This window comes from Leptidea sinapis, chromosome 36 (assembly GCF_905404315.1).
Source record: "Leptidea sinapis chromosome 36, ilLepSina1.1, whole genome shotgun sequence".
Taxonomy (NCBI): domain Eukaryota; kingdom Metazoa; phylum Arthropoda; class Insecta; order Lepidoptera; family Pieridae; genus Leptidea; species Leptidea sinapis.
In genome coordinates, this window is record NC_066300.1 from 7,817,753 (window position 1) to 7,889,841 (window position 72,089).

Sequence of the window (72,089 nt, forward strand, 5' to 3'; positions counted from 1 at the left end):
TTAAAAACTGCTATAATGACTTATCACGCACATGTAGAATCGGTACTGCGCAACGGGCTTATATTATGGGGACACAGCACAGATATCAAGAGAGCATTTATTGCTCAAAAAAAGTGTATTAGGGCAATGTACGGGATGCATCCTGAGCAATCGTGTCAACCCATATTTAAAAAACTAGGATTGTTACCTTTGCCGTCGCTTTACATCTTCGAGATATGTATGTTTGTAAAAAAAAATAAAGAATTGTTTAAATCAGCTAATGATCTAAATCCGCGGAAACGACGTGATCCACAAAGACTCGTTCTTCATGATGTTCCAAAAATTACCAAATATAATAAAAGTTGTGTATGTAATTGTGTTCGTATTTATAATAAGTTACCGAGTAGCATAAAAAATTTAAATTCTAGATTATTCAGGAGTGGGCTATATAGTTGGCTAAATGATTATAATTTTTATAGTATTAAGGAATTTATGGAAATGAAATTCTGATTATATTCATTGTGTTTAAGTATTTGCATGCTAGGAATAGTGCTGGCAAAACATGTAAGCTCTTATTATTTATTTAAATTTAAACACCATTGTATACTATGTTTTTTGCAAATAAATATATTATTATTATTATTATTATTATTATTATTATTATTATTATTATTATTATTATTATTATTATTATTATTATTATTATTATTATTATTATTATTATTATTATTATTATTATTATTATTATTATTATTATTATTATTATTATTATTATTATTATTATTATTATTATTATTATTATTATTATTATTATTATTATTATTATTATTAAAACTTCTATTGAACACTCACTGCTAAAATTTTTCCTTACGCTAGATACAAAATACGTACGATAAGCAATCTTTGCTTATTCCAAAGCTCAACTACGACTTGTTCGATCCAAAGTGCCTACCTTGCTAGAAAACCAATGCGCGCCCCTGAATTTGGATTCCCTTTTAAACGTGCGAGTGGGAAGAGAAATGCAGAAATCTAAAAGATGTATTATTGTAACATGTTAAAGTTACATATTATTATTAAATCAAATTTACTAGGCCCCTTTGCACCGGATGCCGGCTATATTATGGGTACCACAACGGCGCCTATTTGTGCCGTGATTCCGTGAAGTAGTAATGAGCACTACCGTGTTTCGGTCTTAAGGTCGCCGCAGCTAGTGAAATTACTGGACAAATGAGACTAAACATAACATCCCTTAAAAAAATTTATTAACCAACTAAGTTACCCTTTGTGAATCTTTAACTTGCAAAGGTCGCAATTATTGCCAAAAAACGAATGCGTCACTTTTATCTGATGATCTAGTTGTTGTTTCGTTACCTCGATTCCGACCACGTTCCAAACCCTCGTTTGAGATACAAACCACTTTTCAGATTGTTCTAAAGACATAGTTACGGAAAGTCCGTAATAAATCAGACCCTCTTATAGAGCGAGTATCGAAAATAGACGTTTGGAAGGCTTCTTACTCGCAACGTTTTTCTTGAGATTTGCTTTTCCACTGTAACCATTGACCATAATTTATTAAGCTAAACATACAAATCAGATAACAGATTGAATCTAGCAATAAAAAAAATATAATATAGAGACTAGAAAAGCAAGAAGTAGTCGTGTGTTTTTTGCCTGAATAAAGTTGATATAAATTTAAAATACATTCAAAACTATACTGATAATTATAGTATAATATATTTAATAGTTTTTCCTGTTGTTGCAACAATTCAAAAGTAACTAACTCTATCTTTTTAATGTACATCAAGCATCAGCACCTAAACAAAAATTGAATATATTGTACTTTAGTAATAATATATCATATAACAATAACATATTATCTTATATCTAATACTTGTATGTATAATCTGAATCACTGAAACGTCTCCAACGATTTTAATGAAATTTAGTATCGGCTAGTTTCGGGGGCGAGAAATCGATCTAGCTAGATTTCAATTTAAAAAAATGTAGTTTTATCCATGTTTTATCATATTCATAAAAGTATGCAATATTTTTCATCAATGTTTTATTATAATCGTATCATTTAAAATCGATGCTATCATGTAAAATTATCGTCCGTAAACCGACTTAACAGACAACCAATTTTTTTTATGAGAAAAAGTGACTAGACGAGCTAGAAGTTCACGTGATGGTAAGAGATACGGCCTGCTCACTACAACGCAATGCCCCTCAATTCAAATTTCTTCACCATATCAAGACGATTCATCTCAGTACTTACGACACTCCTTAAAAGCGACATATATTAAGAGGACTTGCGCCGTGCTCGGCGGCACAATAAAGTGCCTCTGTGATAGAATTGACACTGATAAGATATCAGAATTCAATTACAAATTATCAAAATTAAGGATTTTATATTTTAGACAATAATTAAATGTTACTATAAACTTACCAGTGGAAGACTCCTTTCCTTGCCGGCTAGATTATGGATACCACAAAGGCACCTATTTCTGCCGTGAAGCAGTAATGTGTAAGCATTACTGTGTTTCGGTCTGAATGACGCCGTAGCTAGTGAAATTACTGGACACAAGAGACTTAACATCTTATGTCTCAAGGTGACGAGTGCAATTGTAGTGCCACTTTGAATTTTTGCGGTTTTCAAGAATCCTGAGCGGCACTGCATTGTAATAGGCAGGGCATATCGATTACAATCATCGTCTCTTAATGTCATAAACAGAAGAGGACCCAACAGATCACAAAAGTGGTAGGTGGAAGACATCTTGCACACGGAGTTTGTGATTGGATAAGATGGGCGTCCATCATCCGCTGTGTAGAGCATAGGTAATCAATTTAATTACCTAATTGCCCTATGAAACTGTTAAATAAGAACAGAAGTAAGGTTATAGGCTAAATGTAATAACTCCTAAATGCGAAATGTACATCAAATGTTGCAATAAAACTCATGATCATAACTGCACGATTCAACCACGTACTACATTTATTTACGAGGTAATAAAGTGCAGAATATTAGTGAGTGACGTTATTAATATATTTTATGACGTCACGAAGAGCATCGCTCAGGTCATAAACACATCATATTTCATTATTAAGAAATAATACCTTTCCTATTAAATCCTCATGATTTTTTATGAAAGAGCATTTTTTATGAAAATAATGGAGTGTTGTTGCAATATGATATATCATTGTCACTCCCTATCTAAATCTAAACTAATATTATAAAGAAATAAACATTTGTGTTTATGTATGTATATTTGTACCCCCTTTTTTTATGAAATAGTAGGTCAAACAAGCGTACGGGTCACCTGGTGTTAAGTGATCACCGCCGCCCATATTCTCTTGCAACACCCGAGGAATCACAAGAGCGTTGCCGGCCTTTAAGGAAGGTGTACGCGCTTTTTTTGAAGGTACCCATGTCGTATCGTCCCGGAAACACCGCACAAGGAAGCTCATTCCACAGCTTTGTAGTACGAGGGAGAAAGCTCCTTGAAAACCGCACTGAGGACCGCCACACATCCAGATGGTGGGGATGATATCTTAACTTGTGGCGTGTCGTGCGAAGGTGGTGTTATTAATAATGGTCCGCTAACTTTAAACAGCCGCTAAGGAGTGTTTTTTTCTCATTCTGACTTAGGTCAATAGAAGAAGACAGAGTGAGAATTAGCAATGCTTTAAGTTAGCAGACTATTATGAATAGATAGAACCCAAGAGATTATGATACTTTTGCAATGTTAAGATGTAGAGCTAAGGTAGTTTTTGATCAATGTTTTCGCACATATATAAATCGCATAGAGTCTGATCTGGCTATAAACTTAAAAGCGTTTTGGCGTTACACTAAAAATAAGAAAGTCACTAATGCCTACCCAAGACAGATGAGTTACAATAACCGATACGCTAAATTTCTCGTCGGTTTACTCTATGAACGCTAATAGTAATGTGAACTATATTCCTGACTTTCCTCCTTCGGCATTTTCAATCTGCCAATTTTCAGTGTCTCTAGAAAATGTTATTCAACAGCTTAAATCCATTGATTTATCCAAAAATTCTGGACCAGATGGTATACCACCCATTTTAATTCGTATGTGCGCTGTGAGTCTCGCCAAACCCCTCGTTCTTATTTACAACAAATCACTACAAAATGGAATCTTTCCTGCTTTATGGAAGATTGCTAAAGTAACACCAATATATAAGACTGGGGACAAAACAGATGTCACAAACTACCGCCTGATAACCATTCTAAGTTGGTTCGCCAAAATCTTTGAAAGGCTTGTGTATGCACATGTCTTTAACCATCTGAAGCCCATCCTAAGCTCACGTCAGCACGGTTTCTTTGCGGGTAGTTCAACTGTTTCTAACTTACTGGTATATACTTCATTCTTATGTGACACAATTAACGATAAGAGTCAAGTTGATTCAATATATAGAGATTTTGCGAAAGCTTTTGACTACGTTCACCATTCAGTGCTTTTATGTAAACTACATCACCTGGGAATTCATGGTAATCTTCACAGATGGCTCACATCTTATTTATCAAATCGTACGCAACTAGTTGCGTTGAGTGGCTTCGAGTCAGTCCCATTTCTTGCTAGCTCTGGTGTGCCTCAAGGCTCAAATCTAGGTCCTTTGCTTTTTTTGGCATTTATAAATGACTTATTATCCAAAATTCGATGTGAGTGTCTGGCGTACGCCGATGATATAAAAATATTTCGTAAAATAAACGGTCCAGAAGACTGCTCATTGCTACAAAGGGACATCGAGACTATTTGGCAGTGGTGTAAAAGTAACCGCATGATGCTGAATATAAAAAAGTGTCAACTGATTACATTTACTCGCAAGAAAAATCCATTTGTTCATGATTATTTTATCGACGGTAATGTTCTAGATCGTGTGAATGTGATAAGGGACTTGGGCGTCATCTTTGACTCGGATTTATCCTTCAAAAGCCATTACGATGATATTTGTTCAAAGGCAAATAGGATGTTTAGCTTTGTTATTAGAATCGCCAGACCATTTAAACAGGAAAACTCCTGGATATTATTATACAAAGGTTTAGTGAGAAGTATCCTGGAGTATTGCTCAGTGATTTGGTCTCCAATTTATAATGTTCACCGTGATAGAACAGAGTCAATTCAGCGGCAGTTTGTAAGAGTTCTCTGTAGCAGGTTGGGTGTTAGACGTAAAATTCCCGAATACTCTGAGCGCTTACGTAAATTTAACTTGCATAGTCTTGATAAACAGAGATGGGTATCTGATATGTGCGTCTTACATAACATTGCGAATGGTTTTATGGATAGTCATCTATTAAGTTTGATAAACTTAAAAGTTCCAACACGATCTGTGCGTATTCCATGTTTATTTTCGATCAATTCCTCAAATAATAATGTGTCGCATAACAACCCGATTATGAGAATTTGTAGAGAATTTAACGAAGTGTGTGCTGATTTTGATATATTCTTTACAAATGTAGACATTTTTAAAAATACTCTTTATAAAACTTTCTAGTTTATGTAAAATAATTTAATGTTTAACTAAATTTCGTTATACTGTAATTACTATTGTGTCCACTTATTAATTTTTATTTTTTTTACTGTATTTGGTGAATGATGTGTACAATTTTAATTGGATCTCAGGATCATAAAAATAGGCTGTACTTGTTATTAGATGATAGTTTTATCTTGTTATCTGTTATTGTACCTACTTGTAAATAAATAAATAAATAAAATAAATAAATAAGGTAATGTTTACAAACAAAAACTACTGAATCGATGTCAAAAACTCTTTTAGCATTAGAAAGCTGCATTTTCACTTAGTGACATAGGCTATATTACATTTTCAAAAAAAAAGAAACCTAGTAAAAATGCAATAATATAACTCAAGGTGTGAAAAAATTGGTCTAAAAAAATCTGTCATCGCGTGCGCTGCGGAAACTATTGATGATAGAACAAAAAAATGCTCAACAGTATTATAACATCTATAATGAACAAAAAAGTCCTTCATACCATAGTAAGTCCAACTACTGCCGTTATGCCACTATAACTACTTTTTTACATTTTAAAAGTTGATAAAAGTAAATAAATAAACCATATTATTCATACCCCTGTATTAATCCTTATCCCATTTAATTATTGTTATTTTATTTTATTAAAGACCGTTTCAAATCCTGTAAAATACTTTTTGATTTTTAAAAATCGGACATTCCGTTCGAACGATGTAAAGAATTTTAAAATGTCTATATAAAGAAAATAATTCAGTAATGAAAGAATAACTAAAAAAATAAATCTATAGTTCGACTTAATAGACTTTTCACTACCACCAGATCGGCATCTACGCGAGTGAAACCGCGGGGCGTTGTTAGTGGTAATTAATATACTTTTATTCTACTCTAACGTTATCAATCTTATAAAGCGGCGGCGGGCGAGAATCGAACTAGGGGCAGCGAGGTGAGAGTCAACAGCCTTACCAATTGCTCCGCTGGCGCTTTAACTGTGTGTCTATTGTTAATGATAATAAATAGAAACCGAAATTGATCATTGGATTACACTTCACTTATATTCAATGTGAAACGAAGCCATGTTTTATATGACGAAATAAACAATGCTCTATCTGACTTCGTGTACTGGTTTAGCGCCAATACCTTATTGTTAAATAGTCATAAAACCAAATATATTAAATTCACCGCGCCAAATGTCAAAAACGTAGATGCTAATATTTTATTAAATGGAGAGGTGGTACAACCAGTGGAATCTGCTGTATTTCTTGGCATTACTCTTGGTTCCAAATTGCAGCGGGGCCCCCATATTGAAGGATTGGGGAATAGGCTTAGTTCTGCAGCATATGCGGTTACGATAATTAGACGGTTAACTGACATAAATACGGCGAGATTAGTATACTTTAGTTAATTTCATAGTATTATGTCCTATAGTATATTGTTATGGGGCAGTGCGGCCGATATTAATACTATTTTATGCTGCAGAAGAGGGATATTCGCGCGATTTATAACCTAGGTCCAAATGAATCATTAAGAGAAAAATTTAAAGAATTAAAAAATTTGACTGTTGCTTCTCAATACATTTTTGATAATGTTCTGTATGTTCATAAGCACATTGAGGAATTTTCTAGAAACTGTGACATTCATAATGTTAACACGAGGAACAAACATAAACTTGGTATGCCTACTACTCGGTTGGGTCGAGTTAGTAAGTCTTTTGTTGGGCGATGTATATGCTTCTACAATATGATCCCAAAAAATGTACAAAACAAATGTGTTACGAAATTTAAAAGAATTATTGTTAAAAAACGTTTGTGTGAGAAAGGTTATTAAAGCATAAACGATTATCTTAATGACACCACGGACTAGGAATAAAGCGAACACCCTCAGGCTCTTTAATTATAAATGTTTATTGTACGATATTACATTGTAATCCATATTTTATATTTTAAAAAAAAGCCCGCTGAGTTTCTTGCGCCCATTCTTCTCAGGTCTGAGGCAGTTTCTTTTGAATGGGTGGTAGTTCTTGACGTTCAATAAGTGATTTAAAATCCTATTTTGAATAAAAATATTTGAATTTGAATTTGATCAATGATCGTTAAATTTAAAAAAATTGTTAGTCCACAGAAGTAGTTTAAAAATAAATAGCGATGCATTTTGTGTATTAGTACGGAATGATGTACGAATTGGAATAACTCTTTACCGGTTTTTCTTTTGATAAAGTAGAATATGCAAAAATGTATGAACGTTGGTCTACCGATACAACACCCTCTGTGGAAATGAGAACCTAATAAGTCCATAATATTCAAATTACGGCTATCGTTTAGGTCTAAATGCACAGGAGTTTTTCTTTTAATAAAAAAATGCTTAAAAAATACAGTATATCTTTATCTTACATTAGTTATTAATCAATTTTAATTAATAATTGCATCAAGAATTACATTGTTAAGGTTTGCAGCAGGTGGTACGAATTCGTCCTGATATCTACCAGATTCTAACCCAACATAAATACCATATTATTGAAATGACATAAGTACCGAGTGTACAATAATAATTCCTAAATGCATTTCTTCCACATCTTTCACTTTAACTAATATATAAATATATTTTTTTTGGCTCTGGCGTGGCGTGACTGTATCCCGCCTGTATGCCCTCCGAAGAGACACAATATTCAAATAAAATTTGAAAAACAACAAAATTTTATGAAAGATGCGGGACTCGAACCCACGACCTCCGGCGTTCCGTGCCTTTGCTCTAACCAACTGAGCAACCGTTCGAGTGTCGCATCGTTACAAAATCCTGAATGCTTTGTTCAACTCTCAGGTTGTGGCTTCATCTACAGGATCTACTTTACAGTTGATAACCTGCTCAACCCTAATATTTGCATACAAGGAAAATGAATGGCATGTCGCTCTTGTAAATCTAAACAATTTGTTATGTTTTTAAAGTGATAACCCTAACTTCTAGGATTAATACACAAATAAAATCTGAAAAAAACACAAAACTTTATGAACGATGCGGGACTCGAATCCACAACCTCCGGCGTCCCGTGTCGGTGCTCTAACCAACTGAGCTAACCGTTCGAGTGTCGCATCGTTACAAAATCCTGTATGCTTTGTTCAACTCTAAGGTTGTGAGATCGCATCGCTCATAAAATATTGTTGTTTTTCAAATTTTATTTGTCTATTAATCCTAGAAGTGAGGGTTATCACTTTGAAAACTTAACAAATTGTTTAGACACAATATTATTACCTCCTTCTATGCCAAACTCATTTAAATAATTTACGTCTATACTCTCTGTATACTTCGATTAGGTATAGACCATAGTTTCTCAACCTTATTTTGCTCACTGCCCACTACAAGAATATGTTTTTTTCTAGAGTATTTTCGTGTATTTTTTTGCCTTTTTTAATTTTATTTTTTAATCACCCGCGCCCCATCTGCGCCATCTCAATGCCCCCTAATTTTCTCTGGGTCTTCTACTGCCCCCCCCGAAAGTCACAAGGGGGCGTTATCGCCCGCGTTGAGAACCAATGGTATAGACCGTTACTTAAATATCGATCGTAAAACACAGAAAAATAAGGTAGTTTTAAATAAGGGGCTGCCTTTTGTAATTCTCGGATATCTCTTAAACCGCAGCAATTACACCGGTGCTTCTACAGAATGAAATTAAGTACTTAAAATAAGTTTTTCACTGATATAATATTATGTTTCATTAGTGTTGAGTAGGTAGACCACTTTGCCCATTCTCCTTTGTAAAGTTTACCATTGTTTAATTTAACGTTATAAAATTGCGAACATCAAACTTACGAAGGTGAAAATCTCATTCGAAGTAGTGAGACGCATTCTTCAAAACTGTAAATAAATTACCAGTGTGAGGCTCTTTTGCACATGCCGGCTTGATTTTGGATACCACAACGGCGCCTATTTCTGCCGTGAATAAGTAATGTGTAAGCGTTACTGTGTTTCGGTCTGAAGGGCGCCGTAGCTAGTGAAATTAATGGACAAATGAGACTTAACATCTTATGTCTCAAGGTGATGAGCGCAATTGTAGTGCCGCTCAGAATTTTTGAGTTTTTCAACAATCCTGAGCGGACTGCATTATAATGGACAGGGCGTATCAATTACCATCAGCTGAACGTCCTGCTCGTCTCGTCCCTTATTATCATAAAAAAAAAATACAAAACATATAGCAATACATACACGGAGCATCCGTGGATAAAATATTGTTTTTGCTTTATTAATCTAGCGGTTCTCGATTACACGCTGATTTAATTAGTTCAACTATAAAAGTATAGAGTCGCTTATCAGAACAATGGCTGGATAATACCATGTATCATTTGTATCAGGTAATTAATCTTGATAAATATATTGATTGTGCATTTCAAAGCTACCGACTTTTTTGAAAAAAAACTGACATTTTGACTGGAGACTATTTGATTTCAAATAAGGGGTGCTTTTAGATATTGGAGTTAAAAAAAGGTTCAAAAATAACTCTTTAAAATAAAAAATACAGTGTATTGAGATATCAAAAGTTAACTTTTCACCAAAATTCGTGGATTTTTTTTCATTTTGTACCAACATTTTGGATATTTGAATTTTTCCAAAAATTTTGAGGTTTAAATAAAACACTTTTAAAGGATTAAAACACGTGTAATTCTAACGGTTTTACATTAGATTTTTGCGTAAAAGTTACATTTTTATTTTATTTAACCCGAAATTTTGAGGTTATGTGAATAAAAGCGAAAACAAAAGCAGTAGATCTTTTTATTACCTACAACTTTGCTTATTAACTTTTTTCTATGGGATTTGTAGTTACGCCGTAAATCAAGATAAACCGTTTTTACCCCCCGTTTTCTACTTCCAGACCTCAGAACATCCGTAATTTATTTTCCTTTCCTATTTGTTACACTTTCTTCCTTTTCCAATAGGTTTCATCCTACTTTTATTATTTTTTCACTTTCTTTTCATTTTAAAAGGCTTCAGCACTGCTGTATTAGTGTTGTATATCTGACTGTTGATAATGACTAATATTTTACTACTACTATTAAAATAAAATATTTATAAACGATTAAAACGCTTGCGTAACTGTATACATTACATTAGGTTTTTGCGTAAAAGCTACATTTTAATTTTATTTAACCCGACTTTTCGTGACTTTTGCGACACAAGTTTTAATGGTTTAAATAGTATTATAATTAAATATGTAACACCAACGTTCATCAAAGAAGTTTTTACTACTTATTATTACAAAATTTAAAAAAAGATTTTATACAGTCCACATTTCTTCGAGTCTTCTTTGCACAGGCTCTATAACCTCTAAGCGGTTTCTATATCACTGACATTGTGTGTACAAATGATGATCAGTCGAGGAGTCGAGGAGGAAATAAAAATAATAAATTAAAAAAAAAGATATCTCATTTCTTTTCGTTTCACCGTTGTTCTGTAATAAGTATTAAAATAAAATGTTTAAAGAAATTTGGACTTAACATGGTTTACACAGTGGGTTTATTAATGATTCAATAGTCTATATTTTACTACGTTACATAATATAGTATGATTTGCTACGGCAATTACTCCTTTATCAGATAACAAAGTAGATTTACAATCGCTTAATCAGATCATTCAGCGCAATGAATTGATAACGTCAGTTCACGGTGTTAACATGTATTGTGTGACTGCTTTATAACATTATTTTAGTTCAAAATGTTAAATTATCTCACAGTATTTGTGGCTATTGGTTTAGTTTGTGGAGATTTATATGAATTGAATATAATTCACTATAATGACTTTCATGCAAGGTAAGGATTATTTAGTCAGATTAACAATTACATTTGTCAATATTATTATGTATGCACGTGTACAGTATAATGATTTGTTTCGGCAGATGATACAAACTTAAGTAATTTACCTGTTACCTAGGTAACACTGAAAATGTTTAGAAAATGAAAAATGGCTTAATGTTGAAAGTTGCCAATACTTTATTGTTTTTCGTAGTAATCTCCACCACTGAGAAAATCAGTGGGCCCATTCTTCCGTCCGGGGTCTCTTCTATGGCATATTTATACGCTTTCACTGCATCTTCAGGGCTTGTAAAGCGAATACCTTGAATTTTATCTTTAGTTCTTGGGAATTAATAAAAGTCGCGGGGCCTCAGGTCAGGACTGTATGGCGGATGACTCATTATCTCGACACCTGCCATAGTCAAATATTCAATAGTCCGTTTTGCGGAGTGCGCTAAAGCATTCTCGTGTTGAAGAAGAATCCTGCTTCGAGGCTGCTGTCGAATTTTTTCCAAGACAACAGGCAAACAGTGATTGACATACCAGTCTGCAGTAACTGTCCTTCCATATTCTAGCACAACTGTCGCGAAATTACCCTTCCGACCAAAGAATGAGGCAATCATCTTTTTTCCTTGACTTCTTCCTTTCTTTAACTGAGTTGGCCGATCCTGGAAAGGAATCACAATATATCACATTAGGTTTCCAAAGAGTTCTAAAATTGAAATTCAAAAAATGTTTTCATTAGTAATATTTCTAACTGGCCAGTTCTTAATACTTTCAATGTAACCCACGTATTTGGTGTAAAAATGTATACCTAGTTATTTTATTTTTCTTACAAGCATTGAGCTGTGTTAGTTAAACTTACTATACTGAGAAGGAAGTTTGAATTGCAATGATAACCAACAGGTTTATGAATAAAACAAGAGTTACATCAAATATCTTGTAATAATCTTTAATTATTATGTTACAATTTACAGACGGTACAAAAAGCAAGCGGAGCAAAAGAAACAGATTCTAGACTGTAAAATAAGTCTAAACAATTTGTGATCTTTTAGATGTCTCCCTCATGAGTGAGGCTGAAATATTACACAAATCTTATTTATAGCAAAATCGATTTTAAATTGAGATACGCCCCAATGCTCTTGCCACCTAAGCCAACTGTCCGAATGACGCATGTTATGTAAATCTTGGTATGTTGGTTCAACTCTCGGGTTGTGGCGCAATCCATTGTTGATAGCCTGCTCAAACCCAATAATTTCATATTGATAAATTGACATGAAATGTCGCTCTTTCAAATTTATTAATTAAAACTATTGGCAGTAAAAGTCACGCACATACCACAGAATGTGTTCTTGTACAATTTTTACGAGCTGTAATATATTTCTTTGTTTATTTGATACTAAACACTTACCCCCTTATTCATAATGGTCCGCTAACTTTAAACAGCCGCTAAGGAGTGTTTTTTCTCATTCTGACTTAGAAGAACAGAGCGAGAATTAGCAATGCTTTAAGTTAGCAGACTATTATGAATAAGGGGGATATTACTTGAAAATTACGTTTGTTAGTAACTTAGTTAATTTATACACCTAGAAAGAGCCACTTGCTGCTAGACAACTGATGAATACGGACCAGGTTTATTACTGACAGCTAAAACACAGTTCATACTAGTTTAGCTGTCTTTGCTCCCTTTATTGTATGTAAACAATTTATAATATAATTTAGAAACATTTGTTACTTGTAATACTATTATTAATTATTGTTATGTTTGGGAAATAAAGTTATTATTATTATTTTTACTGTAGTGTGCGTCACAAGCTACGTCTTACACTCGAGATTTGTATGTCACTTTGTGTAAGTATGCGTGAATTGCTCAAAATAGAGGTTAACTGTTAACCTCAAATTTTTCGACGTTTTCACAGCTGTCTACCGGTCCATCTATAATTGATCTAAGATTTCCAATTTGCAGATTTGTGGAAACTAGCCCTAGTGGTGGAGTATGCAATCCAACTGTCGCTCCGTGCATTGGTGGATTTGCGCGATTAGTAACTCTTATACGAGAATCAGTAGAAAAAGAACCTCACTCTTTAGTTCTGAATGGTGGAGACACTTTCCAAGGAACAATATGGTACAATCTACTACGATGGAATGTCACGCAGGAATTTATGAATATGATCCACCATGACGCACATGTTAGTAAAATATTTGTTCTTAAACAATCCTATAACGAGATAAGTGTTCAAAAGTTACGAATATTTATTTGTAGAGACGAGCAGGACGTTCAGCTAATGGTACGCCCTGCCCATTCCAATGTAGTGCCGCTCAGGATTATTGAAAAACCCAAAAAATCTGAGTGGCACCTCAACTGCGCTTATCACCTTTTCCCACCTCATTTACCCAGTAATTTCACTAGCTACGGAACGAAACAAAGTAATGCTTACACATTACTGCTTCACGGCTGAAATAGGGGCCATTGTGGTACCCAAAATCTAGCCTGTATCCTGTGCAAAGCAGCCTCCCACTGGTAAACTATCAAACAAATCATAAGGACTTTTATTTCTAATGACTTAAGTCTATCGTACTCAAGTTTTATAATTGAAAACAGGAAATATTGACTATTTTTATACGACAGAGATTTTAAGTCATGAATATGTCGCTTTTCAATAATTTTAGTTTTGTAAGAAATACACAGGTAATTCACCCGTGGGAGATATCTTTACACAGTATGTGCTAGGAGGGTACCTCAGCGGTGCCCTTTTTCAATTCGAATCAGTAATGTGCAGTATTGTGTATTGGTTTGAAGGACGAGTGATTGAAATTATTGGGCTGATAAGGCTAAATATTACGATCCTGCTCAAACTTTTGGATTCAGTGAAGAATCCTCAACGGCACTGCTTTGTAATAAACAGGGCTTATGACATAATTTGATTAACGTCAGGCCTGTCTTTTCCCCACATAAAATAGATTTTGCTACAAAACCTTTATTTATCCTGCAATTGCCATTCGATCCTAGTTCAAAACAAAACACTGGCGTAAATGACTATTTAATGTGAATTTTAATAATTCTTAAAATAAGTATGCGCATGAACATATAATATAAATACTATAAATCGAAAAACAATATTAAATTTAATGGTATTGTAGCAAAAGTTATACGTTCAACAGTACTGATACTTTCAGCTTGGAAAAACAATGAAATAAATCTGTTTTAAAATAATACCAGCGTCATTATATTTACTTTAAACCACGAACATTCAAATGATAGATCATTTCTGGATTAATCTGTTATAGATTTCCAGCGTACCTTTTCCCACGCTCGATGTGGCATTTTGTTTTGTTTCAATTATCATAAATTAAAATTTCAAGCGTATTGTTATATCAATAATACGTCCAATATTTGTACTTACTGCCATTAACGAATGGGTTTATTTATCTGTATTTAAATAAGTCCAAACCAAACTTTGTTTTAGAAAACATTAAGCTGAAAGATTTACATTTAATAATCTATACTTATAATAAAACTGTAGACATCGAAATTATGTATTAAGAAAAAAATGCTCAAAACCGCATCAGGGGGATGTAAATAGAGAAATAGAACAGGTCCCAATTTTATTCAAACTGTTTGTATGGGCTAATCTCTAAAGATATATATATATAGAGAATATTGCATGATATATATGATAATGATGATGAATCCCGGTCAACATCTTTGATACTATATATCCCGGAAAATTTAGGAGTTCTCGTGGGACAGTTAATATACAATATTATAGATGTGTGACTATATTATTAAATAGAAAATGAATACCAAGGTTTATACCCTAAATTTAAAACCATGACAAACTTTGACTATTCATACATATTATTAATTACTGGTCTGGCAATAAATACTATGTTAGAAACAACGATCATTTCCTTTTCATTACACTCAGTTTTTCGAAGTAAATATTAAATCACAATTCTGGAATGAGGTGTTAAAGAAACAAGAATTACAGTGATTGCATTACACAAAGTTGATATGGAGCTGTTGGTAGGTTTCCAGATACTCCAAAAGCTAGGCTTCAATTGCATTTTCGTACTATATTGCACTATTGATAGCTGATATACTGTAAAATATGGCAGTGGCCCACTTCCTGTGAACACTAAAAAGTCTATTAATGCTGTAAATGCCAGAAATCACTGAAATCTTATAAAAAAAAACTTTTATCGCGAGAAATGTAAACTGAAGTTCATAACAAGTAAAGCGTGTGCGCATATCTTCAAAGAAGCTTCATAAGTGGTCATCATCCTGTGTCTGGAGGGACTCCGTCGGGGAGTCCTGTCAATAAGTCAAAAATTAATATACGGCCTGAAGTTTTCAGGCAAAGATTATCAAGAGACTGTCTTACATCATGTTGTGACACATATTATAATATTATGTACCATGGGTTTTCCAGTGATTAAATTTCCCATGTAAAGAATGGGTGAAGCTAGGCAGATTAAAAGCCATTTCAGCCAGTCATGTGTCCATACAAAATATTTTTACATCTCTCATATTCGGTAAGTAGGTCCTTATTACCCCCAAATGGGGCTTGTAGGTGACCAATTAGCGCTCTAACCATCATACTGGCAATAGACATCATGCATTCAGCCCAATGACAAAAGAGATCGCTTCGCTATTCAGCCTTGTCTTTGTATGAGTATAATAGTCATCGATTTAAAATATCTAACGGTGAAGCTCAAGTTCGTTCTTGAAAAAATAAAATAAAAAAAAAGATGAAAAAGGCGGGAATAGAAAACTTTTACTTTAAATATTGTTTTTTTTGGTTTTCTTTTTTATAATTACGTGCTAATTAGGAAAAACACATGAGTTCTGCAAGTGATGAAGATATATGCTGCACTCCCGATTCAATGAAAATGGAAGCTGAAGCAGCAATTAACAATATTTTATTATTGTAATGCCAGTTTTTTTTTTACTTAACTTACAATCGAGATGTAAAGCAGAGTAGTTAGCTCGGGTGTAAGCATCAATTGCACCATCGAACTATAGGCGCACGAGTGCAGCTAGCTCGAAATATCTCGGGCTAAAATTGATGACTTACATCCCATGGCTTAGTAGCCATAAAAGCCACCACAGCAATAAATAATAGTTTATTTATTGCTTTGGTCTGAGTTCTCCAATAAATAAATAAAATATAAACTTTGTAGATTTACATTTGTCGTAAAAAACAAAATGCATTTTATTTGTATCAGACCTTAAGGTCAGACTTATTAGATTAATTAGAAGATAGATGTTATTGTAATAAATTATTTTCAAATTTTATAGGTACTAGGAAATCATGAATTCGATCACGGCTTAGAAGGTGTAGTGCCATACCTTGAACATTTGGAACATGAAGTAGTTACAGCGAACATCATAGATGACGAAGAGCCAACAATTCAAGGCTTATACAAGCCTAGTATAGTTGTTAATAAGAATGGTAGAAATATTGGTATAATTGGAGTTATAATAGCCACAACTGATGTAAGTAATTAATTGCTAGCTACGATAGTTATGTGGACAGAGTTTCGAGTTAGAAATAAAGCACTTAAAATTGAATATAATTTGTAGAAATTGAAAGAGACAAATCGGGGAAAATGAATAAAAGGTTATTTTAGGTTATTGAAAAGGGCGCAAAAAAAGAATGCTGGGAGAGTTTCTTGCGCCGCTTCTTCTCTCTCAGAGCGCCATTTGTTATAGAAATGACATCAAAAAGAATTCTAAAGGAATCAATTTTGAGAAAATAAATGCCTTTTATGCCTTTTATATTATGTTAGGGTGTTACTCTGTCCTATTTTTATTAGAATATTAACTCGTTAGTCCTTCTGTCATTATTCTTAGAAACTTTTTGACTATAGTTTAATAACATTTTTCTATTAAGTTTTAAATGTTACTTATTATTATTATGTTATTATTAAAATGTTAGCTTGCTTGAGAATTTTAAAATTTGTTGAACAAAAATCTCTTTTGGGTTTCTTTCCTAGAACATATTGAATCAAGCTTTCTTAGATATTATATTTATATTTAAGATGAATTTAATCTTAACTAGGAATTGGCGTCAACTGGAAAACTTAGATTCACGGATGAAATTGAGACAGTAAAGGCTGAAGCTGAGAAGTTAAACGAACAAGGTGTAGACATCATTGTGGTCCTTTCACACTGCGGAATAGATATTGACCGGTACGTGGTAAAATAATTTCAATACAAAATGTTTTACTTATAAGTCCTGAGTGTCTTTGTTGTGAAGGTCCACAGTGCTGCAAAGTTCGATTCAGCTTTTCGTATTTTCGTAGGTAACACGATATATTTATAACCATTAATTTTTAAGTGAGGTCTTGTTCACTCTAATATCAGCTCGAACCATTTGACCACGTGCACCGAAGAGCTGCTCAAGCAAATAGCACTTAGCGCTGCGGGGAGACATTATGGGGAATGGTCGGAAGAACTGTTTGAGCTGATTCTAAACGCCAAATTCCAAATTCGATACGCCACAGAGGTTGATATCATTCTAACCTTCTGAATATGAAGGTATTCCTCTATAATACCGTTTTTAAGGAAATTTCTTCCACGGTTAACCAAACCATGGGTTCCTTGCGCGGTGTTTCCAGGAGTGTACGACATGGTTACCCTAAAAAAAGCGCGTACTAAGAGAGGCTAGCAATGCTCCTGATGCCTAAAGTGTTCAAAGGAGATAAGGGGGGCCTTGATCACTTAAAAGCAGGTGGCATATACGCTCGTTTGTCCTCCTTTTGCTTAAAAAATAAGTTTGTGTGATTTTTTTTTATATATAAATTAAAAACAAAATTATCTCATTACATATTAGGATACCTTACTATCTTCTTTAATTTGTAGACTAGTTCACCAAATTTCTGAGACTCCCATCCTGATGCCACTATTACTTCAATAGTGGAGGGCTTATTATACAAGTTGGAGGCCTCTTAGCACAGGATTTCAGCTAGATCACACTGCCATCTTTTTGGGTTTTGGTTTGCACTATTTGGGTTTTGGTTTGCAGGGCGCAATTGAAACTGAAATTACTTCTCTGGACTAATAAGACTGTAAAAATCTTATGTGGTGGCTTTTTTCACTGGTTTCTGTTTATCAAACTATCATTATGTGAGCCCAACGCTATATAAATTCCCATATAAAATATATACAGTCTATAAAATATAAGTTTAAATATAAACATAATATGCAATAAGAAATATCAAATACAGAATGGATTTAAGTCGAACCGAGAGTAAATTTAGAAAAGCTCTCAGGCTTGTGGGAAGTACGGACCACTAGGTAAGCCACTTTATGATGCGAAACTTTCGCTATTCTTGCCGCGTAGTAACCAGATACATAAAGTGGTGGCTTAAAAATTATAAGACATTTGTATTTTGGAATATATTTTGTCTGATATGAAACTGTTTTATTCGAAAGTTAAACTATCCTTATTCAACAGTAATAATAAATAAGAAAAAATTATTGATAAAGAAAAAATTTATTTGGAATAATAAGAACATTTTAACTGGAGCAAATCACGTACCAAGCCAATAATAAAGTTAAAAATTATAATTAAATCATCCAAGATAGGTTTGTACCTACATACATAATTACAGGTGAGATGTGATTGATTCGTGAGCAGGCGAGAGGCGAGAGCGGGTCGCGGCGGAAGGACACCGATTCCAAAAATAACAATAATCGAAACTAGAATTAGATTTATTAATTAGATTGTATAAATATCTAATGTTTTGAAATAGTGTTTTTGAAGTCGGTTATTTTTTGTTGAATGTTTTTTTATTTATTTTTTATTTTTAGTGAATTTGAAGTAAAATTTTGCAATGCAGCAATGAACGTTAGCCCATTGCAATATTATTACAGACAGAAATTCTGCCATAGATCGCTCCCTTACTGTAAGTCGTTTAGTCGTTTTATTGATCATCATATTTGACTACGACAATTACTTGACCATAACTATGTTATTGTAGAAGTCTTAAATATCCGGATAGCATTAAAATTTTGAGGTAACAAACATAAAAAATCACTTTGAAGTTGTATGTGCTTACTTTGGTTAGGAAAAATTTATCAAGGTGTATTTTTACGACGTGCGCACACCCAAGATTTGGTCAACAAGACCATTTGTATTATTTTTTATATTTGAAGGAGTACGCGCTTTTTTTTCGAATCGTCCCCGAAACATCGCACAAGGAAACTCATTCCACAGCTTTGTAGTACGTGAATGAAAGCTCCTTGAAAACCGCACTGTGGAGGACCGTCACACATCCAGATGGTGGGGATGATATTCTAACTTGTGGCGTGTCGTGCGAAGGTGGAATTTGGCGGCAGGAATCTGGTTAAACAGCTCTTCGGAACTCTCCCCGTGATAAATGCGGAAGAAGATGCACAATGAAGCGACATCTCTACCCAACGCCAAGTGATCCAGCCGTTCACAGATTCCTCGCATTCTTCCAAGCTTTAGAATCGTCATTTAACCTTGACATAATAATATTATGTCAGACATGTCGTTTTATACAATAAAACGCAAGAAAGAAATGCCCTAGAATTTTTTTTCCCTTCCATGGGGTGAGGTTATTAATATATATAACTTATTTCATTTCTGCATAATATAATAACATTTAATTCATATAATTGTGTTGTACAAATATATATAGATACATAAAAACCATTTAAAATTTCTAATACTCAATTTAATTCAATTATATTTTGTTTTAGTGAAATAGCTCTACACGGCGGCCCACATATAGATATAGTAGTCGGTGGACATAGTCACACCCTTCTTTACAACGGCGATCCTCCAGAAAACTCCACATATGGGGTACATGGTCCGTACCCCATTGTTGTTGAAAAGGAATCTGGTCCGGTAAGAATCAAATCAAAATCACTTTATTCATGCAGGAAATGACACTTATTTTAGTTTTAGTTGAGCTGTAACGACAAAGTGGCAAGAAACTCATTGCCACTCTTTTAAATCAACACTTACAGCTTTATCGTTTTACAAACTGCTTCAATCACATTATATTTTGTAAAGCTATGCAACAAAAATACTCAAAACATCAAAATATTGAATGCCACGATAAAGTCAAAAAATTAAATGTAAATTAATACGTAAAAACAAGAGTTATTGAGTACAGTAGATGCATCAATCCACACTATTAAGTGCTATTATAAATTTTTTTTATATAAGAGGGGGCAAACGGGCAAGAGGCTCACGGGATGGGGAAAGCTGAGGCAACCGCCCATGGACATCCGCAACATCAGGTGTCAAGAGATGCGTTGCCGGCCTTTAAGGTGGGAATATGCTCTTTTCTTGAAGGTCTCTAAGTCGTATCGGTTCGGGAAAACCACAGCTGGTAATTAATTCCACAAAGTGGCTGTGCGAGGCAAGAAATTTCTTGCAAAACGCGCGGTTGTGGAATGCCAGACGTTAACGTGAACTTTAATTAGAACAGTGAGATGCAAATGATTGTAGTTCGTCTGATAGTAAATTATCAGCACTGCTGATAATTTATTAAACATAAGAAGAAGTGTCAAAAAAGAATTGAAAAGGAGATGTTACGTCGTTATGACGATAAAAACCGCGGTCAAGCTAGAGACGCTAAGGAATAAAAGTAACTTATCAGCAATTTTTTTTCAACAGAAAAAATAAAAAATCCAATTAATCACTTTAAACTACATATTAATTATGTCTCGATTAAAAGTTACTAGAATATTAACAGTTTATTTATTTTTGCAGTAACTATATAATAGTTTTTATTGAATTATTTACATTGACTAACTCATATAATATTAAATTAAACATTTTTAATTTGTTAAAATGTGCACCAATTAAATTTTAAAATTAAATTTATGAACGATGGGGTACTCTCGCGTTCCACAGAGCCAACCGTTCAAGTCACGTATCGTTGATAAATCTTGTACGTCTTCTTCAACTCACAGTTTATGGCTTCATCTACAGGATCTACTTGTTGATAACTTTCTCAACCCCAATAATTGCATAGTAGGAAATTGACTAATGATGTCGCTCTTGGAAATCTGAAATATTTGATATTTATTAAGGTCTATCACCTAACACCCTCACTTCTTGGCTTAATACCTCATTCCACTCAGCCAACCGTTGAATTAAATCTATAGTATTGTATTAAATGATAAATTTATTACTTGAATACAATGAAATTTGTATAGGTAATGGAATAATGAAATTTACTAAAAGAAATGAAATAAAGAAAATTCCTCTAGCTCTCTAAGCTTCAAAGTGATCGAAAAAGGTTTCTCGTGTCTATAAAATAAATAAGATTTCAGCCCACGCTTTTACTATAGAAATTAAAAGAATTAGTTTACCTACGACGATTTTTTGATTAAAATTTATTGATTACATACAAGAGTTCCAAATAATTAATAATATTTTTTATTTTAACTGAATAATTGCCGAGCCTGATTGCAAATTGTGTGCGTATGTTTCAATGACTAAAATTTCGTAAGAAATGTTTTCGTGTATTACTGAAAAGAGTTCATACTTTAATGTTGAATATAAATATCGCAAAAATGGAAGAAGAAGAACTAAAAATAAAACCTGTCAATGTGCCATAATCAATAATAGCTACCCGACAGACACTGTTCTGTCAGTAGAAAAAAAAAATATGTACGTATTCGGGAAGGCTGTAGCCTTCGGAAATGTGAAATAACGTATTTCTGAATGAATATAAGATGTTGTTATAAAACGATACGGATTAATATCGTATTAATGTAAATGTAGCTTAATAAAATGTAGCTTTTATATTACCACTTTATAATTGACAACTTTTTTAAGGATTAACATGAATATAGTATGTTAACCTTTAGAGATAGGCATATGCCATCGCGAACTTTTCTTTAGACCTATATAAGATACAAAATTCCGACATACATACTTTTCCATCTCAAAGGGCTTAGACAGCGTTTTTGTTGGAAAGCTCCCAGATGGGCTATTTTTTAGCGACAACTCCAATATAAATATCGATATATTAATATTTTCACAAAATTTAATAAATTATATACGAAAACCTTCCTCGAGAACCATGCTACCCATTGGTAAAAACAACTCAATGGTAGGCCTCCCAAAAGATTTACCGAAGACCTGGTGAAGATCTCTGGAATAGGTTGCATTAACACAGAATCGATCGTCTTGGAGATATTTGGGATAATCTTTTGTCCAGCAGTGGACATCTTCCTGTTGAAATATTGATGATGGTGTCGTATCATATTGGAAAAACAAACGTGTGAACACGAACGCTCAAGGTGGTGAGGATAATAAGGAACGTAATCAAATAGCTTTAAAACATCACTTAACCCTAATTTTTGCTAAAGTAACCACGATAAGACCAAGCCACAGCGGTTCTCAGAGTCCATCTTGAACTCAAAGCATAACTAACGGGGACGCTGTTATGTGCTAAGACTCCGCTGTCCATCAGTTCTTCTGTATGTTGAAATTTTTAAGAAAGTCTGAATTTTGTTATTGCCGCTATTACAACACACAACAAAAAATCAATATTCAAACTAAGGCTTTTTTAAATCAAATCAAATATTTTATTTCGTTGGTAAGTAGTATTACACTTGAAATATGTCATTTTTTCACACAGCTCGTTCGGAATGCAGATTTCCTTAGATACAACGAGTAAGAAACTATAAGGTTGCTCTTTTCAAAGCAGAATGGTATTACAGGTTCTTATTTTCATTAAACTTACAAATCATTTCAATTACAATATATGCAAAGTTATGCAACAAAATACACAAACGTGAATTACTAAATGCATTACACGAGTAAGTTTAAAAAATGTATTTTAATAAGTAAATACATAGTTATAGGAATTATTGAGTACATAATTAAAGTAAAAATCCAGTAAATAAATACGGTGAAAAGTACAGGTGGATCTTTTAAGGATAAGGATACGTTTGTATGTATCTACTGGTCTGTTTAGTGCTAGTCTCATATTAAATTCTGTATTAAAGTGAGATTTGTGAGTCCTGTTGAAATTTATAGGTTCTCTTTTGCATTGAATTACTGAACACTTTTTAGTCTAAGTATTTCTTTCAGGTACTGATCGTGCAAGCAGCCGCGCATACTGAGTACTTAGGTGAAATTAAATTATTTTTTAATGAAACCGGACATCTCCAACATTGGATCGGCAATCCTCATTACGTTGGTCATGATATCGAACAAGGTAACATATTAGCATAATTACACTACGCATCTGATATTATATTATAACTAGGTACAAATATTCCGTATGAAATAAACGGTCCTACTGAAAGAATCAATATAATACAACAAATTAGTTAACTTTTCATAAAATCTATCATAAATATAGCATCATAATTTAAATTAAATTTTATTACAAATTATGGCAGATATGGTATTCCGACAAAAACACCTTTGAGAATTAATATAAATATATGACGGCGGAAGGCTGGTCACATGGTTAGAATCTTCGTAGCTGTCCATTTGGGGCGTTGTCCAATGTGGGCGTTGAACACGACATCATAATACAAAACTCACACTTATAAGCATTACAATTGTAATGGTAGGTACACTTCACAAAGCCTTACGATAATGTCATGACGTGGCGTTCCCGGCATGCGCGTACGACACAACCGCCTCGCTCAATAGTTCCTCACTGACTGCCACGACGTTCGCCCGGCGCCCGGTCTCGACCATCTTCGCACCGCACGCTGATTACAACCGAGCCAAGACGAGTACTGAAACATCTTCGTACTCGCTCGTGGTTTGACGTCCTTGACTTCGACATATAGATATGTAAAGTAAGCTTATAATTGAGATGTGAGATGTAATTTTTATGGGACTTTTTTGTTTCTCAATAGCAGAGAAAAATCACCAAATTAAAAAAACATCATTAATACTGAATCTTGTAAACTGCAGTTTTTCTGACATTCTCACACATTTTTATTATTTTTAAAAAAAGCTTTAAAATTACAAGCAATATACCTAATACGTTTTCAATCCAATTCGTATAACACTTCTGCACATGGGTACCTTTAAATTTTCTTTGCCAAATATCACAATCCTTCGTACTGGCTTGATGTCTTTTTATATGCATATTTGCTTAAAAAGTTTCGCATCTCGTGTTAATATTATCAACATTTTTCTGCAACGTTGTTGCAAATTAATGTAAGACTCTTTTAAATTACCGGATGACAACGAGGCTTGTTTAAGTATAGTGATCACGATTTAAATTTGTTACTAATGATGTGTTGCCCCTTTAAAGGAACAGTGATTGCTTGAAGATCTTTTTTCTCATATATGCCACAATATTATTCCAAATGGAAGGATTATAGAATTAAATCTTATAACTACATTTACAATACCTTAATAACACTAAATTATAACTATCATTACGGAAAAGCAAGTTAGGATATCATCCCCACCATCTGGATGTGAGGCGGTCTTCCACATTGCGGTTTTCAAGGAGCTTTCTTCCACGTACTACTAAACTGTTAAACGAATTTCCCTGTGCGGTGTTTCCAGGACGATACGACATGGGTACCTTCAAAAAAAGCGCGTACAACTTCCTCAAAGGCTGGCAACGCTCCAGTGATTCCTCTGGTGTTGCAAGAGATTGTGGGCGGCGGTCATCACTTAATAACAGGTGACCCGTACGCTCGATTGTCCTCTTATTCCATAAAAAAATCATACCAAGAATACTGGCAGAATTTCCACGTCAGATAGCTAGACTGATCTGTTTACCGAAATAGCTGCCAGCGCTTGGGTAGCCAGTAGCCCTATTGAGGCGAGAAGATAGTACTTTGTACATTCTCCACACCTCTAGGCTCCACGGGCCAAATGTCTCGACAACAAATGGCACAAAGTTGTAAAACTCACTGAGACCGACATATTTGCGATGTTTGCTGTCTTGCTCAGCCAGAGCACCAACTGACGTAACTTGGACATAAGAACGAGCCAGAGTGTCAACGCAGTTGCCTCCCACACCAGCGCCCTTCCCCGTGCCCAAGCCACCAGGGTCATTACGTCAGGACCACTTGGCTCTAAAACAGCTGGTATATTAAGAGCGGCAAATGCCCTGTGGATGACTTCATTATTGCTGGCAGAATATAGAAATGTAATTGATAAATTCCTACTTCTTCATACTACACCGATTTTATCCTACATTTAAGACGACCGAGTATGCATTTCTATGTCCTGGTATGCTTTTTAGCAAATAAACAATGAACATTTTTAGCACCGGATGTAATAGAAAAAATCAATGTATACTTGCCTGATATAGAAGCACTAGCAAAGCAAAAGATCGGTGAAAGTAAAGTATTTTTGTCATCAAGCTGCCGATGCGGTGAATGTAATCTAGGGAGTCTCATGTGTGACGCCTTCCTCAATTCTGTAAGTATACTATACATCTTGTTAATTCCAAATTTCATATGTCGATTTTTTATAATTTTTATCGGTGCGTTAAGAAGTTATTTTTTACTATCACTATCACAATCACTTATTTAAGTAGATACTATATTTTTTCAGCACCGTAATTTAATGTCACCAAAATGCAGATAATTCTTAATGCTTCATACAACTAAATCTAGGTTAGATATGGTAGGTTCATAGAAATATTAGTAATTCGCAGTATATACATAATATTTCCATCTTTAAATCAATAAAATAAACACATTAATGTTAACTTCAGAAAAAAAGAACTTTAAAGATAATTTCCCAACATGCTGGTATATTCTGTCATTTCCACATTTTCCGCGTTGGCTATATGGTCCATACAGCCAACGCAGCAATCTTCAGCACTCGTAAAGCGAATACCTCAAATTTTATCTTTAGTTCTTGGGATTAAATAAAAGTCGCAGGGCATCATCAGGTCAGGACTGTATGGCGGATGACTCATTATCTCGACACCTGCCATAGTCAAATATTTAACAGTCCGTTTTGCGGAGTGCGCTAAAGCATTGTCGTGGTGAAGGAGGATCCAGTTTCTTGTGTGCTGCTGTGGAATTTTTTCCAAGACAACAGGCAAACAGTGATTGACATACCAGTCTGCAGTAACTGTCCTTCCATCTTCTAGCACAACTGTCGCGAAATGACCTTTCCGACCAAAGAATGAGGCAATCATCTTTTTTTCTTGACTAAGAAGTCAAAGGAAGACCTTTCTTTACCTTAGTTGGCTGATCCTCGAAAGGAAACAGCCACTGAGCTGATTGTGTTTTAGTTTCGGGTTTGTAGCAATATATCCAGTGTTCATCACCCGTGACGATGTCAAATACTGCATTTGGATCACCGCCGTTGAACTAAAGTATGGGGGATTCCATCCATTGTTTTTGAGTAAGCTCATAACGAAAGTCATAATAAATCATTGACCGAAAATTTTCTCGCGTTAGGTTCATTTTCATGTGTAACAAAAGTTTTAGATTTGCTGCCAATTCACAAAAACAAATAATAAATGAATGCAATATACTACATTAGGTTACCAAAGAGTTCTAAAATTAAAATTCAAAAAAAGTTTTAACTAGCAATGTTTCTAGCTGGCCAGTTCTAAACATTTTTAGTGTTACCCACGTATTATTCTGCCCGAGTTATTTTCTTTATTATACTTCTGTATGTTTCAAATTATAATACTGTTATTATTATAATTATTATATTACTGTTTTGTTGTCTCTATATTTTGTATTTGATTGTACTTAAAAACAATGTTTATTCTAGTATATGTGTTATGTAAATTAAAGCTAAAATATATATTCATATGTTTTTCTGTCCAAGGTAATGCATAATGCAGAAGGTGATAATTGGCACCACGCTCACTTCTGTGTCGTGAATTCCGGTGGTGTTAGATCGAGTATTGAGCCTGGAGGTAAAGTAGCTCATATTGTAAGTCCGCAAAATGAAGAAGCCTTAATATATAGTGAAGTCGTTTTTTTAAATATCTCGTAAAAAAATTTAAACTCCGGCATAGAAATATTAGTCTGGGTTGGAGTTTACCCAACCCAGGTTAGCGAAACTCTCTAAGAAAAAAGCGATTCACTTGTTTGTACGAAACGAGCAGTCATTGGCCGATTGATAGATGACGGCAATTATCTCGTAAAAAAAGGATATAGCCAAAATCCAATACTTTTTAAGCAACTGTACGCTTTCAAACATAGCCGGATTACACTTCGTGGCCAATGACTTTAAACGTCATTGTTCGTGGCCAATCTGTTATAACTACTATTTCAAACTTATGACAAATGATACGTTTCATACTAAACTAAATTTAAATTTTTACCAGTTTTTAGAGTCTTATTACGTCGTATTAACATCCTTTTTGGTCCAACCTTTTGAATGTCGAATTTATATCTTATCCTAGGAGAGACTGGAGGACTTTGAATTTTATAAAATAACTCTAACCTGCTGATATGCTCTGACTGGGTGATCGGGGTGAATCTAAAGTTTTCCATTGAATTTCGGATTGAGATGGGATTCGAATTCTAAGTCGAATTTGTATACAAATACTAAGGAGTAATAATAATAATGAGCTCTAACTAACTAATCATGACCTCCTGAAATTTTTGCCTGTAGCTGGTGCAATTGACTATCATACAGGTAGAGGCGAAATATGGTGCCGTACCAAAAAGGTAAACGGAACACTATTACTAAGACTCCGCTATCTGTTCTTCCGTCTGTCTGTCTGTCCATCTGTTACAGTTGAAATTAACAAATATAATAAAAATAACTATTTAAGGGCGCCCCCTAAATGGGGGTGAACCAAACGTGATTTTTTTTTGCAGTTTTTAAAGGTTGCATTTGGCAGGTTTTTTTATATAACTTGGTTTTTTATGTGCAGATATAACATACGAGGGGATGCTTCTTGCAATGCCATTTGACAATACTGTAGAGGTATTCGACTTACTAGGGGAACACATTATGGAAATGTTAGAGTTCAGTGTCACCAATGAACCTTGGCCCGGAGCAACCATGTTACAGTTTTCTGGTAATTATTAACTATTATTGTATAAAATTGCTTTTCGTATTGTACGTCTCATCTATAGAGCTACGAGTTGTAGACATTGCTTGGTTAATCGGTGTTTTAATATAGTTTCCTGTTTGTTTTATATATCCCAGAATGTGCTTGTAATCCCAGAACTTGTTTGGGCTAATTAATTAATATATAATATTATAATAACTTTACTGCTAGATATATTGTTTAATCGTGAATGTCACTTGTGCCTGGCAATCCATAACCTCGTAATTTTTAACTGAATTCAATTCGGTTCTCAATTCGTCCGTATTTTTTTATGTTATGTACACCGATTTTGATAAATATTCAATTGTAACTAGAATTAAAAATATTAATTAGATTGTATAAAATAATGCAAATATTTTTTAACTTTTTATATTTTTTTAAATTTTATATATCTATTGTTTTTGAATAGTGTTTTAATGGACTTCAGATGTTTTTGTTAAAATTTTGAAGAAACATTTTGCCTCGCACAGTTATTTGAAATTTACTAAGAAACTCAAGCAAACAATTTAATTGTATGAGTTATACAATATCTGATACAAAGGTCAGTTTGTTAGTAAATCTACACTGGACGATGCTAGTAAATAATAATTCCTTTTCCTAAGAAAACTTCCGTACTTAGAAGTAAATTGATTAATTATACGAAAAATATATGATCCTTGAACTGAGGCGCGTTAAACTTTATGATATTAACTTGGAACTGGAACTTCTGTGTTCCGCGCGAATTTTCCAATTAGTGTAATGTGGAGTATAATTTGTTACCCAACTCACAGCTTCATTCTTATTGTGATGTGAGAAGCCACTGTTTATATTATATGAGGGAGAATAAGTTACTGGTAATTTTCCAGGGCTCCTTCCTTTCTGATTAGTTACCGTAACTTTTAGAGTGCCTGTCCCAATATAATCAACGGGGCTCTTACTGTGTTTAGTTTCTACTGTGTTTTTATGTTTTTTATGGAAGTAAGGACAAACGGGTCACCTGGTGTTAAGTGATCACCATCGCCCACAGTCTCTTGCATCACCAGAGTAATCACAGAAGCGTTGCTGATCCATTAGAAAAGTGTAAGCCGTATTGTTGGTCCAAACATGGAAGATTTTGGTTCATCGTGGAAATATTTCCTTAGCATTGTATTACAATTGATTGATTGATGATTGTGAAACTGAAGTGGCAGTGAGCAGGGCACATAGTTCGATGGAGAGATGGCCGTTGGGGCAGAAAAAGTCCTCGAATGGCGACCGCGTACTAAGCCCCCCACAAGATGGACAGATGATCTGGTCAAGATCGTTGGATAAGGGCAGCGCAGGACCCATCGTCGTGGAAATCTTTGGGGAGGCCTTTGTCGAGCAGTGGACGTATTCCGGCTGATGGTGATGATGATGTACCGCAATTTAATTTAACTTAATGTTTGGTCTGAAAAATAAATCAAATCAAAACAAAATCACTAAATTCAGATAGGTCACGGAAATGATATTTAAAAATATCAAAAAATAAACTCAATGGTCACTGAACGTTTTACGCCATCATTTGAGTCCCATTTTGGTCCGTTAACTCTAGTATATTGTAAGTATATATGGTATATGTAGCGTTTGGTAGTTCTTTATCCAAATCCTTACTTAAAACGCATTCCTTTTAGTCGAATAAATAACCATTAGAATAGTTTTCCCGGGTCAGTATAACAACGTACAAAACGTAATTTAAATTGTATTTCAGGGTTGCGAGTAAATTTCGACGGTTCACGACCAATAAACCAGCGTGTGGTGAACGTAACGGTCCGGTGCATCGACTGTGATATACCGAGATACGAGCCGCTAGAGCTTAATAAAGTTTATAAAGTCGTTTCACAAAGCTTCATGGCAAACGGAGGAGATGGTTTTAGAGTGAGTATGAGATATTATGCGACAATTCAGTTAATTTATTTTGTGAATTACTTTGAAAGTATAACGGGTTGAAAGGCGCCGTAGCTAGTGAAGTTACTGGGGATATGAGACTTAACATCACGTGTCTCAAGGTGACGAGCGCAATAATTGTAATGCCGCTCAGAATTTTTAGGATTTTCTAGGTGACAAAAAGAGACGAGATGTGCAGGACGTTCAGCTGATGGTAATTGATACGCCCTGCCTATTACAATGAAGTGCCGCTCACGATTCTTGATAAACAATAATTCTTAGTGGCACTACAATTGCGCTCGTCGCCTTAAGACATAAGATGTTAAGGCGCCCTAGAGACCGAAACAAAATAATGCTTCACGGCAGAAATAGGCGCCGTTGTGGTACCCATAATCCAGCCGGCATCCTGTGAATATTGATTTGTGTTGAAGGTACCAGAAGATGTCAAGTTACTCAAAACACCCCAGTGAGGAATAAGGAAGGAATGACACAAATAATCAAAATATATTCAAATATAAAAATGTACAACATAATCTTTAAGAAATCAGTGGTCCCTAAAAATACAATTATTCGTAGCAATTTGTGAAGCAATTTTTTTTTGGTAATCCTGCTTTCTCTAAACTATAGAATTAATAAACGTTATCAGATAGTTAGATTTCCTCATCTCTTTTTTCACTGTCTCCAGCTTTCGTATTTCCATAAAATTGTATTTATAATTTAATCGATAGAGTTTCCGAACTTCATGGCCTTTTCTTTAGTTTTTCTTAGCTTTACAATATCGAAAAGGGTTTTTATGGGATAATCTATCCCACTGGTAATTTTTCATTTACCTATACTATATAATTACAATGTTACTGTTAAAGGTATGCATTAACGGAACTGATTAGCCGGAAAAAATAGGTTTATTTTCGAGAAGCAGGTTAAGTTTGATATCTAACGTCTTAATTAAAAGAAAATATACTAATCTATACTGTAAGGTATATGACCTTGAATCTAATGTAGGTTCTAATCAAATATTACTGTAAATATTCTTGGTTGACGAGAGACGATACCATTCACTTTTTTACAAAATATTTTTTAAGGATAAGATATATTATGATTTGTAATGACTATAAATCTAGGCTAGGCGGTATGTTGTGAAAACATTTAATATAAAATGTATTGTTGTAAAGCTGTTCGCTCTCAAACTTAGCCGGATTATGAAACTTATGTTAAATCTCTCTGCACGTTTCATACTAAACTAAATTTAAATTTTTACTTACGCAGTCCAGCCTCTTATAACGTAGTATTGACTTCCTCTTTGGTCATTAGCATTTTGGAATATAAAAAATGTTCATTACGGAGGTACGATGATCTTGCGGAGTGACGCAAGTTCCTCCTCATCGCTCGAGGTCACTGGCATAATCGTATAGCTAAGTTTTAAGTAAATTACCTTTACTTATAACACCCTATATTTCTTTTCTCCGTCGGACACCAAGAGTCTCCACTCTAAAAGGAAGAAATATATGAGTGTTGACAAAACTCACATCTCATACTGGAATCCCGCTATTAATGCCAATGTTTTACTATTTTAAATTAAATCTCTAAGTAATACGACCATTTATTATTGTCGTAGCATGCAAGCCCCACCACTAAACCGCTAATGAACAAAAACCCTCTCTCAATCACCTCAAATCAGATTATTGAAAATGCTAATCTAAACGCAACTAGTCACTCATCCGCACCACGAATATATCAATTTTCAACTACGGTTTCCATATAGCGGTAATTAAGGCTACTTAATTTCAAATGTATATATATTTCTTTTATGGAAAAGGAGGCCAAAGAAGCGTACGGATCACATGGTGTTAAGTGATCACCGCCGCCCACATTCTCTTGCAACACCAGGGGAATCACAGTTTCGATTTCCTTAGAGAGACCTGCATCGCCCGTGCTGTCGTCTGCATAGTAATGTATGTAATGTTCTTAGAGGAGTGTCTTGTGCCATACACGATCAAAGGCCTTCGGTATATCCAGGCTAACTGCCAGGCCTTCCCCCTTGCTTTCAATAGCCACCGCCCATCTATGTGTTAGGTATACCAGAAGATCACCAGCCGACAGACCATGGCGAAAGCCGTACTGCCGATCGTTGATCAACTGGTGACCCTCTAGGTATACCAAGAGCTGGCGGTTAATTATGCTCTCCATGATTTTGAAGAGCAGGGAGGTAATAGCTATAGGCCTGTAGTTTGCCGGATCCGAACTGTCTCCTTTTTTTGGATCGTATTGACAAGGGCTGAGTTCCATGAGTCACGGGCTACGCCTTTTGTATATGAGTGCCAGAATAAACGTGTTAGCACCGGCGTCAACTCAGGGGCACACGTTCTAAGCATGGTTAGAGAAATCCATCCATCCGGCCCGCTCGACTTCCTGATGTCCAACGAAAACAGAGCTCGCCTACCAGTTTTCTGTCTGAACTGTACTTCAGGCATAGAGCTCTTACACCGTGGGATGGTTAACGGTGTTTTTCCTTTGTGGTCAAAAGTCGAGTTGGAGGCTAAAAGAGTGCACAGGAGATCGGCTTTCTCTTTTGCCGTATGGGCCAGGGTCTCATTCCTCATGTGCAACGGCGGGGACAGCTGGTTGAAGTTATCAAGAGCAGCTTTCGACAACGACCAGAACTTGCGTGTTCCGGTCGGGTAACTGGAAAGCTGCTCGCCGATTGTGACGACGTGCTTCTACTTCGCACGGGCGATTTGCCGCTTAGATTATATTTTGCTACACTAAAAAAATACAAGGCAAAAAATATCTTACCGTCACGATTGTGAAATTGAAAAATATATGAAATAAAAGCAATTCTTGCATTGTGATATAAATGTAAAATTCTTATTTCTTTAACAATGATGAAACGTTTTTTAAATAACTTATTCTGAGATAATTTATACGTCTGGATATATTCTCTTGCTGTTAGACAACCGATATAAACAGGCCAGGAATACTAGCTTAAAGTGCGTGACTAGGTACGTCTTACACTCGCGATTTGTATGACACTTAGTGTTAGCATGCGTGAATTGCTCAAAATAGAGGCTAGTTCTAAGCTTGATCAGACTTAAGAGCTTATGTCTCAAGGTGACGAGCGCAGTTGTATTGCCGCTCAGTTTTTAATATCCTATTTCGGCTACATTAATACTTTTTATGGTTTTTAAATGTATAATTTGTGCGGTATATTAAATACAGATTTGTTATTACTGGTTTTAGTAAATTACCAACAAATAATGCTACAAAAGCAACTTTGATTACCATATTACCGCCAAACTTTCTACTATCTATATGAATCTAGTTAATATTTTTATTATGAAAATAAAGGACGAGATTAGTATGACGTTCAACTGGTGGTAATTGATACGCCCTGCCCATTATAATGCAGTAATACTCAGTGTTCTTGAAAAAACCCAAAAACTCTGAGCGGCACTACAATTGCGCTCGTCACCTTGAGACATAAGATGTGTTAAGTCACTTAAGCCCAGTGATTTAATATAACTTAAAAAGATTCTTAAGTCATTTCATCAAGTCCTTGATAATATAAAATAGAATTAATATTCATCCCTATTTTTAATTCTATTCTCATTTTAATTGATAATCATGGTATTATGTAAGAAATATTATATTAAGGACAAAAATATTAATGCTATTTTTTTCAGATGGTGTCGGAAAATAAAGGTCCAAGTGATGTAATTGGAGTCGACAATACCGTATTTCAAGATTATTTGGAGCGGCGAATTCCCGTCATAAGGGATTTAGATGGACGGATACAAATCAATGAACCATGCTTACCGAATTAAAATACACTAAAAACATAACATTTTATTATTATAATAATATTTAGGATTCCCCAATTTCCTCTTTTCATTAAATACTCGTTAAAATAGAAATGTTTGAAGCAATCAAACTGAAAGTATCATTAAACAATAAAGTCTATTTTGCAAATCCAAACAAATCAAAGATGGCAGGCCTCTTCTCCACTTCTCCAATTGCAGTGAAAGCGCAATGGCATTTATAGCATCGCTATGGCATAGCGTAGCTACGGCATAGCGTCGCTACGGCATATTGTAGCTACGTCATATCGTAGCTACGTCAAAACGTCGCTACAGCATAGCGTCGTTACGGCACGGCGCGGCGTTGCCCGTGCATCACATCACAACATCCAAGTGTCTATGAAATATAAAGTTAAAATGATTTATTGATTGGCATGAATTTTATTCAAAATAACGAAAATAATCGTTACATTAAAATGAAGCAAACAAAATCTTTGCGGCCTTACAATTGAACTTGGTATAAAGTTATGACCGAGAATAAACATTCGCATATGTTGAGTATATTGCTGACAACACTGTCATTACAATAACAATTCTAAAGTTTACCGAATGTCAAGCAGTATTGCAAATAAGCGCGGGAAACATTATGCGTCCGAATAAACCAATAGTAAGCAAAATGTCTATTTGTAAACATATTCTTGGTTTATGAAGCGGCATAACTTAGTACTAAGTTTATTTGTAAAGCTGTTGAAGTTTATATGGAAATGTCAAACTATATTGGAATCACGTCATGTTTCTATTTAAATGTTATGTCGATGCTTATGCAATTTTCGATAATCGTTTATAGATAAGATTCTTAAAAATAGTGTACCAGTTATATTATGATGTCACAAAAACCGCCTGGTTTTATCTTAAATTTAATAATAATAATAATCTTAAATTTACGTTAAATTCTAATTAATGAAGTCGATTGACAAACTACCGTTTAATTATATTATTACTAGTGAAATTATAATTTCACGGCGTTGCTAATATACCTACGACCTTAGATAATTTATACGTCTAGATAGAGTCTTTTGCTATTAGACAACTGATAAAAACAGCCGAGGAGTATTAGCTTAGTGTGCGTGAAAAGCTACATCTTACACTCACAATTTGTATGCTCAACAAAATAGAGGCTAGTTCTAAAGTTTAGTTTTTTCGACGTTTTAACAGCTGTCATAGTCTATATAGACTTATAAATAATAGATACATGTAAGGTATGTATACGTTCCTAGCATTTTAGTTGTGTTTCAAAAAAAGCCGATGTGTATATTATTTTGTTTGGTCATCTATAGAGGATAACGGAAAAAGTATGACTGCACAAATTAATAGAGAGCGTGAAAAGAATTGTAATAGGTTGGAGGTAGACGTTCTTATCACGGCATGGTTGGGGATATATTAATGGAAGTTGAAATGTATACACTTTTATAATAAAGTCCCAGCCACTGTTCAGGTATAACCTATAAGTAAATTTAAATGTTTTATTAAAAAATGGCTCCGTCGTAAATCCTACTACTCCAAAACTGAATATCTAAGTGATCGGACAGCCTGAGAGTAGATTATGTTATTTTATAGCAATAGCTATGACAGTACAATATTGTGTATTTTATTAAAAGGAGCGCAAAAAACGAATGCTGGGAAAATTTCTTGCGCTGCTTCATTTGTTTCCGAAGCGGTAGAAGTATCTAGTATATTAGAAATGACATCAAAAATAATTATAAAGGAATCAGTTTTGAGAAAAATAAATGCCATTTATGTCTAATATACTTAAATATGTCCATAATCACTAGTTTCTTTTCTAGAAGAATGGCTCGACTATACGAAAATAATATGTTTGAAATACAATTCAATTATTTTTAGCATGCCGACTAGATAAGGATGTTGAGTAAACTTCAACGAAACAACAGTAGTTCCGAGTTGGTATGTACTTACAAAGAGAATCTGATTACGAAAAACAAGATTCGTTGACAAACCTATGTCATGTTGACCTTAGTTACAAGCAGATTGGACTATACATCAAAAGAATAATGAAGTAGTTAGTTGTCTAGGGGCACCTAATAATTTTTTACAGTTTTTTCAAGAATCTTCCTTAACTCTTGCATTAGTGTGCTCACGGATAAGTAAAAAAATAAGGACTACGTGTCACCTTACATAACAGTGTAGCACCAACAAGCCAATAAACGTGTGAATACATCGCCTCACGCACACACTTACACTACAGGCTGATAGGCGGCCATTATGAGAATTGTCATCGTCTGTGACAGATCAGATTGCGTCTCAATAAAATATCCCTTGTAACCACATACACACTAGCTTAAAGGTGCCTTCACTTGCTAATATCACGGCGCGGAGTCCTTATTTTTTTACTAGTCCGTGATTGTGCTGTATTATAATGTGCTAGATTAGAATGAGATATAACCTTCACTAAGTAATTGAATTACTTTTCAAAGTAAAACTAAGAAGCTATTACTTTATATATTGACTCAAATATGAATCAGAAAGTATTATATGACTCTATGCGTAAAATTGTTTCCATATGTACTCTGGTGTACGCAGAGCTGTTTTACGGCCGTTTTCAATAACATATCTACCATTAATTTAACTTACGAATACTTTGCTGTCACCGTTTAATGACAAGATCTTATCTATCCATAGTTATGTCCAATATGGTTATAGTCCAATGCTATCGTTCAATAGGTTATTGAAATGTAAGTAAGCATAAAAGGATAAATTTGTCTAAGTCTAGTAAGTTAAACTAAGGATACGAGTAGTATACTATTGTCAGGAGTTCAGTGTTGTGTCAACGGACTGATCACTTGACATTGACATTTCTTCGTGTATCGTCTACAGTATTTATTAAGGGGAGTATAACGAAGAGCTTTCCGACCATCTCTACTGCCCCGTTCACAGAACAGGTAAAATACATACTTCATTGTACCTGGGTAACACATGGCTAACTTTATTATGAATATATCAATGTCTATCAATGTCAATGACCATCAAGATGGTGAAACTCTTCATTACCATACCTCTATTGCGGTTTTCAAGGAACTGTCACCACTTAAACACACAGCAACATCAAAGAATATATGATAAACCTTACAGTATCATCTAAAATGAGATTCTCTATTGAGGCATTATGAAATAAACTGTTTTTGAAAAGATAGATAATTTTTGATGAAAAGTGATACACGTACGACAGTAATGTCCGAAAAATATAGTAATTTAAGGCTTCAGAAACTGTGGCTAAGCCCGGGTTTGATGGCCATAAGGCTATGCTTTGTGTATGGTAAGTTTGGAAGGATATTGTTCATTATGAGCTTTTACCGCAGAGCAGAATTATCGACTAACTAATCACTGTTAACCACTGATTAGATTAACGTAATAAGTTGAGAGAAAGTGGCCAGAATTGATCAATAGAAAGAGTATGGTCTGCAGTTTCGGGTTAACATTGAGAGAAGACTACTAATACCAGTGGCAGACTTCTTTGCACCTAATACCGGCTAGATTTTGAGAACCGCAACGGCGCCTATTTCTGCCGTGAAGCAGTAATGTGTAAGTATTACTGTGTTTCGGTCTGAAGGGCGCTTTAGCTAGTGAAATTACTGGACAAATGAGACTTGACATCTTATGACTCAAGGTGACAAGCGCAGTTGTACTGCCATTCAGTATTATTGGGTTTTTTAATTATCCTGAGCGGCAGTGCATTGTTATGGGTAGGTTGTATTAATTATCATCAGCTGAACGTCCTGCCCGTCTCGTCCCTTATTTTCAAAAAAAAAACTATTTGTCGCGTTTTTTGATCTCATAATATAATTAAAAAAAAGAGGCTTGTGTGTCCATATGAAAAGCAAAGAAACTATTTCCCAACCAATTAAAACCATATTCAGTATGAATAAGTTGATTCGTTTGTGTAAACATTTAACAGTCCTAATGTTATTAATAATTGAAAATTTATCTGTAAATTGCTTTTATACTAAAATAATTATAGTTCTACTATAATTAACTTATTTCCTCAATGGTTTGAATTTTATTAGAATTTCAATATAAAATGTTTACTTAAGTGCTATCAGACTAGGAATTAACGGTCATAGTTTTTAGTAGGTTTAATTTTACGAACCCACATGCCACTACCCGAGCCTATCTGTTGAAGTTGTTCGTCGTAAAATAAGGGCAACACTTAATGTAGCCAGATAACCTAACAACTAGTTATCTAGTTTGTTTTGTTGGTAATTAAATATTTTATTGGGGAAAAGTTCAAAGTTTCTACGAACACCAATTTGTTTTCATTTCAAATATATTTTTTTTTACTCTTAAGCCTGGTGCATAATAGAAGGCGAACCAAAGCCAGATTTTTCTTGTAAAAGTTTTCTCTTCTTTTATGAAAGAACGTGGGACTCGAAACCGCAACGTCTCGGATTCTGTCTGAGCGCTCTTCGACTTAGCCAGCCGTTCGAGTGACGTATCGTTTGTAAGTCTTGGTATGTCTTGTTCAAATCTCAGGTTGTGGATCCATCTACAGGATCTACTTTACAGTTGATAACCTGCTGATCCCCTAAAATGGCATATTTGAAAATAGACTTGAGATGTCGCTCGTTCATATCTAAACAAGTTGTTACATTTAAGGTATCTTCTGGAATTAATTAAATTAAATTTGTAACGAAAACTTAGGACCGATGCAGGTCTCGAACCCGCGACCTTTCGGGTTCTTTCCGAGTGCTCTTCCACTGATCCAATCGTTCGAGTGACAGTGAATGAGGGCGAGTGCAAATTGTATAACTTACAAGAAATACTTTCAGAAAAGAACTAAGAGAGGTTTCTATAACAATTTATAAAATATTATCGATTAGGAATTAGCCTAACTCATTATTTATAAATGTTTTGACAGCGGTTATACACACTGTTTCAAAACGTCAGCCGTCTAACTATTGCGGTTAATAGAAACAGCCCGTTCGCAGACTAACGGACGGACATTCGGACAGCGAGCCATATCTATAGGGCTCCCATTGGCCATTCTCCGATTACCTGACGTTTAATTTATATTAAATCATTTCCGATGCATCGTAAGCAATATTATTGCGGTGGTGACATTCGTTGTGTGCTTATTACATATCCAATTTCTTTTAGTATATAAGTTTAATACCACATTACAACTTCTTAACTTTAAGATATTAGACAGTTTTACAGTGAGTGAATAACAGATGAATCTGCTTATGAAAACTCAGGTCTCGTCGACACGACACAAGTCTAATAAAGACATGACTGGAATGGAATAACAAAGCAGTCTTGGACGGGCCAGAAAGATCTATTAAGTTCTACATTTAGATTTCTATGGATTTAAATAAAAGAAGTTGTAAATACTCTAATATGAAATACTTCCATGATACTTAATATTCTTAAATTATATTCGATAATAATATACGAGCGCGCTGTGGTCTGAAAGAAGATGTCATGATAAGGGTTGAGAAAGGAATGCTGAAATCGTTTGGACACGTGGAGCGAATGAAGAAAGAATGGCAAATCAAATATATAAGGCAAGTGGGTATGTCAGTACCAAATTGGGGACGCCTTGAAAAAAGGTAAGGTCTGAAGCAGCCAGAAACACGAGCATGTATAAAAAGAGTAATGAATGCAGAAGAAGCACACAAGGTTTGTAAGGAAAGAAGCAAATGGCGTTCTCTTGTCTCTGCCTACTCCGACGGGAATGTTGAAGGCAAGTGTGTTTGCGTGTAATCTCTATATTTTCATAAGGAATAAAACACGTGAACTACTAACTATATCATTAATTATTAAGAAAATTAAGGCTTTAAAAAGCCGGGATCGTTTAAAAAAGGATATAAATATCCTTTCTCTAGACATACAACGAGAACAGCTTGAATCAGAGACGATCGTGTCAGAATTATCTCTAATCAGTTTGACACTTTAGCGTTATATAGAGAGGTCGGGTATCTCTGTATCTTCTACTGAATTTATCATAGGGTTTTGTTCGGAGAAAATAACTTAGGTAAATTAGTTAGGAAGCCATTATGTGAAAACGCAATATTTTACCCGCATCATGTTGATATTGAATTCCATCATTCCACAAATGCGTTACACGAAATCTCTTACCTCGCACAGCGAAATTCTGAAAACATTTATCGGCTGTAGTATTTCCAAACCAATACGACAATCTTCAAGCTTAGATCATAGACACGTTTTAAAGGCACTGTTCAAAAGCATGCAACATAATAACTTCTGGTATGGCAGATGTCCATGGGACTCTTTTTAACTGTGGTCAATCGTAGCATTTTTAATTCATATAAAATTTGAAAACAAAATTATGAACGGTGTGGGACTCGAACCCGCGACCTCTCGTGTTCCGTGCGAGCGCTGTTCCAATTGAGCCAACCGTTCGTGTGACGTATCGTCGATAAATTTTGTATGTTTTTATGCAAGAGCGACATCTCAAGTCAATTTCCTAATATGCAAATATTGGGGTTGAGCAGCTGGTTATCAACTGTAAAGTAGATGAAGCCACAAACTGAGAGTTGAAAAAAGCATACAAGATTTATCGACGATAGAGCGCTCGCACTGAACGGTAGAGGTCGCTAATTCGAGACCCGCATCGTTGATAAATTTTGTTTTCAAATTTTATTCGTATAATTAATCCCTGAAGTGAGTTATCACTTTTAAAACATAACAAATTGCTTGGATTTTAATGATATGTTAATATTATATATCAAATTCGAGTGAAGTCAAAGCAGCCTACTAGTATTATTATATTGTTAAAATTTGTATCATAAAACAAACTTTACCAGAACAAAAATCAAAATTCATAGTGTGTCTACGAACCGCACGAGAGAACGTTTTAATTAAGCCTCGCCTAAGCAACAACTTTTGTGACTCAATTGCATTTGTGTGTTCTGTTAACTTTATTAACTTTTCTGCTGTTGCCAATAATAAAACTCTGGTCCGTATAATCAGAGCTCAGATTATTATACAGTATTTTTTATTATCATTTTTAATAACTACAGTCTCTCCACAGTGCGGTTTTCAAGAAGCTTTCTCCTTCGTACTACAAAGCTGTGGAATGAGCTTCCTTGTGCGGTGTTTCCGGGACGATACGACATGGGTACCTTCAAAAAAAGTGCGTACACCTTCGTTAAAGGCCGGCAACGCTCTTGTGATTCCTCTGGTGTTGCAAGAGAATGTGGGCGGCGGTGATCACTTAACACCAGGTGACCCGTACGCTCGTTTGTCCTCATATTCCATAAAAAAAAAACAGTCTTAACCAGCCGGCTTCTTAAGGAATTTAGAAGGGACAATCAAAGTTTAGTCTTTTATCCCTACTAATATTATAAATGTGAATGTAAGTTTGTTTGTTACGCCTTCACGCCTAAACAGCTGAACCGGTTTTAATGAAATTTAGTACAGAGATAGACAAGAGCTTGGAAAAGTATAAAGGCTAAGTTTTATCGCGAATAAAAGGCTTGGCGGGGTTGAAATAGGGGTGGAAATTTGTATGAAAGTTTGAACATAACATAATATCCAATTTCTTTTAGTATATAATAAAATTTAATACTACCTTTCAAGATATTAGACACTTTTACAGTGAGTGAATAACAGATGGATCTGCTTATACGAAAACTCATGTCTCGTTGACACGACACAAGTCTAATAAAGACATGACTGGAATGGAATAATAAAGCAGTCTTGAACGGGCCAGAAAGATCTATTTAGTTCTACATTTTGATTTCTATGGGCTTAAATAAAAGGAGTTGTAAATACTTTTTTTTTAGGTTTAGCCAAAGATGACTATGTCACCCCCGTGGCTTAAAAAAATCCTTAATTACATCACACAATATATAAAAAAACACAGAGAGCTACATACAACCAAAAAATTACAAACGCGTTAACTTAACACATCGTAACGAGCGACCGCGCGGCCCTTGATAGTGGAGTGGCTAGTAAGCTATTGTATATACCCACATTGTTATTACTCTTAAGGAGTCTCGGCCGCTCTGAATCTTTCCGTACACATTCCATCAAAAGATGGAAAACATCATCGATTCTTGTGCCTCCATAGTCTATACAACTTTGTGTTAGCGATCTTTCATTAAAAAATTTAAATTTATTTGATGGAATGTGCCCGGAACGAAGTCTTATCATTGTTACGATATACGTGCTTTTAACTTTGGATTCTGTAAACCATGGATATCGAGGGAGCTGACATAGTGTGTCTTGTACCATATGCCCTTTTCCCGAATCTTTTGTCATAATAATCGTGCCAATCTAGTATACAGTTCTGTTTATATTTGATCAAAATTTCATTTGGTAACGGGACAAGGTCATGTGGTACTCCGTCGCCAATGGCGCTTTTGGCTGCCGTGTCTGCTTCCTCGTTGCCCATGATCCTTACATGGGAGGGTATCCATTGAATTATGACGGCTATAAAAGTATATAGGCTAAGTATTATCGCGAATAAAAGGCTTGACGGGGTTGAAATAGGGGTGCAATTTTGTTTGAATGATTGTAATTACCGAAGATCCATGAAACTTTATGTTTAGGCTCTTGATAAGAAACAAGTAATTATTTCTTGTAGCGTTTTTAATATTTAGACCTGTGTGGAGATGAAAAAGGGGATGAAAGTTCGCTTATAGCTTACAGTTAGCTTATAAAAATGTTTTAACCACAGCAGTTTATTTGTGTATTATTTGCAAAGGGAAAAGTTCAAAGTTTCTACGAACACCAATTTGTTTTCATTTCAAATATATTTTTTTTTACTCTTAAGCCTGGTGCATAATAGAAGGCGAACCAAAGCCAGATTTTTCTTGTAAAAGTTTTCTCTTCTTTTATGAAAGAACGTGGGACTCGAAACCGCAACGTCTCGGATTCTGTCTGAGCGCTCTTCGACTTAGCCAGCCGTTCGAGTGACGTATCGTTTGTAAGTCTTGGTATGTCTTGTTCAAATCTCAGGTTGTGGATCCATCTACAGGATCTACTTTACAGTTGATAACCTGCTGATCCCCTAAAATGGCATATTTGAAAATAGACTTGAGATGTCGCTCGTTCATATCTAAACAAGTTGTTACATTTAAGGTATCTTCTGGAATTAATTAAATTAAATTTGTAACGAAAACTTAGGACCGATGCAGGTCTCGAACCCGCGACCTTTCGGGTTCTTTCCGAGTGCTCTTCCACAGATCCAATCGTTCGAGTGACAGTGAATGAGGGCGAGTGCAAATTGTATAACTTACAAGAAATACTTTCAGAAAAGAACTAAGAGAGGTTTCTATAACAATTTATAAAATATTATCGATTAGGAATTAGCCTAACTCATTATTTATAAATGTTTTGACAGCGGTTATACACACTGTTTCAAAACGTCAGCCGTCTAACTATTGCGGTTAATAGAAACAGCCCGTTCGCAGACTAACGGACGGACATTCGGACAGCGAGCCATATCTATAGGGCTCCCATTGGCCATTCTCCGATTACCTGACGTTTAATTTATATTAAATCATTTCCGATGCATCGTAAGCAATATTATTGCGGTGGTGACATTCGTTGTGTGCTTATTACATATCCAATTTCTTTTAGTATATAAGTTTAATACCACATTACAACTTCTTAACTTTAAGATATTAGACAGTTTTACAGTGAGTGAATAACAGATGAATCTGCTTATGAAAACTCAGGTCTCGTCGACACGACACAAGTCTAATAAAGACATGACTGGAATGGAATAACAAAGCAGTCTTGGACGGGCCAGAAAGATCTATTAAGTTCTACATTTAGATTTCTATGGATTTAAATAAAAGAAGTTGTAAATACTCTAATATGAAATACTTCCATGATACTTAATATTCTTAAATTATATTCGATAATAATATACGAGCGCGCTGTGGTCTGAAAGAAGATGTCATGATAAGGGTTGAGAAAGGAATGCTGAAATCGTTTGGACACGTGGAGCGAATGAAGAAAGAATGGCAAATCAAATATATAAGGCAAGTGGGTATGTCAGTACCAAATTGGGGACGCCTTGAAAAAAGGTAAGGTCTGAAGCAGCCAGAAACACGAGCATGTATAAAAAGAGTAATGAATGCAGTAGAAGCACACAAGGTTTGTAAGGAAAGAAGCAAATGGCGTTCTCTTGTCTCTGCCTACTCCGACGGGAATGTTGAAGGCAAGTGTGTTTGCGTGTAATCTCTATATTTTCATAAGGAATAAAACACGTGAACTACTAACTATATCATTAATTATTAAGAAAATTAAGGCTTTAAAAAGCCGGGATCGTTTAAAAAAGGATATAAATATCCTTTCTCTAGACATACAACGAGAACAGCTTGAATCAGAGACGATCGTGTCAGAATTATCTCTAATCAGTTTGACACTTTAGCGTTATATAGAGAGGTCGGGTATCTCTGTATCTTCTACTGAATTTATCATAGGGTTTTGTTCGGAGAAAATAACTTAGGTAAATTAGTTAGGAAGCCATTATGTGAAAACGCAATATTTTACCCGCATCATGTTGATATTGAATTCCATCATTCCACAAATGCGTTACACGAAATCTCTTACCTCGCACAGCGAAATTCTGAAAACATTTATCGGCTGTAGTATTTCCAAACCAATACGACAATCTTCAAGCTTAGATCATAGACACGTTTTAAAGGCACTGTTCAAAAGCATGCAACATAATAACTTCTGGTATGGCAGATGTCCATGGGACTCTTTTTAACTGTGGTCAATCGTAGCATTTTTAATTCATATAAAATTTGAAAACAAAATTATGAACGGTGTGGGACTCGAACCCGCGACCTCTCGTGTTCCGTGCGAGCGCTGTTCCAATTGAGCCAACCGTTCGTGTGACGTATCGTCGATAAATTTTGTATGTTTTTATGCAAGAGCGACATCTCAAGTCAATTTCCTAATATGCAAATATTGGGGTTGAGCAGCTGGTTATCAACTGTAAAGTAGATGAAGCCACAAACTGAGAGTTGAAAAAAGCATACAAGATTTATCGACGATAGAGCGCTCGCACGGAACGGTAGAGGTCGCTAATTCGAGACCCGCATCGTTGATAAATTTTGTTTTCAAATTTTATTCGTATAATTAATCCCTGAAGTGAGTTATCACTTTTAAAACATAACAAATTGCTTAGATTTTAATGATATGTTAATATTATATATCAAATTCGAGTGAAGTCAAAGCAGCCTACTAGTATTATTATATTGTTAAAATTTGTATCATAAAACAAACTTTACCAGAACAAAAATCAAAATTCATAGTGTGTCTACGAACCGCACGAGAGAACGTTTTAATTAAGCCTCGCCTAAGCAACAACTTTTGTGACTCAATTGCATTTGTGTGTTCTGTTAACTTTATTAACTTTTCTGCTGTTGCCAATAATAAAACTCTGGTCCGTATAATCAGAGCTCAGATTATTATACAGTATTTTTTATTATCATTTTTAATAACTACAGTCTCTCCACAGTGCGGTTTTCAAGAAGCTTTCTCCTTCGTACTACAAAGCTGTGGAATGAGCTTCCTTGTGCGGTGTTTCCGGGACGATACGACATGGGTACCTTCAAAAAAAGTGCGTACACCTTCGTTAAAGGCCGGCAACGCTCTTGTGATTCCTCTGGTGTTGCAAGAGAATGTGGGCGGCGGTGATCACTTAACACCAGGTGACCCGTACGCTCGTTTGTCCTCCTATTCCATAAAAAAAAAACAGTCTTAACCAGCCGGCTTCTTAAGGAATTTAGAAGAGACAATCAAAGTTTAGTCTTTTATCCCTACTAATATTATAAATGTGAATGTAAGTTTGTTTGTTACGCCTTCACGCCTAAACAGCTGAACCGGTTTTAATGAAATTTAGTACAGAGATAGACAAGAGCTTGGAAAAGTATAAAGGCTAAGTTTTATCGCGAATAAAAGGCTTGGCGGGGTTGAAATAGGGGTGGAAATTTGTATGAAAGTTTGAACATAACATAATATCCAATTTCTTTTAGTATATAATAAAATTTAATACTACCTTTCAAGATATTAGACACTTTTACAGTGAGTGAATAACAGATGGATCTGCTTATACGAAAACTCATGTCTCGTTGACACGACACAAGTCTAATAAAGACATGACTGGAATGGAATAATAAAGCAGTCTTGAACGGGCCAGAAAGATCTATTTAGTTCTACATTTTGATTTCTATGGGCTTAAATAAAAGGAGTTGTAAATACTTTTTTTTTTAGGTTTAGCCAAAGATGACTATGTCACCCCCGTGGCTTAAAAAAATCCTTAATTACATCACACAATATATAAAAAAACACAGAGAGCTACATACAACCAAAAAATTACAAACGCGTTAACTTAACACATCGTAACGAGCGACCGCGCGGCCCTTGATAGTGGAGTGGCTAGTAAGCTATTGTATATACCCACATTGTTATTACTCTTAAGGAGTCTCGGCCGCTCTGAATCTTTCCGTACACATTCCATCAAAAGATGGAAAACATCATCGATTCTTGTGCCTCCATAGTCTATACAACTTTGTGTTAGCGATCTTTCATTAAAAAATTTAAATTTATTTGATGGAATGTGCCCGGAACGAAGTCTTATCATTGTTACGATATACGTGCTTTTAACTTTGGATTCTGTAAACCATGGATATCGAGGGAGCTGACATAGTGTGTCTTGTACCATATGCCCTTTTCCCGAATCTTTTGTCATAATAATCGTGCCAATCTAGTATACAGTTCTGTTTATATTTGATCAAAATTTCATTTGGTAACGGGACAAGGTCATGTGGTACTCCGTCGCCAATGGCGCTTTTGGCTGCCGTGTCTGCTTCCTCGTTGCCCATGATCCTTACATGGGAGGGTATCCATTGAATTATGACGGCTATAAAAGTATATAGGCTAAGTATTATCGCGAATAAAAGGCTTGACGGGGTTGAAATAGGGGTGCAATTTTGTTTGAATGATTGTAATTACCGAAGATCCATGAAACTTTATGTTTAGGCTCTTGATAAGAAACAAGTAATTATTTCTTGTAGCGTTTTTAATATTTAGACCTGTGTGGAGATGAAAAAGGGGATGAAAGTTCGCTTATAGCTTACAGTTAGCTTATAAAAATGTTTTAACCACAGCAGTTTATTTGTGTATTATTTGCAAAGGGAAAAGTTCAAAGTTTCTACGAACACCAATTTGTTTTCATTTCAAATATATTTTTTTTTACTCTTAAGCCTGGTGCATAATAGAAGGCGAACCAAAGCCAGATTTTTCTTGTAAAAGTTTTCTCTTCTTTTATGAAAGAACGTGGGACTCGAAACCGCAACGTCTCGGATTCTGTCTGAGCGCTCTTCGACTTAGCCAGCCGTTCGAGTGACGTATCGTTTGTAAGTCTTGGTATGTCTTGTTCAAATCTCAGGTTGTGGATCCATCTACAGGATCTACTTTACAGTTGATAACCTGCTGATCCCCTAAAATGGCATATTTGAAAATAGACTTGAGATGTCGCTCGTTCATATCTAAACAAGTTGTTACATTTAAGGTATCTTCTGGAATTAATTAAATTAAATTTGTAACGAAAACTTAGGACCGATGCAGGTCTCGAACCCGCGACCTTTCGGGTTCTTTCCGAGTGCTCTTCCACAGATCCAATCGTTCGAGTGACAGTGAATGAGGGCGAGTGCAAATTGTATAACTTACAAGAAATACTTTCAGAAAAGAACTAAGAGAGGTTTCTATAACAATTTATAAAATATTATCGATTAGGAATTAGCCTAACTCATTATTTATAAATGTTTTGACAGCGGTTATACACACTGTTTCAAAACGTCAGCCGTCTAACTATTGCGGTTAATAGAAACAGCCCGTTCGCAGACTAACGGACGGACATTCGGACAGCGAGCCATATCTATAGGGCTCCCATTGGCCATTCTCCGATTACCTGACGTTTAATTTATATTAAATCATTTCCGATGCATCGTAAGCAATATTATTGCGGTGGTGACATTCGTTGTGTGCTTATTACATATCCAATTTCTTTTAGTATATAAGTTTAATACCACATTACAACTTCTTAACTTTAAGATATTAGACAGTTTTACAGTGAGTGAATAACAGATGAATCTGCTTATGAAAACTCAGGTCTCGTCGACACGACACAAGTCTAATAAAGACATGACTGGAATGGAATAACAAAGCAGTCTTGGACGGGCCAGAAAGATCTATTAAGTTCTACATTTAGATTTCTATGGATTTAAATAAAAGAAGTTGTAAATACTCTAATATGAAATACTTCCATGATACTTAATATTCTTAAATTATATTCGATAATAATATACGAGCGCGCTGTGGTCTGAAAGAAGATGTCATGATAAGGGTTGAGAAAGGAATGCTGAAATCGTTTGGACACGTGGAGCGAATGAAGAAAGAATGGCAAATCAAATATATAAGGCAAGTGGGTATGTCAGTACCAAATTGGGGACGCCTTGAAAAAAGGTAAGGTCTGAAGCAGCCAGAAACACGAGCATGTATAAAAAGAGTAATGAATGCAGAAGAAGCACACAAGGTTTGTAAGGAAAGAAGCAAATGGCGTTCTCTTGTCTCTGCCTACTCCGACGGGAATGTTGAAGGCAAGTGTGTTTGCGTGTAATCTCTATATTTTCATAAGGAATAAAACACGTGAACTACTAACTATATCATTAATTATTAAGAAAATTAAGGCTTTAAAAAGCCGGGATCGTTTAAAAAAGGATATAAATATCCTTTCTCTAGACATACAACGAGAACAGCTTGAATCAGAGACGATCGTGTCAGAATTATCTCTAATCAGTTTGACACTTTAGCGTTATATAGAGAGGTCGGGTATCTCTGTATCTTCTACTGAATTTATCATAGGGTTTTGTTCGGAGAAAATAACTTAGGTAAATTAGTTAGGAAGCCATTATGTGAAAACGCAATATTTTACCCGCATCATGTTGATATTGAACGGTGTGGGACTCGAACCCGCGACCTCTCGTGTTCCGTGCGAGCGCTGTTCCAATTGAGCCAACCGTTCGTGTGACGTATCGTCGATAAATTTTGTATGTTTTTATGCAAGAGCGACATCTCAAGTCAATTTCCTAATATGCAAATATTGGGGTTGAGCAGCTGGTTATCAACTGTAAAGTAGATGAAGCCACAAACTGAGAGTTGAAAAAAGCATACAAGATTTATCGACGATAGAGCGCTCGCACGGAACGGTAGAGGTCGCTAATTCGAGACCCGCATCGTTGATAAATTTTGTTTTCAAATTTTATTCGTATAATTAATCCCTGAAGTGAGTTATCACTTTTAAAACATAACAAATTGCTTAGATTTTAATGATATGTTAATATTATATATCAAATTCGAGTGAAGTCAAAGCAGCCTACTAGTATTATTATATTGTTAAAATTTGTATCATAAAACAAACTTTACCAGAACAAAAATCAAAATTCATAGTGTGTCTACGAACCGCACGAGAGAACGTTTTAATTAAGCCTCGCCTAAGCAACAACTTTTGTGACTCAATTGCATTTGTGTGTTCTGTTAACTTTATTAACTTTTCTGCTGTTGCCAATAATAAAACTCTGGTCCGTATAATCAGAGCTCAGATTATTATACAGTATTTTTTATTATCATTTTTAATAACTACAGTCTCTCCACAGTGCGGTTTTCAAGAAGCTTTCTCCTTCGTACTACAAAGCTGTGGAATGAGCTTCCTTGTGCGGTGTTTCCGGGACGATACGACATGGGTACCTTCAAAAAAAGTGCGTACACCTTCGTTAAAGGCCGGCAACGCTCTTGTGATTCCTCTGGTGTTGCAAGAGAATGTGGGCGGCGGTGATCACTTAACACCAGGTGACCCGTACGCTCGTTTGTCCTCCTATTCCATAAAAAAAAACAGTCTTAACCAGCCGGCTTCTTAAGGAATTTAGAAGAGACAATCAAAGTTTAGTCTTTTATCCCTACTAATATTATAAATGTGAATGTAAGTTTGTTTGTTACGCCTTCACGCCTAAACAGCTGAACCGGTTTTAATGAAATTTAGTACAGAGATAGACAAGAGCTTGGAAAAGTATAAAGGCTAAGTTTTATCGCGAATAAAAGGCTTGGCGGGGTTGAAATAGGGGTGGAAATTTGTATGAAAGTTTGAACATAACATAATATCCAATTTCTTTTAGTATATAATAAAATTTAATACTACCTTTCAAGATATTAGACACTTTTACAGTGAGTGAATAACAGATGGATCTGCTTATACGAAAACTCATGTCTCGTTGACACGACACAAGTCTAATAAAGACATGACTGGAATAGAATAACAAAGCAGTCTTGAACGGGCCAGAAAGATCTATTTAGTTCTACATTTTGATTTCTGTGGGCTTAAATAAAAGGAGTTGTAAATACTTTTTTTTTTTAGGTTTAGCCAAAGATGACTATGTCACTCCCGTGGCTTAAAAAAATCCTTAATTACATCACACAATATATAAAAAACACAGAGAGCTACATACAACCATAAAATTACAAACGCATTAACTTAACACATCGTAACGAGCGACCGCGCGGCCCTTGATAGTGGAGTGGCTAGTAAGCTATTATATATACCCACATTGTTATTACTCTTAAGGAGTCTCGGCCGCTCTGAATCTTTCCGTACACATTCCATCAAAAGATGGAAAACATCATCGATTCTTGTGCCTCCATAGTCTATACAATTTTGTGTTAGCGATCTTTCATTAAAAAATTTAAATTTATTTGATGGAATGTGCCCGGAATAAAGTCTTATCATTGTTACGATATACGTGCTTTTAACTTTGGATTCTGTAAACCATGGATATCGAGGGAGCTGACACACTATTGTTTTGTACCATATGCCCTTTTCCCGAATCTTTTGTCATAATATTCGTGCCAATCTAGTATACAGTCCTGTTTATATTTGATCAAAATTTCATTTGGTAACGGGACAAGGTCATGTGGTACTCCGTCGCCAATGGCGCTTTTGGCTGCCGTGTCTGCTTCCTCGTTGCCCATGGTCCCTACATGAGAGGGTATCCATTGAATTATGACGGCTATAAAAGTATATAAGCTAAGTTTTATCGCGAATAAAAGGCTTGACGGGGCTGAAATAGGGGTGCAATTTTGTTTGAATGATTGTAATTACCGAAGATCCATGAAACTTTATGTTTAGGCACTTGATAAGAAACAAATAATTATTTCTTGTAGCGTTTTTAATATTTAGACCTATGTGGAGGTGAAAAAGGGGATGAAAGTTCTACAGTTAGCTTATAAAAATGTTTTAACCACAGCAGTTTATTTGTGTATTATTTGCAAAGCGAGTATATTAAAAAATAAACAATGCAGCCCAAAGTTACTATTGCAGCGGACGAGTCTCGAGTAAAAGCTAGTAATCTCTATAAAATATTAATACGCAAGGCGTACCCCGTTGGCGTAGGGGTACAACATACGCGACGGGTGAACTTGAAATTTAACACTGTTAAGGTATATATGGAGAAGAAGTGTTTGTACCTATTTTTTTAAATGCCCTATAAAAACGTGATATTAATTCAAACAAATATTACACACACTGCTGCTTGAAAGACACACATACATTGTACAGGCATACAGTCTGACAGTTAATAAGCCCTTATAAAGATCAAAATTAAATATTTATCGAATTATTATAGAATTTCGCCATCTGAACGATCTAGTAAATAATAATAAATAAGGTTCTTACGTAAATAAATATGACACATTCATTGGACAATCTATCATAAAATCTTTGATAATTTATACGTCTATCTTGCTGCCAGACAACCGATGAAAACAGGCCATGTTTATTACTTTGGTGTGCGTGTCATTCTACGTCTTACACTAGCGATATGTATGTCACTCTGTGTTAAGTTTGTGCATTTCGAAATTCGAGGTTAATTAATTTTGAACGTCAAAAAAAATTTAATTGAGTTTTCACAGCTGTTACAGTCAATCTAGACGTATAAATGATCTAAACTTTAAATCCTAAGTTGATGTGATAGTGATGTGGTATTTTGTAACAGCTCAAATCTCATCGTCTCTGTTATGTGCCTTTATTACAGGTTATATACCTTCGACCTGAGAAGAACGAGCGCTGGAAACTCAGTGAGCTTCCTTATTGAAAACACATTTAAACCGTGTCATGTATAATATTCTGTTAAATCTTCTTTGCGTCGTTCCGTTTTATAAAAGAGTATTATTAAAAAGCGTTTAAAAGTATATATTATGACGTATTATGTTTTATTTAAGTCTTTGTACTAAAGGCATTTATTTTCTAAAAAAATTATTGCTTTAGAATTCATTTTGATCTCATTTCAAATACACTAGATACTTCTACCGCTTCGGAATCAAATGGCGCTCTGAGAGAGAAGAAACTCTCGCAGCATTCTTTTTTTGCGCTACATTTAATAAAATATACAAAATTGTACTGTCATTGCTATAACCATAAAATAATCATAATCCAGTAGCGACAGTTTGATTTTTAATAATGTTGTTTTAGATTAACAAGATAATCTGACATTCTTTAGGAGCAAATGGGTAATTGGTTCTCTTGATGGAACGTGCAAAGCCACCGCAGGTTGAATTATTAGATGTCATAAGTGTTTTGTGAAATTGGAGAATGGTCTAAGCCTGAAGGTCCTTAACACGTTGATGGACAGTAACGCTCACAGGCGTCTATGTATCTAAAAGTGATACGGCAGTACGCCTGTCGACGTCTGAGTTTTTACTTGCATAAAGTCAGTACGCCAAACGACGACTGATTTTTCATACTATCATAATGAACGCCATGTTGTACTGTCACCACAGGTATAATTAAGACTTTAGTTCTGTCACAACACAATTTCCAAAAAATCTTCAAATAAAGCACCTCCACGCTCACATTCACGTTTTTTATGGTCCTCTCCCTACGCACCCTACGCTCATGGGCGTCATAGTTTCATACGATGAGTCGAGTAGTGCGCCGCTGTGGTGTTCCTACATGTCGCTATATGATTTCGCGCGCAATTTTTATCTAAAAAGTAACGACTGTTTATTTTCAATGAAATTTTATTGTTTTATGTATACCAAATACTAATTAAAGTCTAGTTACAAAGCTAAACAACGTATTTACGTTGATAATGTTTGCAGTGAACTCGATTTTGTTGTACTAAATTTGTAACTATATTTATTGCAAATATCTCGAGACTCGCATGAAAAACAACAAAAATCGAGTGAAGACCCATTTGCTGGTGGTGGAGAGTACGTATCTGACGATCAGTATCAACATCCCGTGTCGGATGCACAAGTTCAGACAATGAATCTCTTGCCTCATATACAAGATGTATAGGCTAGACTAGAGCTGCTTTATCATCTGACGTGTCAACATGCTCTTCGTCTAGTTATGCAGAAGTCAATGGTGACAAATCTTCGTATTCTGACTAGACTCAACTCAATGAACTTCATAAAATTATATAACACTACGGATAAAAGCGTGTACGTCTATGGCCGTTGTGTCATATCATATATTTTTTAAATATGTGTTATAACAGTACGCCCGTGGGCAATGTATGAAAATAAGTAGTGTCTCAGTAGCCGCAACCACTGACACAGTACTGTCCACCAACGTGTTAAGTTGTGTCGTGTCGTAAATATTGTAGACGACAGCCGTACGTGTGACCTGATGTTATGATGGTAAATATAAAATGAAAAGAATACGTTTGACATTCATAACTGTCATTTCCTGGAACTATACGAATAAAGTGATATTGATTTGATATGATTTATCAACGCTGCCAACGTTATGCTACAGCACCAGAGGCTACAGCATCGAAGCGAAGGTGTCCATGTTGTATCATCCTGGAATCACAGGAAGCTCATACCTATTTTTGATTTTACATGGAAGAGGATTGAAAACCATTCTATTAAGAAAGGCTACATATCCAAATGGTAAAGATAGTGTGATGCAATGGTTGAATTCGGTAGCAGAAGATAAAGGACGTCTTTTTTATCTCTGGATGGACTACGAGTACCGTGAATCGAATGGATCTGTGTCGGAAAGAGGCGAGAGACTGAAGGGTAGTAATTATTTATTTTTAACATTGACTGAAGAGCTCAAATTGTACTACTGTTTGATTTTTAACAACGTTGTTGTTAAAAACTTGACTAACTTTTCTTCCAGAGATCGACAAATATCTCTGAAAGACACATTTTCAAATTGGTTGAAGCAGAGTTTTACGTCACGAATTAACCCGATCGTTTGGTTGAGAGTAGGTTCTTTTGTGGAGGACGCATATAACCACTAAATCTTAGCCGTGGTTGGGCTTGGCAAATCTTAGTAAAAAATCTTGATAAATATGAATTTCTTCAAAATAGCGCTAAATCTGAGAATGAGCTTCCTTGCGCGGTGTTTCCGGGACGATACGACATGGGTACCTTCAAAGAAAGCGCGTACACAAGGGCCGGCAACCTCCCGTGATTCACCAGGTGACCCGTACGCTCGTTTGTCCTACCTTTCCATAAAAAAAGTTCAATATTTTCTTGTATTTTTAAAACAAAATAATAGTTCTATTCTTAAAATCGGAATAGAAATGCTACTTTCATTGTAGACGCTTTGGTTTAAAACCGAAACAACCACATAATTATTATTCTGAGTAAATGAAAACGTTTATCTATTAACGAGTAAGTAATGCCGAAAGATTTCATTAAAACTTTAACTACGTTAATGGACCGAGATAATTTTACTTTATGCTTTGATAATAAGTGTATAAAGTTCCCTAACAAGAAGTTAACCTTTATGAACCGGGAGCGTCTTTGAATAATGAAAAACGGTATTTCATAGTTTACCAGTAAAGATATTTAATATAATTCGTTGATAAAACAAATCTTATAACTATATTTACAATACTATAACTACATAAAATAAAAACTATTATTACGTGGAAGCGTACCAAAAATACTGGCAGCATTTCCGCGTTGGATAGCTAGGCTGATCCGATGACCGAAATAGCTGCCAGAGCTTGGGTTTCCAGTAGCCTTATTGAGGCGCGAAGATAGTAATTTCTCCGCGCCTCTGGGCCCTACGGGCCAAGTGTCTCAAAACCAAACGGCATAATGTTGTATGTCTCACTGAGACCGACATATTTGTGACGCTTGCTGTCTTCGGCAGTCGAAGGAGCAGCCCCAGCACCAACTCAGGTAACTTGGACATGAGAACTCCTTTTCATGTTTCGACGCAACTCGGTCCCACATCAGCGCCCTTCCACGTGCCCAAGCCACCAGCGTCAATGCATCAGGACGTTTACCATCGCGGCGGATAATAGCATTTGGCTCTAAAACGGCTGGTATATTAATAGCTACAAATGCCCTGCGGATGACTTCAATAAAATCACAATTCATTAATTCGGTTTAAAGATCATTTATTCTCATTAAAAACATTACAAGCTGTCACTTACATGAGAACAATATTTATAAATAATATTCTTTGGATCGTCCTTATGATAAACATAGGTATAAAAGTAAATATAAGTGTGTGCACTAAAGGAAGTATCATCTGCAATACATTTCGCTAAACGAAGCTTGAATAAATTAAAAGTGCCTGCATCTTTGATATCCAAAGATAGTCCATTGTACAGTTTAGCACCTTCATATGTAATTGTTTTCAGTCTATAAATGGTCCTTGGTTTTGGTAGTATGAAGTGATCATTATTGCGTCTATTTTGGGTTTGTTTCTTTTTATAATTAATACGTTGATGGAACGAACTACTGACTTTCTATCAACTTTGCTAATCGTTGGTAGTTTTCTATGAAAGAAAAGGATGACTTCACAGTAAGTCATCACCGCCTTTTTTTGTCTCTTGTAATACCAGAGGAGTCACTGAAGCGTGGCGAACTTCAAAAATGACGTAGTTATTTATAAGCAGCGTTTACATTATCTTAGATTATCCCTATTAATATTATAAATGTGAATCTAAGTTTTTTCGTTACGCTTTTACGCTGGAGCTACTGAACCGATTTTCATGAAATTTCGAACATCGATAGTCCAGAGCTTGGAAAAGAACATAGGTTACATTACATAAAAAGCCATAAAAGGCATTTATTTTCTCAAAATTGATTCCTTTAGAATTCTTTTTGATGTCATTTCTTATACTACTAGATACTACTACCGCTTCGGAAAGAAATGGCGCTCTGAGAGAGAAGAAGCGGCGCAAGAAACTCTCCCAGCATTATTATTTTTGCGCTCTTTTCAATAAAAATATACAATATTGTACAGTCATTTCTATCGCTATAAAATAATCACAATCTAGTCCCATGCTGTCCGATCATCTAGATATTCAGCAGTGGATTGGAGTGGAACATTTAAATTTATTTATAGATCATGCCTGAACAGTGGCTGGGACTTTATTGTAGAAGTGTATACATTTACCCTTAAAGCTATTATGTATCTTATGAAGCCTACTAGAATTAGTTACAAGCAATCCCTTGTTTCTAGTGTTATAATAATGAAAATCACTATTAAGAGCAAAAAGGTGACGATTTTTGTAAACATATATTAAATTTTCATAAATGTACTGACAATGAACAGTCATAATATTTATTTCTTTAAATTTTTCTTTGAGAGACTGTCTATAACCAAGCTGATATATAGCACGAAAAGCTCTCTTTTGCAGTGCAAACACTAAATCAATGTCAGTAGCATGATCCCATAGTAATATACCGTACGTCATAATGCTGTGAAAATAACTAAAGTACACTAATCTAGCGGTCGCAACATTCGTGTACTCTCTAATCTTTCTAACTGCATATGCCGCAGAGCTGAGTCTATCTGCTAGATGGGTAATATGTGGACCCCACTGAAGCTTTTTATCTAACGTGATACCTAAGAAGACCGTAGTGTCCACAAGTTCCAATCTCTGGTCATTTATAAGTACGTTGCTTTGTACCTCCGCTGTGTTTGGTGTAATGAACCGTAAACACTTTGTTTTTTTACTGTTTAAGTGCAGATTATTCGTCTCAAACCAACGCACTAGCTTTGAGAGTGCATTGCTTACCTCGTCATCAATATCCGCACGTCGCTTCACTTTAAAAATAATAATAGTTCCTCTATACAAATGGTAAGATCATCATCAAAAACAGCATATTTATCTCAATAAAATTTGAGGAATTCTCTCAATTACGCAGAGGTTGACTTACCAGATCTGATCTCTGGTCATTTGTAATTTTTTTCATAAGTTCCAAATGATTCTGTCCTTATACAAAATATGTTTAATTTTGTACCGATTAAATGTTGTATAATTATAACAACAGAATTTTGACGAGTCGTTCAATTATTCATAACTTCCATCAGATCAGTTTTGTTTACAGTCTGAGTTATGAAGATGTTTAATGATGACAGATATCATGAGGCAAGAACTCACTAAGAGCAAAATTTTCTAATCACACCTAATACTACAGATGGCTTTATCTCAATAATATCCTATTTCGGCTACATTAATACTTTTTATGGTTTTTAAATGTATAATTTGTGCGGTATATTTAATACAGATTTGTAAATACTGGTTTTAGTAAATTACCAACAAATAATGCTACAAAAGCAACTTTGATTGCAATATTACCGCCAAACTTTCTACTATCTATATGAATCTAGTTAATATTTTTATTATGAAAATAAAGGACGAGATTAGTATGACGTTCAACTGGTGGTAATTGATACGCCCTGCCCATTATAATGCAGTAATACTCAGTGTTCTTGAAAAAACCCAAAAACTCTGAGCGGCACTACAATTGCGCTCGTCACCTTGAGACATAAGATGTGTTAAGTCACTTAAGCCCAGTGATTTAATATAACTTAAAAAGATTCTTAAGTCATTTCATCAAGTCCTTGATAATTTAAAATAGAATTAATATTCATCCCTATTTTTAATTCTATTCTCATTTTAATTGATAATCATGGTATTATGTAAGAAATATTATATTAAGGACAAAAATATTAATGCTATTTTTTTTCAGATGGTGTCGGAAAATAAAGGTCCAAGTGATGTAATTGGAGTCGACAATACCGTATTTCAAGATTATTTGGAGCGGCGAATTCCCGTCATAAGGGATTTAGATGGACGGATACAAATCAATGAACCATGCTTACCGAATTAAAATACACTAAAAACATAACATTTTATTATTATAATAATATTTAGGATTCCCCAATTTCCTCTTTTCATTAAATACTCGTTAAAATAGAAATGTTTGAAGCAATCAAACTGAAAGTATCATTAAACAATAAAGTCTATTTTGCAAATCCAAACAAATCAAAGATGGCAGGCCTCTTCTCCACTTCTCCAATTGCAGTGAAAGCGCAATGGCATTTATAGCATCGCTATGGCATAGCGTAGCTACGGCATAGCGTCGCTACGGCATATTGTAGCTACGTCATATCGTAGCTACGTCAAAACGTCGCTACAGCATAGCGTCGTTACGGCACGGCGCGGCGTTGCCCGTGCATCACATCACAACATCCAAGTGTCTATGAAATATAAAGTTAAAATGATTTATTGATTGGCATGAATTTTATTCAAAATAACGAAAATAATCGTTACATTAAAATGAAGCAAACAAAATCTTTGCGGCCTTACAATTGATCTTGGTATAAAGTTATGACCGAGAATAAACATTCGCATATGTTGAGTATATTGCTGACAACACTGTCATTACAATAACAATTCTAAAGTTTTCCGAATGTCAAGCAGTATTGCAAATAAGCGCAGGAAACATTATGTGTCCGAATAAACCAATAGTAAGCAAAATGTCTATTTGTAAACATATTCTTGGTTTATGAAGCGGCATAACTTAGTACTAAGTTTATTTGTAAAGCTGTTGAAGTTTATATGGAAATGTCAAACTATATTGGAATCACGTCATGTTTCTATTTAAATGTTATGTCGATGCTTATGCAATTTTCGATAATCGTTTATAGATAAGATTCTTAAAAATAGTGTACCAGTTATATTATGATGTCACAAAAACCGCCTGGTTTTATCTTAAATTTAATAATAATAATAATCTTAAATTTACGTTAAATTCTAATTAATGAAGTCGATTGACAAACTACCGTTTAATTATATTATTACTAGTGAAATTATAATTTCACGGCGTTGCTAATATACCTACGACCTTAGATAATTTATACGTCTAGATAGAGTCTTTTGCTATTAGACAACTGATAAAAACAGCCGAGGAGTATTAGCTTAGTGTGCGTGAAAAGCTACATCTTACACTCACAATTTGTATGCTCAACAAAATAGAGGCTAGTTCTAAAGTTTAGTTTTTTCGACGTTTTAACAGCTGTCATAGTCTATATAGACTTATAAATAATAGATACATGTAAGGTATGTATACGTTCCTAGCATTTTAGTTGTGTTTCAAAAAAAGCCGATGTGTATATTATTTTGTTTGGTCATCTATAGAGGATAACGGAAAAAGTATGACTGCACAAATTAATAGAGAGCGTGAAAAGAATTGTAATAGGTTGGAGGTAGACGTTCTTATCACGGCATGGTTGGGGATATATTAATGGAAGTTGAAATGTATACACTTTTATAATAAAGTCCCAGCCACTGTTCAGGTATAACCTATAAGTAAATTTAAATGTTTTATTAAAAAATGGCTCCGTCGTAAATCCTACTACTCCAAAACTGAATATCTAAGTGATCGGACAGCCTGAGAGTAGATTATGTTATTTTATAGCAATAGCTATGACAGTACAATATTGTGTATTTTATTAAAAGGAGCGCAAAAAACGAATGCTGGGAAAATTTCTTGCGCTGCTTCATTTGTTTCCGAAGCGGTAGAAGTATCTAGTATATTAGAAATGACATCAAAAATAATTATAAAGGAATCAGTTTTGAGAAAAATAAATGCCATTTATGTCTAATATACTTAAATATGTCCATAATCACTAGTTTCTTTTCTAGAAGAATGGCTCGACTATACGAAAATAATATGTTTGAAATACAATTCAATTATTTTTAGCATGCCGACTAGATAAGGATGTTGAGTAAACTTCAACGAAACAACAGTAGTTCCGAGTTGGTATGTACTTACAAAGAGAATCTGATTACGAAAAGCAAGATTCGTTGACAAACCTATGTCATGTTGACCTTAGTTACAAGCAGATTGGACTATACATCAAAAGAATAATGAAGTAGTTAGTTGTCTAGGGGCACCTAATAATTTTTTACGGTTTTTTCAAGAATCTTCCTTAACTCTTGCATTAGTGTGCTCACGGATAAGTAAAAAAATAAGGACTACGTGTCACCTTACATAACAGTGTAGCACCAACAAGCCAATAAACGTGTGAATACATCGCCTCACGCACACACTTACACTACAGGCTGATAGGCGGCCATTATGAGAATTGTCATCGTCTGTGACAGATCAGATTGCGTCTCAATAAAATATCCCTTGTAACCACATACACACTAGCTTAAAGGTGCCTTCACTTGCTAATATCACGGCGCGGAGTCCTTATTTTTTTACTAGTCCGTGATTGTGCTGTATTATAATGTGCTAGATTAGAATGAGATATAACCTTCACTAAGTAATTGAATTACTTTTCAAAGTAAAACTAAGAAGCTATAACTTTATATATTGATTCAAATATGAATCAGAAAGTATTATATGACTCTATGCGTAAAGTTGTTTCCATATGTACTCTGGTGTACGCAGAGCTGTTTTACGGCCGTTTTCAATAACATATCTACCATTAATTTAACTTACGAATACTTTGCTGTCACCGTTTAATGACAAGATCTTATCTATCCATAGTTATGTCCAATATGGTTATAGTCCAATGCTATCGTTCAATAGGTTATTGAAATGTAAGTAAGCATAAAAGGATAAATTTGTCTAAGTCTAGTAAGTTAAACTAAGGATACGAGTAGTATACTATTGTCAGGAGTTCAGTGTTGTGTCAACGGACTGATCACTTGACATTGACATTTCTTCGTGTATCGTCTACAGCATTTATTAAGGGGAGTATTTCGAAGAGCTTTCCGACCATCTCTACTGCCCCGTTCACAGAACAGGTAAAATACATACTTCATTGTACCTGGGTAACACATGGCTAACTTTATTATGAATATATCAATGTCTATCAATGTCAATGACCATCAAGATGGTGAAACTCTTCATTACCATACCTCTATTGCGGTTTTCAAGGAACTGTCACCACTTAAACACACAGCAACATCAAAGAATATATGATAAACCTTACAGTATCATCTAAAATGAGATTCTCTATTGAGGCATTATGAAATAAACTGTTTTTGAAAAGATAGATAATTTTTGATGAAAAGTGATACACATACGACAGTAATGTCCGAAAAATATAGTAATTTAAGGCTTCAGAAACTGTGGCTAAGCCCGGGTTTGATGGCCATAAGGCTATGCTTTGTGTATGGTAAGTTTGGAAGGATATTGTTCATTATGAGCTTTTACCGCAGAGCAGAATTATCGACTAACTAATCACTGTTAACCACTGATTAGATTAACGTAATAAGTTGAGAGAAAGTGGCCAGAAGTGATCAATAGAAAGAGTATGGTCTGCAGTTTCGGGTTAACATTGAGAGAAGACTACTAATACCAGTGGCAGACTTCTTTGCACCTAATATCGGCTAGATTTTGAGAACCACAACGGCGCCTATTTCTGCCGTGAAGCAGTAATGTGTAAGTATTACTGTGTTTCGGTCTGAAGGGCGCTTTAGCTAGTGAAATTACTGGACAAATGAGACTTGACATCTTATGACTCAAGGTGACAAGCGCAGTTGTACTGCGACTCAGTATTATTGGGTTTTTTAATTATCCTGAGCGGCAGTGCATTGTTATGGGTAGGTTGTATTAATTATCATCAGCTGAACGTCCTGCCCGTCTCGTCCCTTATTTTCATAAAAAAAAACTATTTGTCGCGTTTTTTGATCTCATAATATAATTAAAAAAAAGAGGCTTGTGTGTCCATATGAAAAGCAAAGAAACTATTTCCCAACCAATTAAAACCATATTCAGTATGAATAAGTTGATTCGTTTGTGTAAACATTTAACAGTCCTAATGTTATTAATAATTGAAAATTTATCTGTAAATTGCTTTTATACTAAAATAATTATAGTTCTACTATAATTAACTTATTTCCTCAATGGTTTGAATTTTATTAGAATTTCAATATAAAATGTTTACTTAAGTGCTATCAGACTAGGAATTAACGGTCATAGTTTTTAGTAGGTTTAATTTTACGAACCCACATGCCACTACCCGAGCCTATCTGTTGAAGTTGTTCGTCGTAAAATAAGGGCAACACTTAATGTAGCCAGATAACCTAACAACTAGTTATCTAGTTTGTTTTGTTGGTAATTAAATATTTTATTGGGGAAAAGTTCAAAGTTTCTACGAACTCCAATTTGTTTTCATTTCAAATATAATTTTTTTTACTCTTAAGCCTGGTGCATAATAGAAGGCGAACCAAAGCCAGATTTTTCTTGTAAAAGTTTTCTCTTCTTTTATGAAAGAACGTGGGACTCGAAACCGCAACGTCTCGGATTCTGTCTGAGCGCTCTTCGACTTAGCCAGCCGTTCGAGTGACGTATCGTTTGTAAGTCTTGGTATGTCTTGTTCAAATCTCAGGTTGTGGATCCATCTACAGGATCTACTTTACAGTTGATAACCTGCTGATCCCCTAAAATGGCATATTTGAAAATAGACTTGAGATGTCGCTCGTTCATATCTAAACAAGTTGTTACATTTAAGGTATCTTCTGGAATTAATTAAATTAAATTTGTAACGAAAACTTAGGACCGATGCAGGTCTCGAACCCGCGACCTTTCGGGTTCTTTCCGAGTGCTCTTCCACTGATCCAATCGTTCGAGTGACAGTGAATGAGGGCGAGTTCAAATTGTATAACTTACAAGAAATACTTTCAGAAAAGAACTAAGAGAGGTTTCTATAACAATTTATAAAATATTATCGATTAGGAATTAGCCTAACTCATTATTTATAAATGTTTTGACAGCGGTTATACACACTGTTTCAAAACGTCAGCCGTCTAACTATTGCGGTTAATAGAAACAGCCCGTTCGCAGACTAACGGACGGACATTCGGACAGCGAGCCATATCTATAGGGCTCCCATTGGCCATTCTCCGATTACCTGACGTTTAATTTATATTAAATCATTTCCGATGCATCGTAAGCAATATTATTGCGGTGGTGACATTCGTTGTGTGCTTATTACATATCCAATTTCTTTTAGTATATAAGTTTAATACCACATTACAACTTCTTAACTTTAAGATATTAGACAGTTTTACAGTGAGTGAATAACAGATGAATCTGCTTATGAAAACTCAGGTCTCGTCGACACGACACAAGTCTAATAAAGACATGACTGGAATGGAATAACAAAGCAGTCTTGGACGGGCCAGAAAGATCTATTAAGTTCTACATTTAGATTTCTATGGATTTAAATAAAAGAAGTTGTAAATACTCTAATATGAAATACTTCCATGATACTTAATATTCTTAAATTATATTCGATAATAATATACGAGCGCGCTGTGGTCTGAAAGAAGATGTCATGATAAGGGTTGAGAAAGGAATGCTGAAATCGTTTGGACACGTGGAGCGAATGAAGAAAGAATGGCAAATCAAATATATAAGGCAAGTGGGTATGTCAGTACCAAATTGGGGACGCCTTGAAAAAAGGTAAGGTCTGAAGCAGCCAGAAACACGAGCATGTATAAAAAGAGTAATGAATGCAGAAGAAGCACACAAGGTTTGTAAGGAAAGAAGCAAATGGCGTTCTCTTGTCTCTGCCTACTCCGACGGGAATGTTGAAGGCAAGTGTGTTTGCGTGTAATCTCTATATTTTCATAAGGAATAAAACACGTGAACTACTAACTATATCATTAATTATTAAGAAAATTAAGGCTTTAAAAAGCCGGGATCGTTTAAAAAAGGATATAAATATCCTTTCTCTAGACATACAACGAGAACAGCTTGAATCAGAGACGATCGTGTCAGAATTATCTCTAATCAGTTTGACACTTTAGCGTTATATAGAGAGGTCGGGTATCTCTGTATCTTCTACTGAATTTATCATAGGGTTTTGTTCGGAGAAAATTACTTAGGTAAATTAGTTAGGAAGCCATTATGTGAAAACGCAATATTTTACCCGCATCATGTTGATATTGAATTCCATCATTCCACAAATGCGTTACACGAAATCTCTTACCTCGCACAGCGAAATTCTGAAAACATTTATCGGCTGTAGTATTTCCGAACCGATACGACAATCTTCAAGCTTAGATCATAGACACGTTTTAAAGGCACTGTTCAAAAGCATGCAACATAATAACTTCTGGTATGGCAGATGTCCATGGGACTCTTTTTAACTGTGGTCAATCGTAGCATTTTTAATTCATATAAAATTTGAAAACAAAATTATGAACGGTGTGGGACTCGAACCCGCGACCTCTCGTGTTCCGTGCGAGTGCTGTTCCAACTGAGCCAACCGTTCGTGTGACGTATCGTCGATAAATTTTGTATGTTTTTATACAAGAGCGACATCTCAAGTCAATTTCCTAATATGCAAATATTGGGGTTGAGCAGCTGGTTATCAACTGTAAAGTAGATGAAGCCACAAACTGAGAGTTGAAAAAAGCATACAAGATTTATCGACGATAGAGCGCTCGCACGGAACGGTAGAGGTCGCTAATTCGAGACCCGCATCGTTCATAAATTTTGTTTTCAAATTTTATTCGTATAATTAATCCCTGAAGTGAGTTATCACTTTTAAAACATAACAAATTGCTTAGATTTTAATGATATGTTAATATTATATATCAAATTCGAGTGAAGTCAAAGCAGCCTACTAGTATTATTATATTGTTAAAATTTGTATCATAAAACAAACTTTACCAGAACAAAAATCAAAATTCATAGTGTGTCTACGAACCGCACGAGAGAACGTTTTAATTAAGCCTCGCCTAAGCAACAACTTTTGTGACTCAATTGCATTTGTGTGTTCTGTTAACTTTATTAACTTTTCTGCTGTTACCAATAATAAAACTCTGGTCCGTATAATCAGAGCTCAGATTATTATACAGTATTTTTTATTATCATTTTTAATAACTACAGTCTCTCCACAGTGCGGTTTTCAAGAAGCTTTCTCCCTCGTACTACAAAGCTGTGGAATGAGCTTCCTTGTGCGGTGTTTCCGGGACGATACGACATGGGTACCTTCAAAAAAACGCGTACACCTTCCTTAAAGGCCGGCAACGCTCTTGTGATTCCTCTGGTGTTGCAAGAGAATGTGGGCGGCGGTGATCACTTAACACCAGGTTACCAGGTACGCTCGTTTTTCCTCCTATTCCATAAAAAAAAAACAGTCTTAACCAATTTTACCAGTAACCAGTCAAACCAAATTTTAACAACGTTGTTGTTAAAAACTTGACTAACTTAACTCTCCTTCCAGAGATCGACAAATATCTCTGTCAAAAGACACATTTTCAAATTGGTTGAAGCAGAGTTTTACGTCATGAATTAACCCGATCGTTTGGTTGAGAGCAGATTCTTTTGTGGAGGACGCATATAACCACTAAATCTTAGCCGTGGTTGGGCTTGGCAAATCTTAGTAAAAAAATCTTGATAAATATGAATTTCCACAAAATAGCACCTAAATCTGAGAATGAGCTTCCTTGCGCGGTGTTTCCGGGACGATACGACATGGGTACCTTCAAAGAAAGCGCGTACACAAGGGCCGGCAACCTCCCGTGATTCACCAGGTGACCCGTACGCTCGTTTGTCCTACTTTTCCATAAAAAAAGTTCAATATTTTCTTGTATTTTTAAAACAAAATAATAGTTCTATTCTTAAAATTGGAATAAAAATGCTACTTTCATTGTAGACGCTTTGGTTTAAAACCGAAACAACCACATAATTATTATTCTAAGTAAATGAAAACGTTTATCTATTAACGAGTAAGTAATGCCGAAAGATTTCATTAAAACTTTAACTACGTTAATGGACCGAGATAATTTTACTTTATGCTTTGATAATAAGTGTATAAAGTTCCCTAACAAGAAGTTAACCTTTATGAACCGGGAGCGTCTTTGAATAATGAAAAACGGTATTTCATAGTTTACCGGTAAAGATATTTAATATAATTCGTTGATAAAACAAATCTTATAACTATATTTACAATACTATAACTACACAAAATAAAAACTATTATTACGTGGAAGCGTACCAAAAATACTGGCAGCATTTCCGCGTTGGATAGCTAGGCTGATCCGATGACCGAAATAGCTGCCAGAGCTTGGGTTTCCAGTAGCCTTATTGAGGCGCGAAGATAGTAATTTCTCCGCGCCTCTGGGCCCTACGGGCCAAGTGTCTCAAAACCAAACGGCATAATGTTGTATGTCTCACTGAGACCGACATATTTGTGACGCTTGCTGTCTTCGGCAGTCGAAGGAGCAGCCCCAGCACCAACTCAGGTAACTTGGACATGAGAACTTCTTTTCATGTTTCGACGCAACTCGGTCCCACATCAGCGCCCTTCCACGTGCCCAAGCCACCAGCGTCAATCCATCAGGACGTTTACCATCGCGGCGGATAATAGCATTTGGCTCTAAAACGGCTGGTATATTAATAGCTACAAATGCCCTGCGGATGACTTCAATAAAATCACAATTCATTAATTCAGTTTAAAGATCATTTATTCTCATTAAAAACATTACAAGCTGTCACTTACATGAGAACAATATTTATAAATAATATTCTTTGAATCGTCCTTATGATAAACATAGGTATAAAAGTAAATATAAGTGTGTGCACTAAAGGAAGTATCATCTGCAATACATTTCGCTAAACGAAGCTTGAATAAATTAAAAGTGCCTGCATCTTTGATATCCAAAGATAGTCCATTGTACAGTTTAGCACCTTCATATGTAATTGTTTTCAGTCCATAAATGGTCCTTGGTTTTGGTAGTATGAAGTGATCATTATTGCGTCTATTTTGGGTTTGTTTCTTTTTTATAATTAATACGTTGATCGAACGAACTACTGACTTTCTATCAACTTTGCTAATCGTTGGTAGTTTTCTATGAAATAAAAGGATGACTTCACAGTAAGTCATCACCGCCTTTTTTGTCTCTTGTAATACCAGAGGAGTCACTGAAGCGTGCCGAACTTCAAAAATGACGTAGATATTTATAAGCAGCGTTTACATTATCTTTGGTTATCCCTATTAATATTATAAATGTGAATCTAAGTTTTTTCGTTACGCTTTTACGCTGGAGCTACTGAACCGATTTTCATGAAATTTTGAACATCGATAGTCCAGAGCTTGGAAAAGGACATAGGTTACATTACATAAAAAGCCATAAAAGGCATTTATTTTCTCAAAATTGATTCCTTTAGAATTCTTTTTGATGTCATTTCTTATACTACTAGATACTACTACCGCTTCGGAAAGAAATGGTGCTCTGAGAGAGAAGAAGCGGCGCAAGAAACTCTCCCAGCATTCTTTTTTTTGCGCTCTTTTCAATAAAAATATACAATATTGTACAGTTATTTCTATCGCTATAAAATAATCACAATCTAGTCCCATGCTGTCCGATCATCTAGATATTCAGCAATGGATTGGAGTGGAACATTTAAATTTATTTATAGATAATGCCTGAACAGTGGCTGGGACTTTATTGTAGAAGTGTATACTGAAGCCGAAGCCTACTAGAATTAGTTACAAGCAATCCCTTATTTCTAGTGTTATAATAATGAAAATCACTATTAAGAGCAAAAAGGTGACGATTTTTGTGAACATATATTAAATTTTCATAAATGTACTGACAATGAACAGTCATAATATTTATTTCTTTAAATTTTTCTTTGAGAGACTGTCTATAACCAAGCTGATATATAGCACGAACAGCTCTCTTTTGCAGTGCAAACACTATATCAATGTCAGCAGCATGACCCCATAGTAATATACCGTACGTCATGATGCTGTGAAAATAACTAAAGTACACTAATCTAGCGGTCGCAACATTCGTGTACTCTCTAATCTTTCTAACTGCATATGCCGCAGAGCTGAGTCTATCTGCTAGATGGGTAATATGTGGACCCCACTGAAGCTTTTTATCTAACGTGATAGCCAAGAAGACCGTAGTGTCCACAAGTTCCAATCTCTGGTCATTTATAAGTACGTTGCTTTGTACCTCCACTGTGTTTGGTGTAATGAACCGTAAACACTTTGTTTTTTTACTGTTTAAGTGCAGATTATTCGTCTCAAACCAACGCACTATCTTTGAGAGTGCATTGCTTACCTCATCATCAATATCCGCACGTCGCTTCACTTTAAAAATAAGTGAAGTATCATCAGCAAACAATACAATCTCATGGCTATCATCTACCACAGCAGAAAAATCCATGGTTCTCGCGGAATTATGGAAAACTGAAATTCACTTCGATGAGTTATAAGTATACCAATAGTGTAGGCAAACTTCCTCGAAATAAGATTCATATAATATGATGGGAACGGGAGCGAAAACGACAACTGGAATAGGACATGAGATAATATAAAAAAAAAACAAAAATTTATTGGCGTTACTTTGCGGAAATCCATAATTATACAAATGATTTGAGTTTTCTTTAGTGTTAATTCCGCCAATATTTGTCTTTAAACAATTCGACACGTGTTTCGCCTCTACACGAGGCATCCTCAGGACGTGTTATCTCGCCAAAATCTGGCACGAGACTGAATCAAATAAAAAAAAACCAAATTCCAAATTTCTATATTTGATATTAAAATATATATACAAAATTACTTAAATCTACTTATTAAAGCTATTTACAGTTAAGCCTTATATATGTAGGTATCAGAAAACTTATTTCTACAACCCTATCTACGTATTAAGGGATAAAACTTTATTATGCTTAAAAACTAATACATGAGGTTTGTGGGGGGGGGGGGGGGGAACCCAGGAAACGGGGAAAACCTGGCTATTTGCTATTGATATAACGTAATATTAATCGTACATCAATCAAATAAGCCGGAAGCCGCTCTTTTATACCCTCGTCCCATGAAATGACGCGCTGTGATTGTGCGTAACAAAGGTGATGGGACTAAATTTGTTTGTTCATTCAACAATGTAAACATGTTATTTTTGTGTTTTATTATTTCTAATTGCTCTAACACATCTAAGCGAAATCCTTTTTCACATGTATGTAAAATATTAAAATTATTATTGTTTCCGAGTGAGTGACCTGTATCAATTAAATGTTTCGCGAAGTGTGATTTTTCGGGATGATTAGTCCTAAATGCGGCAATATGTTCCTTTAATCTAATTTCGAAATTTTGACCTGTTTGACCTATATATACCCCGTTACAAGTGTCACAACCTAGTCTATAAACGCGGGATTTTTCGGAATTATTTAATCGATCTTTGCCATTACATATTCGCTTGACATTGTGATTCGTTCGGAAAGACATATTAATATTGTTCTTCCTAAATATTTTATCTATTTTATCTGATATTGGACCAATATATGTCAAACTACCCACATGTTTGGTATTTAATTGTGGTGGGACGGGATAATTCCATCTCACATGCCACTATCAATTATTTAGCAGCCTTGCACGAGTTGTTCCCTTGTTCCCTTGTTGAGAAAGGTGATTTTCAGGACGAGGTGACGTGGTCATCTCGACCCTAATAGATTTTTCTAATTGGAGTTATCTGAAGAATACTACCTACGATTATAATTCTAAAAATATGGAAGATTAAAAAGGAATACTGAACAAATATTTCAGATTATTTTTTCAAAAATATTTTGGAACAGTTTTCAATAAAGCTCTCGAAAGATTTCAGGAATTCTACCAACAAATTGGCCATCATACATTTTTTTTTTTCAAAAGTAAAACTTTTTTATTTGTCATATAATAAACAATAATCACGATAAGTCATTGCTCATCTGATCTTAAAAGTTACTAAGTGCAGCTTCATTTAGATAAAATTTTAGCTCACCAAATTATCAAGTTTAATTTATTTATTAACATTATACAATTTTGTGCTGAACATTCAAAACCACTAAATTAAAACTGTTGTGTGCGTATTAAGCTCAAATATTGATGATAACGATATATTTAACTTCCATTAATGGTTTTACAATAATCACACTTTATGCGTGATTGCAAGGAACAGGTTAGCGGTTTAATATAAATGACAATCAATTATTCTAACAATAATGAAGTATAAGAGATTAATAAATTAATAATGAAACTATAATAATATGCTCATTTTTACTAAAATTCAAGCTATTATTTTATGCCAGGGGGAGTGGGAGACTTCTTTGGACAGGATGGCGGCTAGATGATTGGTACAACAACGGCGCTTATTTCTGCCGTGAAGCAGTAATGTTTACACATTATTGTGTTTCAGTCTGAAGGGCGCCATTACTAGTGAAATTACTGGGCAAATCAGACTTAACATCTTATGTTTCAAGGTGACGAGCGCAATTTATTAATTTTAATAAAAAAATAAAAATTTGCTCAACTTTATCTAAAATTCAAGCTTTTATTTTATGCATTGACGCACGAGTTTAAATACTATTCTGGTGATTCTACACAGAAAACGAGGATTATTTTGACATGTAAAATAATAAACTTTAAAAGAAATTTTCAGAATCTGAAGGGTATCGAACATATTCCAAAATTAGCAACCTTATTAAGGTCCGATGGTAGCTCATTATTATTATTCTGATAAAATATATTTTTGATTATGGAAGAAGTCGAATTTTGAATATGTTTTATTAACGCTAGTGTTAAATATTTATTTTAATAACAAGAAAGAAAGAAGAAAATAAGGGATGAACAGGATGTTCAGCTGATGGCAATTGATACGCCCTACCCATTACAATGCAGTGCCGCCAAAAATAACCCAAAAATACTGAGCGGCACTATAATTGCGCTCGTCACCCAGTAATTTCACTAGCTACGGCGCCCTTCAGATCGTAACGTAGTAATGCTTACACATTATTGCTTCACGGTAGAAATAGGCGCCATTTCGGTACCCATAATCTAGCTGGATTCCTGTGCAAAGGAGCCTCCCACTGGTGAGTAAGTTATCTAGGCCTTCGCCTGAAAATAGTTTATGTTAACAAAAGTATTATCTGATTTAGGAGCCGAAGGCTTAATTATTTGAAAGCTCGATTCAGACAAATTGCAGCTTCACTACTACTTCATTACTGGTCGTTAGTAACTAACTGCAATTCTGTTCAGCTTCTTTTACTTCATTAATATTGCGAGTTTTAGGTATTCTTTTGGACAATGAGGACAAACAGCCTTCGTTCGACAATGTATTTTGATAAGATAAGATAAGATAAACTTTATTTGCATTGAATAGGTTTCATTACAAGATGGTATAGTACAAATGTTTACAGTTTGCTATTCAGCTCTATACAAAGCATGCAAATGTCAAAGATTTACAATTATTTATATAAATAAGAAATTTAAATATCCATGTGACAATTCAAGAATTCACTTACATTATAATATACTGATGTCAATAGAAATTTTTTAAGAGTTAATCTAAATTTATATTCGGGTAAATTTTGTACACATTCGGGTATTTTATTAAATAATTTAACACACATTCCGTATGCGTTACGTTGAAGCAATGAAGTACGTTGTGGTCTATCCAAAACCAGTGTATGACCATTTCTGGTGCAGCGTGTATGAACCAGACTAACAGTCTTAAACAAATTTTTATGTTTTTTAACGAACATGCATGCTTCCAATATTTGAAGTTTTTGTTTAGTATTGCATCAAGATAGAATTGAGCTACTTATAGTTGCTTAAGTAAGTGTATAGTATTAAGTCTCCATTGCGTTCCCACGAATAGCAAGGGAAAGGTTTGTCCACCCCAGCAGAGCCCCGCATGCCAGGGTAAGGCTAGCCTGATTCTGGGTCGCCCAGTCCCAGGGCAGTGTGGCACGCTAACGACTAGGCTTGCCCCTAGCCATGCATCCATC

At 35.0% G+C, this 72,089-nt stretch overlaps 1 protein-coding gene across 2 annotated transcripts; it reads left to right on the plus strand.

The window, feature by feature from the left end:
• The first annotated feature begins 11,124 nt into the window (after positions 1 to 11,124).
• LOC126975444 (apyrase) lies at positions 11,125 to 58,187 on the plus strand. Of its 2 annotated transcripts, none has more exons than XM_050823339.1 (11): positions 11,125 to 11,280; positions 13,229 to 13,451; positions 16,565 to 16,762; positions 17,328 to 17,458; positions 19,997 to 20,144; positions 23,355 to 23,481; positions 25,516 to 25,670; positions 27,045 to 27,135; positions 28,105 to 28,251; positions 29,993 to 30,159; positions 58,029 to 58,187. In XM_050823339.1, the coding sequence occupies exons 1-11, from the start codon at positions 11,186 to 11,188 to the stop codon at positions 58,167 to 58,169; spliced, it is 1,623 nt and encodes a 540-aa protein (XP_050679296.1). In that variant the 5' UTR covers positions 11,125 to 11,185; the 3' UTR covers positions 58,170 to 58,187. The 2 variants fall into 2 exon arrangements, with proteins under 2 accessions (XP_050679296.1, XP_050679295.1); XM_050823338.1 differs by lacking the exon at positions 58,029 to 58,187 and adding an exon at positions 33,849 to 34,007.
• Positions 58,188 to 72,089: the final 13,902 nt, after the last annotated feature.

What these genes read in the sequence shown, in the direction of transcription:
- LOC126975444 (XM_050823339.1), top strand. Translation starts at nt 11,186, where the DNA reads ATGTTAAATTATCTCACAGTATTTGTGGCTATTGGTTTAGTTTGTGGA. An exon ending in TTATAATAGCCACAACTGAT is followed by an intron (nt 16,763 to 17,327) that starts GTAAGTAATTAA and finishes AATCTTAACTAG; the next exon opens with GAATTGGCGTCAACTGGAAA. An exon ending in TTGAAAAGGAATCTGGTCCG is followed by an intron (nt 20,145 to 23,354) that starts GTAAGAATCAAA and finishes TATTTCTTTCAG; the next exon opens with GTACTGATCGTGCAAGCAGC.